The sequence below is a fragment of the Juglans regia genome, chromosome 16 (genome assembly GCF_001411555.2).
Source record: "Juglans regia cultivar Chandler chromosome 16, Walnut 2.0, whole genome shotgun sequence".
Lineage (NCBI taxonomy): Eukaryota > Viridiplantae > Streptophyta > Magnoliopsida > Fagales > Juglandaceae > Juglans > Juglans regia.
In genome coordinates, this window is record NC_049916.1 from 6,964,223 (window position 1) to 7,026,388 (window position 62,166).

Below are 62,166 nucleotides of genomic sequence, written 5' to 3' on the forward strand. Positions count from 1 at the left end.
TTTAACAGATGGAAATGAATAACCTTTCAAAAAGAGAGAAATGAATAACCTATCTTCCAAAAAAACGCACTTCCATAACCAAAAAAAGAAACCTTACTTGCCTCACCTTAGATAATAGATTCTCTGGAAAGAAGGAAACCGGTTCAATCTTCTACAACTTCTGGACAAAAACCAAGCTAAAACTCTCAAGAACACAAAAGCCTTCAACATAAAACATCCATCCATCTTATACTATGTAGAAGAATTGAGTGCACTTTTAATACAAGTACCACCTTCTCAACCAAAAGAATGACCAAAATTATTGTACGTATATATATATATATACCACCTTGAAGTGGGAATGGAAAAAGAACGTGTAGTTTCCAAGCTGGTATGACAATGAATAGCTCTCATGTAAGACTGAACCAAGGAAAAAGCTGGAGGTTGGTTGTTTCTTCTTTTTTCTGGCACCCTTCTTAGTTCTATCTGCTCTTTTAATCTGAGCTGACATAAGGTGGATCAATGAATGCCCATTCAAACACCTGTTCATATTGGATGGCAGCATTTTCCCATGTGCAGTCCCTCCGCATCCCTCTTCTCATCAATCCCTCCCAAGAAGACTTGTGCTCTTTATAAGTCCGAACGGCAATTTTTAAAGCCTGCAGATAATCATCCAGTGGAAGTAAAAAGGCTGGTGAGTAAACACCCCCACCTGCACTGTCCACACACAAGCACATACTAACTATAAAGGAAGTAAGAAAACATAAACAATCGATTCACTTACCGCCAACATGCTCTCTTTTGTCAGAGGAGAGAAAGTCCATCTGCAACACATTCCACGACGGTGTCATAATTTAGCTTTAGCTCCTATAAAAGCAAATCATTATTCATGAAAAACTCATTATGAGCATTTTTTTTATTGGCACCAGGTGTTCAGGGACAGCGTCCCGACTAAATCCCAGGGGTGCACAGGCCCTCGGCAAGGAATTTCCCACAAGTGCACCTTGGGTAATTCAAGGGAAAAATCTCTCAATCCGATGACCCATAAAGATTGTTTACACCCAAGGGGATTTGAACCTTAGACCAGGGGGGAGCATACCCCCAAGCCCAAGGCCTTTACCACTTGAGCCAACCCCTAGGGGTTAAAAGTTAAAACTCCTAATGAGCATTATTGGTAACAAAATCATAATGAGATCCAGAGGAGCTGATCATTATCCAGAAAATGTTGTAGTAATACACGTAAGGTAGTGAAATAATTACCACAAAAAGTGGTGAAAAGTAAGTCTTACCAAAATGAAAAGCTAACCAACATAATCGATAAAGAAGGTTATCATAAAAGTCAGGATGCTACGTCATAAGGCATAATCACAGCATCTTTGATAGTGTAAATCGGCATATATGAGTCACACGGGTGAATTGTTCAATCTTTTTATACACATATCGCCCTTGGAATTTGGAATGAATCACCACCTTTCTGGTCGTTTGTTTGATTCTTTTCTGTCCATGTTAGAAGTGAACTAGAAATGCATGACTTGATTCTGTGCAATAGTTGCAGCCATCTGCAAGATTTATATATGTTCCAATTGCCCAGTTTTTTTATGAACAAAACAGTACCATCTTTAAACAACCAATCCTCAGCTTATTGAATATAACCAAGAAAAAGAAAAATATTTCAACAAGTGACTTGCTTCAAGGATGCAGACCTCATGGTTAGACTTATATTACAGGATAAAGTGCCCAAGACCCATCAGCGTGCTGGTGTCACGTGATATATCTCATGAAGTCTTGAGTGTGAAGTTGAGATAGTCTACATTTCCTTTTTCTCTCATTGTCAAAAAAAATCATTTAGCCAAGAGCTCAAAAGAGGCATACATACCCTGTACCTTCACCTTTGCCTTCCTGAGCATATGGATTGAAATTTTTTACAGTATCCTGAGACAAATAGAAGAGGAGGATTGAGTAGAAATAATCCATATAAAAAACAACTGCAATCAATTTCTTGGTTGTTTAGACTTACTCTGAGTCCCCCAGTGCCATGAACCACGGGCACAGTTCCATATCTCATTGCATACAATTGATTTAGCCCACAGGGCTCAAACCTTGAGGGCATCAACAGTATGTCACAGCTGATCATTCCAAAACCACAGTGAGTTGGTGCCATCATTTCTTGAAGGAACATATAAACCATGAAAAAGAAATTCTGAAATACCCTGCAGTTATCTTATGAGAAATTGGGACATTAAATCCAACCCAACCCCGGAATTTTTCTTTATGAGCTAATTCTGTTGCTCTCATCCAATCTTCAAACATCGGATCCCCAGAGCCAAGCATAATCTGAAGTATATAGAAAGCAGGAGCAATGTAAAGGGAGCATGACTTCAATGTGGAGCCAAATTATTTGAAAGTCTTCATCAAAGATTCACTTACAAATTGTACATCATCTTCCATTATCTCTGGAATTGCCGACCGGATCAAGTCGATGCCTTTCTGGTAGTCCAGTCTCCCGATAAACCCAATCTACACAGTTCAATTCAAACAAATAAGAGGGATAATAGAAGTTATGCTATGAAGACTGAGTCTAAGCAGACATTAACATATTACCAATGGGCAATCAGGCCTAATGGGAAGACCCAGTTCTTTCTGTAAAGCAGTCTTGCATTGAACCTGCACTTTAAATATAGTTGACGCAAGAGAACTATGCTTTTATGCACTGCCTAATATAAAGCAAAATACTTGGATACCTTCTCAGAAATATTTTCAACAGAATAATGGTAAGGGATATGCTCGTCTGAAGATGGGTCCCATTCAGCAACATCAATCCCATTTGTGATCCCTGGTTAGTATGTAACATTAATTAGTTTGAAAAGTTAACAATCGAATTAAATAATTTAAATGGAACGTTACATTCTTCTAATCATCAATTTGTTTCTATTAGCTGACACATTCATGTATATAAGAGAGAAATGATGAAATTGGAACATCCCTTAAACAAAGATTGAGGCGGGAGTAACGACATTCACATTTTTTCAGGGTTATATGATAGACTGATTAGAAAATAGCTAACAAGTAAATAAGGGAACTCAATATTATGAGAAAAGTGATTAGTCACAACTGGTTTCAACCATGTTGCTTAACCTACATATATACTCATTTCCATGTATCAAAGTACATCACTCTTTCAATATGAATGTTAAATATCAAATACATTATTTACTTGCTATATCTCAATAAATGGAATAAAATGTTGACTTGTCCAACTAAATGGTTACTTCCTAGATGAAGCAGACTCAAAAGTTAGTTTGATAACTATTTACCTATATTCAAAGCTTTCACACGGGAAAAGAAATCTATTATAAAGATGATTTATATCATATGATTCAATCTGCTGAAGAATTAATGTTTTAGTATTATTGATTGCTTAAGAAGGTAGATCTTGGTTATCTATGAGAACGTAATGTATTAGAATTCAAAATTACCGTTCAACTGTAAACATACATGACTTTGAAACAATAGCACATATTAAGTTGTAATTAGACCCTTTACTGGAGCAATATTAACTACCATTCCAGAGGATAAAGATAAGTTGATAACCATTAGAATTGATCGAAAGGAAAAAGATGCCCAAAGATTTGAAATGACATTCTAGATTCTAAAACTGAGTGTCTAAGAAAAAAACCATTCCCCACGTTTACAAAATAGCCCAGAATTCACAAAGGATGACATGAAGATAACTAGCCCACACATACCATTAATAATACTCTTTCGATCACTTAGCAACTCATGTAGACCATATCCGCCTTCAACTGTTGTTATTTCCCAGGAATAGCCCTGCAATTAGAAGGCATTGTTTTAACAGGAAAAGTACCATAACATGATGACATATGATGTATTCGATCTTCCTTTTTGTATTAAATTCTCTCCAACATAGGGTCCAATAAAATATAGTTTTTAACCCTAAATCCCCAAATAACTATTAAAAGCTCATAGATAGGTCATCATTTACTGATCACCACACAAATTTCAGATATATCACAAGATGCCTCGCAAGATAAGTATGCTGTGTAGCATTTATAACCTGGCTAACAGTCAATATACGATCAGCTGTCACAACTGCACCCTTCAGAAGATTGACTGCTAGACCTGGGTCAAGAGCATGTGTCCTTGCCCATGTTGGAAAAACCCATTCCAGGGCTCCATACCACTCCGAAGGAAGTCCCAAATTCTGGTATGTTGCTGCTGATTCCACTCCCTTGTATATGAAACACAATTAGTTTATAACAGTGTTGATTGAAAGATCCAAAGGACATAGTTACAAGAAATAAGACATTCCTTATCAATATTAATCTATAAGTAATGATTGAATTGCTCATCACCTCTTCAAGGTGCATGCCCTTCTAGAAGGAACACTCAAATGAGGAAAGATTTCATGTATTAATATTCCTTACAGATTCAAAAGCAACAATATTACACCCCATCAAGAGTGAACTAGCCAACATATAGGAATCTCTGGGATATCCTAAGGGTGTTCCAGAATGTAAATATGATAAAGCTTCCATGTGCTCAGAGCAAGCACTTTCATCCCAATAACAAAGTTTAATTTCAGAAGTTCATTTTCATCCCAACACAAGGACTAGAAATTTTCTAACAAAAAAATACGAGTATTATTATTATTATTTGGCACACTTGTGCCCATTACGGCAAGAAGTAACATACAAACCCATGAATGAATCCAGGAAAAAAGTATCTACCTGATGTGAAAGGTTGTGGATTACAAGAATACTTCGAGCATCTTTATAGACTCCATATGGACGATACTTGGCTGCCAATAGTCTGCATTAGAATATTTCAAGAGATCAATCAATCCCATAGCAATTTACACCTCAATAAAGCATAGCCTGTGAAAAGGAAATGAAAAAATAATAACCTACCCAAATCATCAGCATAAGGCAGGTGCAAATTGCTAACATATGGTCCAAATAGGATGCATATGTCTGCATTAAACCTGTTTCTCTTTCACACTATCCCATACATTTTAATTACTTGTCCTCTACCAACTACCTCCCACACAGCAAGGTATCAGGTTCTCCTATTTCTCAAAAGAATGTGTCGGCTTTTCTACTTAAAAGGGCTTAAAATACGGTAGACTAATCTATAAAGCTACAACGAAAAGGGCAAAAAACAGAGAGATAAAATAAAGCTGCAAATAAATAAACAGAAGAATATAAATCCTAGAAGACAAAAAATTATATAAGGTAAGTATAAGAACATCATTAGTCCTATTCCTACTAGTCAGTAAATAGGAAAATGGGGCAAATAAAAAAGTAAACAATCAGCAAAACATATACAGAAATTAGCAAAGACCCCTTACACTGGCACAAGGCTTGCATGCCAATCATTGGCAAGGAACACACATTTCTCGCCATAAGTGAACCCTCCCAATGGAAGCACTAGTGGAGCTTCACATGCTGCATGGCAAAGTAAAGTGAACCGAAACTGTAAACCAAATAAAAAAATATTTTGTCATTATTTGTAGGCAAAGCATATAACTCTATCAATCCAACCTTATAACTAGAGTAAGGGTAAAATCTACTAACACCTCCTGTGCTTTGATGGTGTTTTATTGATATCCATTAAGTTCCTAATTTTGAAATCACACTCTTTACAGTACTTTTATTCTATTCAACTCCTTCCTACATGCATGCAAGTGATTTATTGAGCAATTGCACCATGCCATATGGACAATAAATTTCAGATTTTCTTTCACATCATTTTAGAAAAATTACTGCCATATAAAAAAAAAAAAAAAGCATGCTTATATAAAGGGGGAAAATAAGAAGAAAAACAAATTCAGATTCCTTTTGCATCATTAGAATTATTAATACTGTAGTCGAACATAGAGAGAGAATACTACGTGTTATTCATTGATGTTCAACAAGCATATATATACTATATACAAATGACAATTATACCCTCAAAAGCATAGTTTTAAATTTCGTACCATACTGGCCGGTACAGCCAAAATTTTTCGTACCGGCCGGATTACTATATCTATTTCCTACCGGCCGGTACCAGACGTACCGGCCGATATTTTGGCCAGTGTTTTTTTGTTTTTGTTTTTTTTTTCGTTTTTTCAAACTACAAGCTTATTTTTTAAACCACAATTCAGACTAGACTATTTATAATTTATATATATATATGTATTTATATATAATTTATTTATATATAGACTATTATTTTGGAATATAATTTTTATATATAATTTATTTATATATCGAGTATTCCGAAATGTTATCTCGAAACGCTATCCCGAAACGGTACCCGTACCAAAATATTTCGTTCCAGTGCCTTGACCGGTACAGCATCCGATACGATATTCAAAACATTGCTCAAAAGTTACACTATTTACAACTATGTACTCTAACACTCCCCCTCAAGCTGGGGCATATATATCATATAAACCTAGCTTGGAACAAATAAACTTTAACTGACTATAACATAGTGGTTTGGTAAACATATTTGCAGAATGATCAGCAGACTTCACAAAGGGTCTAGAAATGTCACAACTTAATATCTTATCCCAAATGAAGTGACAATCAATCTCAATGTATTTAGTCTTCTCATAGGACACATGATTAGACGTAATATGCACTGCAACTTGATTATCACAAATTAACTGAAGAGGAACAGGAGCTGGAAACCCAATCTCTTGAAGAAAGTATTGCAACCATGTCAACTCACTAGTAGTGTGAGTCATTGCTCTATATTCAGCTTTTGCACTAGACCGAGCAACTACTGTTTGCTTCTTTCTCTTCCAGGTAACCAAGTTACCTCCCATAAAGGTACAATATCCAGTAGTCGATCTTCTATCTAAAGGAGATCCTACCCAATCAGCATATGAAAAAGCTTCAATTCTAAGATATCCATTGGGTCTATACAACAATCCAAGGCCAGGAACTCGTTTAAGATAATGAAGAATATGGATTACAGCATCCCAATGTGAGACCCTGGACATTTGTAGAAATTGGCTCACTACACTCACTGCATAAGAAATATCAGGTCTAGTAATAGTAAGATAATTCAATTTCTCAACAAGTCTTTGATACCGACCTGGATCTCCAAACAACTCTCATTCCTCTTTCAAGAGTTTACGATTTGGGTCCATAGAAGTGTCAATAGGCCGTGCACCCAACATGTCAGTTTCTTCCAGAAGGTCAAGTACATAGTTTCTCTGAGATAGTTTAATACCTTTTTTAGATCTACTGACTTCAATTCCAAGAAAGTATCTAAGTTTGCCCAAGTCTTTTGTCTGAAACTGATCATGTAAAAATTATCTCAGATTCTCAGCCTAGTAATTTCAGCTGAATCACTCCCAATAATTACAATGGCATCCACATATACAACCAATAAAATATGACCTGCATCACTATATAGGTGAAATACCGAGTAGTCTGTTTGGCATCTATGAAGACCAAATGTCAATATAGCATCAGAGAACCTCCCAAACCATGCTCGAGGAGATTATTTCAAACCATATAGTGCCTTTTTTAACTTGCACACAGTACCTCGACATTCCCCCTGAGCAACAAACCCAGGTGGTTGCTCCATATACACTTCCTCATTTAAGTCGCCACGTAGGAATGCATTTTTAACATCCAACTGAAATAAGGGTCAATCCAAATTAGCAGCAAGAGAGATCAATACTCGAACAGAAGAAATTTTGGCAACTGAGGAGAAAGTCTAGTTGTAATTAATGTCATAAGTTTGAGTGTAACCCTTAGCAACCAAGCGGGCTTTCAGACGTTCCACAGAACCATTAGGATGGACTTTGATTGTATATACCCATCTACAGCCAACAGGTTGTTTACAAGGCAGTAGAGGAACAAGATCCCATGTCCCATTATGGTGAAGAGCATCCATTTCATTTTTCATAGATGTCCCATCTCAGATCAGATAAAGCATTCTAAAGTGTCTTAGGAACAAAAAGTTTTGAAAGTTGAGAAGTAAAACATGAAAATGATGGACATAAAGCATGACAAGAGACATATTGGCTAATCGGATGTTGAGTAACACAAGAACGAGTACCTTTTCGAAGAGCAATAGGTGAAGAGTCTGTAACACTAGGTAACTCAGGATCTAAAGATGGAGACAAAGTTGGTGAGGCATGAGAGTCAGGGGCTGCAAGCGATGCGAGTACACCTGTAAAGGAACAAGGAAAGGCACGGAAAAGGGTTGGGTAAAAGTGGGTGAGTGTGCAGGAGAAAGGGTAAGAGTAGATAATAGTAGAGGATCACACTCAACAACCGAAGATGTGTTCAAGAAATAGGGTATGGACTCAAATAGGGTTGAGCAAAAAATCCAACTCTGACTCCGCCCCGACTCCGATAAGTCGGAGTCGAAGGTGGCGATGTACCAACTCCGACTCCAACTCTGATATTGTACATATTTTATAAAAGTATATGTATTTTTTTTATATTAATCATATATATTTGATATAACTATAACTTATATTGTTAATTAAATTCAATAATATACTAGTATGAGGAAATTTTTTTTTTTTTATAAGTAAAATAAGTATTATTAATCCAAAAATGGGCAACAACTGCCAATTTCAAAGTAAGTATGTCCTATCTACGTAGGCACATTAGAAACTAAGAAATCATGAAGGTCCATGCCATTAAAGTCCATAGCAATGGCCAAAGTACAAAGGGTTCTGAAAAAGAAAACCTTTAGCTCCTCCATAGATCTCTCTGTCTTCAAATGTCCTCTCATTTCTCTCCTGCCTTACTTATCAAAAAAAAATTTCTCTCCTGCCACAAGCACCACATAATACAGATAGGGATCATCTTCTAAATCACTTTGATCTAATACACTCCTCGAATAGAGGTCCAACACGCCAACATATCCACTACGGATTCCGGCATAATCCATGCTAGTTCTATCCTTTTAAACACCTCATTCCAGAGAGTCCTGGCTACATCACAATGTACAAGTAAATGGTTCACCGACTCACCCCCTCTTTTACACATACAACACCAGTATGCAATGATTATCCTCCTCTTTCTTAGATTATCTGTAGTAAGAATCTTGCCTAGTGACGCTATCCACACAAAGAAAGAAGCTTTAGGAGGAGCCTTGTGTCACCAGATCCTTCTCCAAGGAAACTGTATCTCTGGCACTTTTGTGAAGATCTTATAAAAGGACCTAACAGTGAATACCCCTCTCCCTGCAGCAATCCACCACAGGCCATATTCATGCTGGATACTTGGACGACTCAAATACAAAAGACTATAAAAATCTACAAAACTCTCCATCTCCCAATCCTGTGCCACCTGGTTGAAGTTGATATTCCAGTGAATACCCCTTTCTGAGATTCCCATAACTTCCGCCACTGTGACATCTTTGACACTTGCAATTAGAAAAAGTATAGGAAACAAATGTTGGAGAGCACTGTTGCCACACCAAACATCCTTCCAAAATATAATCCTGGAGCTTGTACCCAACTAGAACCTAGTATGATGATGAAAGACCTCCCACCCTTTTCTAATATACTTCCATAGCCTCATTCCATGTGCCTCTCTAACTTCTCTAGTACACCAACCCTCCCCTAAATCATCATATTTATTCTCAATGACAATTTTCCATAAGGCTTCTGGTTCCTTGCTATATCACCACAGCCATTTGCTAAGTAGCACCCGATTAAACAACCTTAAGTTTCTAATACCCAAGCCGCCACTCGAGATAGGACGGCACACCATCTCCCACCTGACAAGATGAAATTTAAACTCTTTTCCTAAGCCACTCCACAGAAAATCTCTTTGTAACTTCCCAAGACGACCCACCACGCTTGCCGGTATATGGAATAAAGATAAGAAATAAGTGGGTAGATTAGAAAGTGTACCTTTAATCAATGTAATTCGGCCCCCTTTCGACAAGTACATTCTCTTCCACCCTACTAGTCTCCTCTCTACTTTTTCAATCACTGTATCCCAGATTGAGCATGCCCTCAAAGCTATACCCAACGGTAATCCCAAGTAAGTCATCGGAAGGGACGCTATCTTGCAACCCAATGTGTCCCCACCAATTCCCTAATATTCTTAACTTTTCCAATCGGCACCAACTCAGATTTATCATAGTTCACTTTTAAACCAGACACTACTTCAAAACAAAGCAAACATGCCTTCACAGCCCGCAACTGGTCTCGATCAGCTTCACACATAAAAGCGTGCCATCTGCAAACAACAAGTGAAAAATAGAGGTAAAACCCCTGCTCGGAGATCCAATCTGGAAACCACTAAGAGCATTCTCATTGGATTAGCTAAAAGCTAAATCCAATGAGAATTTAGCTATTAGGTGGATAAATTGCTCACATTGAATTAGCTATATTCCAAATATTTGGAATATAGCTACAGTAATATCCAAACTAATTTCCAAATTTGGAAGACACTATTCATTCATCAAATCCTTTTTATATTATTTCTTTCTCTTTCCTTTTAATATTAATTATTTCTCTCTCCATTTTAAATGACAATTGAAAAAATATAATTAGAATACAATTACAAATTAATATATAATATTATAAATAGTAAAATATGAAAAAATAAAATAAATTCATAATTAAAAAAATTAAAAAATTTTCAAAATTATTAATTACTCATTACTATATAATTAATAAATAGATAATTCAATTTGGAGATTTGATGTGAATAGTCAAAATTAAATTCATCTTATATTATTTTATTGTCATATAATGAAAAAATGGCTATTCCAATGTAGAGATTTATATAAATGGAATTGTTAAAAGTTAAATTCATCTTACATTCATCAAAAATGTACTTTAATTTAGCTATTCCAATGAGAGTGCTCTAACAAAACCATTAGCCAACAACGCCGCGATCATCCTGCTTAGTGTTTCCATAACAATAACAAAAAGTAACGGAGACAATGGATCCCCTTGTCTCAAACCACGAGAACTCTGGAAGAAACCCTTGGGGCTGCCATTGATCAACACTGAGAACCTTACCGTAGATATACACCATCTAATCTAAGACCTCCACCTTTCACCAAAACCACACCTACCCAATAGGTATAGAAGGAAATCCCAATTTACATGGTCATACGCCTTCTCCATATCCAACTTACACATAATTCCCGGGTTGCCAGCCTTCAATCTACTGTCCAAACATTCATTGGCAATTAGAACCGCATCAAGAATCTATCTACCCTTAACAAAAGCATTTTGAGGCTTAGTCACAATCTTCCCCAACACCAAGCACTTTCGAAATAATCTTGTAAACTCCATTCACTAAGCTAATAGGCCGAAAATATGTGATCTCAATAACCCCGGCCTTCTTCGGTATTAAAGAAAGGAAAGTGGAGTTAAGGTTTTTTTCAAATTTTCCAAACGAGAACAACTCCTGAAACACCTTCAAGAGGTCTTCTTTAATCACCTCCCAGCATTCTTGGAAAAAACCCATAAAGAACCCATCAGGACCAGGAGCCTTGTCTTTTACCATTTTCCTGACCACATCAAAGACCTCTTCCTCCTCGAAAGCCCTCTCCATTCTGGCAACATCCCCCAGTTCAATAATGTTAAAAACCAAACCATCTAGAGTAGGCCTCCACCCTTCCTGCTCTGTAAGGAGCTTCTCAAAGAAATCAACCACATGAACTTTAATAGCCTCTTCTTCCCTGCACTCCACCCCCTCAATTTTCAGCACCTCAATGTTATTCTTTCTTCTATGAGAGTTTGCAATACTATAGAAGAACCTTGTGCTCCGATCCCCTTCCTTTAACCATAGTGCCCTTAACTTTTGACCCCAAGACAATTCCTCTTGCGAGATTATCCTCTCAAGATCTGCGACCAGTAAAGTTTTCTGAGCTTGCTCTTCCACATTAGAGGCCTCCCCTCTTGTAGTCTTTCTAACACTTGTATTTCCATCCATTTGATATTTTTGTTATCCTCTATGTTACCGAAAGACTGTTTATTCCATTCCTTTAAGTCTCTTTTTAAGGCTTTCAACTTATTTGTAAAAATAAAACTGGGTATACCCTCGAACTGATACGAAATCCACCATTGCTTGACCCTCTCCACAAAACCTTCAAATTTCAACCACATGTTCTCGAACTTAAAATAACGTCTACCACTTTGAATGCCTCCACAATCAAGCAAGATAGACCAATGATCCGAAGCTAAATGTACCAACCGCTTTTGCCATACATATGGAAAATGTCTTTCCCACTCTGGTGAAATTAAGAAAAGATCTAGGCAGGTCCAGGTCTGATTATTTGACCATGTGGCGGGGCCCCCTGCAAGTGGTAAGTCTATCAAGTTCAAATCAAAGATACATTCTAAGAACTCCAAGCTAGCTGGCCTCAATCTTCTATCTCCAAAACTTTCACTTTGGAATCTATCAACATTGAAATCACCCCCAATACACCAAGGAAGCTCACACCAACCGTGAACCCCCGCTATCTCATCCCACAATAATCTTCTATCCACGTCTAAATTGGATCCATAAACACCTGCATATGCCCACATGAACCCATCTAACACGCATATAAAAGAGCACGCTACCATATATCTCCCTATATAGTCCTCTACTTTCTCCACCACTCGCCTAACTCACATTACTACAATTCCTCTCGATGCCCCTAAAGAGGCCAAGTACACCCAATCTACATAATTGCTGCTCCAAAGACTCCTCACAATCTTCCTATTGATTACCTTCAAATTCGTCTCTTGTAAACAAACAATGTCCGCTTTCCACTCATGAAGCAGGTGCCAGATCCGAAGACGCTTCTCTACCTCGTTAAGACTACGGACATTCCAAGACACAATCTTTGGCTTCATTTATGAACAGCCGGCCCCTTCCCTTTTACCCTACTCCTACTGGAGCTACCCTCCGAGTTCATCGACCACATCAACCTTTTAAGCTCCCGATTCTTCTTCAAATCCCCCTTCCTTTTTTGTTGATCCCCGGCTTCCATAACAGTTAACAAAGCAATGAACTGTTCTTCATACCCCTCACAATTAATTCCAACAAAATGTTGAATCTCTTTCACCTTATATATTACCCAATCTGAAGCTTAGTTTGGAAAACAACAGTTCAATGGGATGGGATTTCCCATTCTGTTACTCTGGAAAGTCTGAAAGTCTTCCCCCACAGAAAACTCCTCCAAGCCCATTTGTTCGCAAGTCTCCGGGAGGAATAATTGATCCTCCACGAAGTGCATGAGATCATCCGACTCCTCATCCCCTTCCTCCAACTCAAAACCCTCGAAGGGTTTGACAGAAAGTTTTGCCGGAGCCAAGCCCAAGCCTTCCTCATTTGTCAACGAGATCTGAGTCTCCCTCGATGGAGAGAAGCGTGATTCGAACTCCACCAGGGCTTTTTGCGCACTAAACGCCGGCGTTGACTCAGCCGGAGCCAAGCCCAAGCCTTCCTCATTTGTCGGCGAAGTCTGAATCTCCCTCGAAGGAGAGAAACATGATTCAAAACCCACCAGCGCTTTTTGAGCACAAGACGTCGGCGTTGACTCATCGGCGACCTCCTATCCCTTCGTCGGCGACGTCTGTGCCACCGCCATTGTCGGTGGGCTTTCCGGCAGGAACCCGAGACTATGCAGCTCCTCTGTGACCCCTAGGCTCACCCCACTAGGCTGAGAAGCATTTTCTTGGGCTAAGTCTTCGTTGGGCTTATGACCACTGTAATGGGCCGTGGGCTGGGACGGCCCAGCCCCTTCTGAAAGATAAGATCTCCTCTGCGTTTTGGGCCACAAAGGCCCACCAACCTTTCGCCAAAATGCCTTCCCCTTTCCCTTTTTAAATTGCTGGGCCTCTTTCTAGGCCTTACCAGGCCCTTCACCAGAGTTCCTTTTAAGTCCACCCATGTTACCAACCCACTCCTTATTTTCTTTTAAAACACCTATCTCCTCACTTTCCTTAAATAGACCAACAAACTCCACTATCTCAGTCATACCTCTCTGCAGAAGACGAAGCTGACCCTGCATGTCCATCAACAGTCTTCTTACCTCCCACGTCTCCTGACACACCACAGATTTCCTGCCATGGTAATGGTTCAACTCATACTGTTTTAATGGTGCTTCACGACGCCAACTCCTTTGTCCCCTATCAAAAGCTTTTGTACCTCCTTCCCGTTTCTTCCCTACGTTTGGCAACGTCGACGACAGAGCCTCCTTATACGATCGAAATTGGTGTCTCACCGCCCCCTCCCAAAACTCCCCTGACCTCCACCAGTCAAAACACCCACGTTAGTGGTCTCCTTACCTCTTTCTAACAGCAACTCCCTCAATTTCCTCCAACCCCAACTATTATCTCCTTCTGGAATGCACAGAACATTCCTCCTCCCCCCTGATTATACTCAGAGACTTCAAGGTATCTTCCTCTACGATTAACTTAGCGTTGAGCAGTAAGACAACTATAACCTTCTCTAGTTGCCGAGTATACCTCCTTTTTCCCCTCTCATAGGCTATCCTCTAATATCTTCCCAAGCCACTGCGTTGAAGATGAACCCAGCAACACTGCATGATTAGACTTCCAGCTTCTCTCAGTGATTTGCAAAAATCCACCTCCCACTTTTGACAACGCGAAACATTTGGATTCAATCACCACTTCTTTCGGATAACCCATCTAAGTCACTTAAAACTTAAAAACCAATTAACGCATCATCATTAAATAGGAGAAAAACTTTCAGGAAACAAACGGGAAAAAGAACGAATGCATGTGTACGGAGAGAAAATTTAGGGGAGAGAGAACTCTATTAGATATGAGCAAATTATTATAAAATAATATGCTTATAATATAATATAAATAGAATAAATTGACTAATAATAGTTTAGTACATGTAAATACCATACTATTAACTATTAATACCATGTAACACTAATGTATAATAACACGTAATACTAATTATATAATAACTAATGTATAGTAACATTTAATACTAATGTATTATGTATAAACACAAATATATAAATTTATAATAACATATACTAGTAATGTATAATAATCAATATATAATAACATGTAATACTAATGTATAAACATTAACATATAATAACATATAATATTAATGTATAATAACATTAATTTGTACAATGATTTATTTTTTCAATTTTGATTATGTTTTAATAAAATTGAAATTGAAAAAATATTTTTAAAAAATGAAATCTAGAAGCCAAAATCCGATTAGTGAGAGTCCAAGATTTTCAAATTGAAATTTCAAATGGGCTAAGAAAAAGAGCCCAATATAAAAGCCCAAATCCAACCGAAGTCGAAGGTAGGGCACTCATTGTCGGTGCTCAGCCCTAGACTCAAAGAAGATGACATCAGCACTCGTAAAGTAACGTCTAAGAGCAGGACTATAGAGCAATATCCTTTTTTAGTCCGGGAATAACCAACAAAGAAACACTTGGTAGCACGTGGATCAAGCTTATCAAGGTCTAGGCCAAGGTTATGAACATAGCAAACACACCCAAAGATTTTTGGAGGGAGAGAAAAAGATGGAGAAGAAGGGAACAATATGGAGAAGGGAGAGGAACCATCAAGGACTGATGAAGGCATATGGTTAATAAGGTGACACACAGTAAGAACACCATCACTCCAAAAACATTTAGGAACATGCATGTGCAGTAAAAGTGCTCAGGTTACATCTAACAAATGACGATTTTTGCGTTCAGCCACCGCATTTTGTTAGGGTGTATAAGAGCATGAAGTTTGATGAACAATTCCTTTATTACTTAAATAGCAAAAGTATTAGATTGATATTCTTTAGCATTGTCATAACGCAAAACTTGAACCTTTTTGTCTAAATTGAGTTTTAATTTTTTCTTAAAAGACTTAGAATATGGAAAGAAGTTCAAATCGTGCCTTCATCAGAAACAACCATATCATACAAGAATATTCATCAACAAATGTAACAAAATATTGAAACTTGTTTGATACAATGTTGATTGATCCCCATATATCAGAGTGAACCAATTCAAAAGGAGTAGATGCTCAATTATCAACTCAAGTTACAAAAGACACACGATGGTGTTTACTAAGCTGACAAGCTTCACAAGAAAAGGAAGACACATTTCCAAGATTCCTAACTTGACGTTTTAAAAGAGAAAGAGATGGATGTCCAAGGCGGCAATGTCATTCAAAAGCAAATGATGATAAGGATGTGAGGGCTCGAGTGGGTGACTGTTTGACATCAAGGTAATACAGACCACCAGCATCATGCCCCGTATCAATCTTCTTCCCCGTATTAAGATCTTGGAAGATACATACAGAGGGATAAAATGTCACAAAACATTGAAGAGTTTGAGTAATTTTACTAATGGACAGCAAACTAAAGGGAAAACTAGGAGCGTATAGAACAGATGACAAGGATATAGAATCAGTGAGCTTAGTGGATTCAATGTCTGTAACTTTAGTAAGAGAAACATTAGCAAGAGTAGCACTATTTGGAAATGTCACAGCATCTAACTTAGATAACGAATAAGACAAACCGGTCAGATGTTCATTAGCTCCTGAATCGATTATCCATGGATCTTGAGTAGATGACAACTAAAGTATATCTCTCATTACTCTAATCAGAAGACAACTAAAATCCTTGTCCAGATAATTTGGCTCGCTAAAGCCGGAACGCATCAGGAAATGAGGGAACCTGTGGACTTGCTAAAATTTGAGAACGCACCAACTCATACTCAAGTTTTAAGCCAACAAGAAGCCGAACAACATTAAACTCTTCACGTTGTTGTAGCATACTTGAAACACCAAAAGTGATAAGTTGATACATTTTGAGTTCTTCACATATGCTCATCACTTGATAATAATACTCTTTCATGCCCAAAGCACCTTATTCCAACCCAAAGAATTGTTGACATAACTCATAATATGGGTTATGTTCCTAGCACCCGAATACATCTATTTGAGATGCCCCCGTACCTCTTGAGCGGTGACAAAATGTATTAAGCTAGTGCATAAATTAAGCTCAATACTAGTCAACATCAATGACAAGAATTGAGCACCTTCTTGCTCTCATTGAGCAAATGTAGAATTAGTTAAGTCAAGCATTGGATCAACCAAGTGGGTACAAAGAAGACCCTTGCCTTTCAAAAAAATTTCAACAGATTTTGACAACATATAATTTTTTCCATTCAACATCACCAAAGTCATAGGCATATTAAAATTTGGTACAAGAGACAGTGACTCAAATTTAGTTGCCATGGAGAAAAGTATCACAACAATTCAACTTCGAGACAGAATCCACACAGAATACGAGATATGGATGAAAAGCTGAGAAATACAATCTGGAAAAGTAGAAACCCAGCTTAAGAACCCAAATTTCAGATCTGTATCAGGTGGAATCAGCTTGTATCAGGTATGAACTGGGATGTATCGAGACTGAACCAGCCTGTATCGGATTATATCGGGTATTGCCAATACCGGCTTTAAAACGGAATAAGTTATCCTAAACGAGGATAAGTGAAGCTGGGTTTACCGTATTCTTGTTACTAAATGGATGTTATTCCGGATAGGAATAAACTCTTACTCCGGGTTGGGGGCATATGCAGTCAAGGATTGGATAGTTGAGACTTGCAACCAAACACCCTGAGACTTCAACGTCACCGGCGATAAATAGACCTTTCAGCAACCGATGACAACGGGAAACTCACCGGATTGCACAGACAACGCAGGCGAGCTCGATTCTAGTGCCCAGTACCGGAGACGACATCTAAGGTCACCGGAAACACCTTAGAAAAAGCTGACAGCCGCTAACGATGAAGAGGAAAAACGAAAAACCACACTAACCACCACAGACAACAACGGTGATACCACACTAACCACCCCTATCCACTCTGCGCCTCTAACCACCACTAGCTCCGTCGCACAACCACCACCAACCGACTACTCAACTCTCTAATACCATGTGGTCGAACATAGAGAGAGAATACTACGTGTTCTTCATTGATGTTCACCAGCATATACATAGTACATACAAATGACAATTATACCCTCATAAGTTACACTAATTACAACTATGTACTCTAACAAATACCATAAAAAAAAAAGGTCACCCTTATCATATAGAGGGGGGGAAAGAAAAAGAAAAGAAAACCAAGGCACTAGATCATCCTCCACATCCAATTGGAGTGAGTGTCACAAGTTAGGGCAAGATATCACTGGGTTGATGATATAGGGTATTGTTAATTTGTCAGTGGACATGATGTGGGGCTTGAAGTGAGAGGACAACTAGAGGAGGTGGACAAGGTGGAGACAGCAAATTTCCTAGTGGGACGGCTTCTTAAGGTTAAAGAGAAACCCAACATGGGATCCAACAAGAAGGATACAAATCTGCTTACTGGCTAATCTACTACAAGGGGTGCATATACCCATCTTAGATCATCTTGTTCCCTAGTTGCAGAATCATAAGACAAAGAAACTGACATCAGAAACCTTCTCAGTACCTTCAGGAAACCAAAGTTCATGATAAAATATTGATTTTATAAAGAAACTCACTAAACTGTCCCTTAGCTTCTAATAAGAAGCGACTAGTCATGTTCTCCATAAAGAACCTGGAGTGTGGTCCTTCGTCAACCTCTACACTCAATCCCACCCAAACTCGCTCCAGATTACCTACCTCCTCTAGTCCTCCCCACACCCCAAGTCACACATCATCTCTTCCAACCCCCCTCCTCTACCAACTCGATGATATCTGCCTCTACTCGTCAGCTCCACTCACTCCTCCCTCTTGGATAGGAAGGATGTCCTAAAACCTCAAATTCTTCTTTTTTAAATCTATATTACCATAAGCTTTTTAATGATGATGATGATGACGACGACGACAAAAATAACAATGACTATGATAATAGAATGATCTAAAGGAAAGTTTAAAATTTATTACCCACATGGCATGATATAATTAGTCAAGAAATCACATGCATGAGAGAAGGAATTGATCTTGATACAACACCATCAAAACCATTCAGGGTTCTAATGCATTTTATCCTAATAGAAAACATACCTGATTATCACCGAAAGCACCACGAGTGTCCCCATATAGTGTTCCAGGTCTATGGTATGAGGGGTGGTCAACAAATACCTAAAAGGACAAGGGAAAGAGCTCTTTAATATCATAAACATGGTCCCAAGATCAAGTAATAGTGACAAATGAATGGGAGTTAATAGTCTTGCATAACAAATAAGGCACTTCTTTAGTTCACGCATGTAGATGATTCAAACACCTCAGAGCTTAATATATAAACCAGAAGCCTATAGAATTCATACCCAATCAACACCGTCCCTATACTCATGGAAGAAGTCAACTTCTTGCACCCCTCCAAAGCAATATACTTTAATGCGGCTATCCAAATCAACAGCACTGGCAAAGTTCTTATCTGCAGTAGAACCATTCAAATATCTAGGAGAGACAACCATAACACGGTGTCCGCGAGCTGCTAATGCTATAGGCAAAGAACCACAAACATCTCCCAAGCCCCCTGTCTTTGAATATGGGGCCGCTTCAGCAGTAACGAAAACAATATTGTAGGTTATTCTTGTCTGGGCCTTCCCTTCTCCTTCTATCTCCTCAGCTTCTTTCAAGTTATTAATATTTATGTCTTTGACAGAGTTGACTTCATTGACTTCAACTTCACCTGCAGTTCAAGAATATAAGATTTGCAGTAAGCTCTTATCCATCCCGATAATCAGATTGATTCAAAGTTGATGAATATAGGATAGGGAGTTATCTAAAATTCACACTTCAATATATAGCATTAAAAATTAAATTAATATTATAATTCTTGAAAGGCCCATGAAAATGGCAAAACAAGCACAACAATCACCAAGGACGGTCAAAATGGGTTCGTATAAAGTATGCATTACTTTGATAATAAAAAATGAAAGAATAAATTAATTAATTTAATCTAGGATTGCTTATCACTATCATTACATCTTCCAAGATTAACCGTCAAAATGGGTTCGTATAGAGTATCCTTACACTTCTCAGAAGCATAAACCATTTAACACCCTCACACTCCTAAATTTTCAATTGACCAAGTATAATCTTTCCTTTGACTCGTATTATTTCCCACCAAACACATGAAAATCAACTCTTTCAGCCAAAAGAAACAAAGCCTTATGGGAAACATTGTTAATTGTGCAATAATTAATTAAAGATTTTGGTATTATAAGTGATAACGTGAAGGGAGGTAGTAAAATACAATTAAAGGTGGGAGTTTTCCATAAATATACTAGTTCGTATATTAGTCAACAAAATAGTCCTGCATGTACTTTTGAACCAGATTCAGAGCCAGATTTAGATGGTGGTGTTACTAAGGTGGATACCACATTGATTTGCAAGTACATTAATCACGGGTTCATATGGACCTGGAAAGGCCAAAAGTAGAGCTACCCCCACGAAAATTCAGTAGTCAATGAACAATCTGAGCTTCAGACGACATGTAGCCCGAGCGTTGAATCAAGCACATTACATTCAAGTAGAAGTTTGAGTCTAAATTTTTTTCAAGATCCATCCATTACATACCAGTTCAAGACCCATCAATTAAATACCAGTCTCTTGTAAACATTTTCTAGCCCTCAGAATTAGTTTGAAATTTTCTCCTAATTGATCGCCACCTCAATATGTCTTTCCCATATGGCTAGGATCTTCTCAAAAGGCTAAACTTTTGCATGCAACAAAAATCTACAAGTACAACGTGTTTATAAGAGATTCCGATCAGGGGATCAACATCTCTTATCATGTTATAGGTTGAGAGAGAGAGAGAGGGCTGATAAGATTCTCCAAGTTGCTTCCTTCGACTAATAAGCGCCAAGATTGTTTTAGACGTGTAGGTATTAGCATTATTAAATTGGTCAATCGGCTATATAGTTTAATAAGTCTATGATCTCAACATAAAACAATAACCAAAAAAATTAAAGAAGAAAAAAGAAAAGAAAAAGGAAATGGTCCCTTTAATTATAAAGGTCTCCTATTAATCTTACACCATCTGTTAATTAATTAATTAGAATTGTCCTTTGGGTAAATGTTAAAAAATTAGAAATGGTTAAATGCATCTTAAAAAAAAAATATATATATATATATATATATTCTTTCTGTGTTATAAAGTTTCATTGATAATCATCAAACAATCGATGAAAAAATTTAAAAATCATAGAAGTTGAAAACTGATCGAGAATTGAAAATAAACACGGATTCCAAAATGAAAAACTATAACAGCTGTAAATATAGTATTCCACAAGATATAATGATATATGCGGTATACCAGACTGAGGAATCAAGTGAAACCCAATAACAGCGCCAGAGCCATCCCTCTCTGTGCCCAGAATGAGACCCTTTTCCTGTTTTTCCTCTTCGACAGCATCTTGCGAACCACCAATCCCACCACCAGAAATTGATGCTCTAAGCCTCAAACACCCACTTCTACTTCTGCTGCACCACAAAGGAGCAAAACCCACTTGCCCAATCACTCTGAAGTTATTAAATTTAGCTTGTAATGGATTTGAGAAGGATTTGCATGAAGAAACTTTGGTGGTCATCTGAACAGACTCCATGAAGGAGTGAGAGTGACAAGTAGTCCAATGGAGTACGAAAGGAATCGTCGAGGTCATTAGAAAAAACAAAGAAAATCTAGCAAACGCAGAGAGAGAGAGAGAGATACATGTGACAAAAGTAGACAAAAGAACAAAGTACACATATACCTGTTGAGATGGTGCACAGAGAGAGAGAGAGAGAGAGTGTGGGGTTTGCGAAATCAGATCCAGAAACCAGGAAAACCGAAAACCGAAAATACATCCTCGGTGAAGAATTCTTCGGTCCGTAAGTAACGCAATCACTAAACAAATATCGCCACGTCACCGTTATCATCGACATATGGCGGTTTTGTGTGACGTGGCAGAATCAGGACCGTGTTCGTATGATGTAAAAGCTTCGTTGTTTGATACTTGAAGCTTGTGGACCAACTTCCATTTTAGTACCGTCGGCTCTCCGTGATAGCGCCACGTTTAAAGTTTTAGTTCCCCTTTCGTATAAAAACAACGATTTTATTTTGGGCAAGTTGGAAATGTGAGATGAGAATTTTATATTTTATTTTAATATTTAAAATATTATATTTTAATATTATTAATATTAAAATTTAAAAAAATTAAATTGATATTTAAAAAATTTAAATTATTTATTATATTTTATATAAAGATTTGAAAAAATATAATGATGAGATGGAATGAGATAAGAATTTTATGTCTCATCCTATTTTCAAATCTGTCCTTAATCTTATTATTATAATTTTTTTAAATTTATATATAAAATATAATAAATAATTTAAATTTTAAAATAATAATAATATTTTAATAATATTTTATTTAATTTTTATTTAAAATTAACTCACATAATCACGCTATCTAAACGTAGCCTCAGGATATCTTGCCATCCCAAGGAGAAATCACACTCACATCACATGGAACCTGGGGTGTCTGACTTTTTCATTTATGAAGTTAACGATTTTGACAAAATTAAATTATTTTTATTAATTATTTTCATCATTTAAAACATAATTATATGAAAAATTATAATAATAAAAAATTGCACGCATGTCATCACTATTTAACTTAAATTTTATTTTATATGTTTCTATCCTGATATTTTGATTCATTTATGATAACTTCTCTCTTGATACTTTCTACTTAATTCTAAGATAACTTTTCTTGTTTCCATTAAAATAAATTATGCTCCTTCGCATAATATCATATACTTCACTCATATTTAAGAAGGTACTCAATCCAGTTCTATCAATTTAAAAAATATATATAAAACAAAAAGGTGTGGAACAAGCAGATATCGGTTTTCTCTATTTTTTGCAGCACGTCGACCAGTTCTCCATCAGTTTCGACCGGTTCCGTGCTCTGATGGCTGGCCTGATCGGTTTCCGGCCAATTTGGACGATTCCTATACAGCCTTACTTACCAGGATATTTCGGTCTAGGCCATTTTTTTCAAATTTTTGACAAAAAAGTATATACAATGATAAAAAAAAATTATTAAAAAAAAAAAAAAAGAAGTCAAGTGAAAATATAATCTCAATTGTTTAACTAAGTATATACTTAACTAATTAAGCATTTTAATTAGTTAGAAGAACATTAAATAATTACTTACTTTAAATTTATATAAATACTTAAAAACAAATTACAAATATCATATAAAAAATTATTTAAAAACTTATATATTAAATTCAATTCAATCTGGGGTGAAATACCCTAGCCCGAGACTGGATTGAAATACTAGTCGATTAGGACGACTCCTGACAGAGACCAACTGGTCCCTTAATCGATTTGGTCCAAATTAAAATCGGTCGGTCCAGTCAGTTTTCTCAATCCGATGGAAAACTTTTGCACCTCTATTCATAACATTAATTAAATTAGACATAAAACAATACTAAATATATTGAATTCGAATAGATATATATATATATATATAATCACAAGTCTCCAAGGAATATTGTTTATAACGTCAATAAGATAAATAAGTAATAAAAAAACAATGACAATTTATTCACAAAATTAAAGATCTTATCCCACACCATACGTAATAAATAAATATTCGATTACCAATCAACCAAAATCATGTCACCAAAGACCATCCCCGCCGTTAGAATTAGTGTAGTAGCCCATGGACCGTCTAGCATGTGGGCGCATTGCATTATTGTTTGGGCTTGGGCTTCTTGGAGTCTGATAGGTTGCTGTACCTCCAACTGAGCTGGAGTCGCAGCCCGACTCGACAACCAAGCTTCGCCTTGTTGATGGGTTCCATTGTGGCAAACTTGGGCCATTCTGTTTGATCGAGCCTTGACTCCGTACCTTGGCCTTTGCAGACTGGGTTTGGGCCATGTAGCTAGGGATATTGTTCAATCGATATTGTCGTTGCTTAATCGAGTCCGCAAAAATGTCCATTTCTACTGTTTTCTCGGACATGTTGTCGGTGACGGTGGTGGTGGTGGTGGTGGTAATAATGGGAAGTTCCATATAAGAGGCTTCATGGTGCCCGGTGTGAAGGGCGCCATGTGACTGCGATGACATCCATCTCTCGAGCCAATTCCATCCCCATTGGGCCTTTTCATGCTCGTTAGAATATGGTCCAACATCTTTTTTGTTGAGCTCGGATTGAAAGAGTTGTGGTTGCTGTTGCCATTGCAATAAGGTGAGTAAGTCAGGACTGTGAGTGGGACCTTCGTAGGAAGAACACGTTTTAGGCCCTTCGGCAAACAAAACTACTGTCCATTGCTTTAATTAGTTTAGTGGACGTCAAAATTCAGTTGTTCCTTCAAGAATGATAAATCATAAAAGAGTAATGATATATATAGTTATAGAGTGCAAGTGCCGTATAGTTACTTTGAAAAGAGTGAGGATCCACTATTAAAAAATTAATTTTTTTCATCTGAGTACAGTATATATTCATTCTTTTTAAAGTGATTATGCGGCACTTGCACACTCTGCAACTATCATTTCGCATCATAAAAACTCCTTTAAATTGTCAATCAAAATGGCCATGCACCAACCTGGTAGGTAATAGGAGAAGACACAGCTCTCTCCCTTTTCTTGGCAGCGTCATGTTTCCTCGAAGCATTTTCATTAATTTTCTCTGAACTTGGAAGCCTACCATGCCTAGCTTCCATTCCATAACTTCTAAAGGGGCTCTTTGGCTTTTGTTCTTCTTCCTCTTGTCCCCTTTGTTGTTCTTCTTCTTCTACTTTATTCTGAAGTTTCTCATGAGCCAATTGGAGTCTACGAGCACGTACTCTTGCCTGGACTCGTACCAGTGCTTGCATGCAACGCATTGTCATTTGTGATTGCTTGCGTACATTATGCCCTCTCACCAGTGCTTGCAGCCTCACTAAGCCCTTCAAAGCTCGCAAAGCCCGCCGAGCCTACATTATTGCACCCATTTTCCAGGTTTTAAATGGCAGCATATAAACATCAAAAGTATAATATCCAATACCTTGTGATAAGTCGATTGGCCTCTCCACTTCAATGAAATTGATAGTGTCCAACTCTAAGTAGTGTAAAATATGAGGTATTTTGGTCATTTCCAATTATGTTGGCAAGTGAAATTACAAAAGTTCTTTGTATTTTATACTAAATGGATGCTATCGATAATCCATTTCACTTGATATAGAGTATCAGACAATGCCAGTGACCACTGGACTTGGTACAAGTTGCTTATCCTTTAATGGGAATAAGAACCTGAAATTAAATGTGTGGTAGACATGTACCTGGAACTTGGAGAAAGGTATCAGGGCCAAACAATGAATGTTCCAACACATGCGACAATTTATTCACCCTCATGCACAAAAAAAGACAAAAATTTATTTTAGGAAAAGTCTTCTTACAAGTGAGTTCGCACACCAAACCGCACACCGATACTGACATATAAGACATCAGTTTAATGAAATGGTGCAAATTGAGACGGAAATTATTTTCGTGAAACAGAAGACCTTTTTCCTATCTCAAAATTTTTCTTCTTTTATTTTTTTTTTCAATAAAAAAAATCATGTCGATGTCGGTACGCGATTTGGTGCACCAAACCACTTGTACCTAAGAAGGCTCCTGCAAATACTTTATATGTATATCCTATAATGCCTAGGTGTTCCAGAGCCATTGAGAGTTTCTTAAGTTGAAATAAACTCTCGAGTCTTATACGACTTAAAAAACCATATCAACCATATCTCATTTTTTTTAATCAGTTTTAATTAGACCAACTCAAAAACTCTCGAGTGTGTAATAAATAAGGATAAGGAGATTACTAGGTAGCCTCTATAGCAAGATTGTATAAAAGTTGCAGCCCTTTCTTCCTTAGAGTGGCGTCCATAACCAGCCAACCGAACAACTTTGGCTGCTGCTTGAGCTGCTGCAACTGCAGCTTCTGCCGCTGCAGCGGTTGCAACAGCAACAGCAATGGCATGGTTTCTATCTTCGGTCACAGGACTCGATGCAGTGCTCTCATCATTTGTTACATCTGCTGAACTCTCAGCGGGAAAATGTTCAAATGACACAACCTCTGGAGCATCTGCATGATGCCATTTCTCCACATTGTTCTTCTGAAAATCATCAGAATTTCTTAGAAGTAGCACCCAACACTAGTATGATATGCATCATAAATGCTAGAAATTATCATTAATCTTAAAAAAAAACAAAAACGATATCACTTTTTTCATTAAAATCAAGCGTATATTTTGGGGATGATGGAGATCTAACTTAGCAAGCACATGTTGATCAAGATGGGTGATGTATATAGCTTAGGCTGCAAGATAACTAATATCACGAGCCGTTCATTATCTGGTCATGTTGTTAGGGGACCATATGCACCTCTTTAACAATGCATGGTCTCACAGTAAAAGGGAGACAACCTCTTTAACATGTGGCTCCACCACCTCTACACTTCTGACTTCCATGAATTTCTACAATCTTAAGAAAAAAATCCATATTTGCCCTATCTGTAAAGCAGATATACATACTGTTTACTGGTCAACTTCAATTTATGAATGAAACCAAATCCCGTGGATGGTTTGTACAGAACCAATTTCGAATACCCACAAATATTATGCATAAAAAATCCCATAATTTATATAAAAACAAAGAGTTTAATATACAATTATCGTTTACTTTCCTAAATCCTTATTACTAGAGTTATGCAGCTGATTCCCAGTATCTCTCAACTGCTGGTGCCGGGAAATTAATTTCAATTAGCATGATCAGATATTTGGAAAGAGAGACCGTATTGTCACTATTAGGTATTATATCATTAACATACACTGCCGAAATAAAAATATTTTAAGTAAAAAACAAAAAGATTGTGACAATGGTTTAGCTTTAGGCATAGTTTGTTCACAACTTCTCTCATCTCTTCTTATCAAATCATTACAATTTTTTCAAATTCTCATACAAAATAAAATAAACAATTCAACTTTTTTAAATTTAAAAATAAAAATAATATTAAAAAATATATTTTAATAATATTTTATTTAACTTTTAACTAAATCTCTCGTGGGAATTGTCCAAAATCTGAGTTTTATACTCCTAACCTTTATAAATAAGAGAAATTATATTTGCAGTCTTGAGTAAATGATTACGTGTGTAATCTTATTAATGAATGAGGTAAAAGGAAAAAAAAAATACTATTTTAAAAAAGATATTATTGTAATTTTAAATTTTTTTAAAATATACTTAAATGAACTTGCATGAAACTAATTAATAAATAAATGATGGTAAAATCCAAGTTTTGGATTATGCGAATGAAGAAAATATAAAAAAAGAAAAAAATTGAAAAAGTAAAAGTAATACATTAAAGGTCTCTAATTTTATCCCACTCAAATAAATTATTAGTATTTTTTTTTTCATCTATGGGTCACTCAAATCAATTATTTAGAAATTATAGAAAGTGACCTTTTTCTCTGGCGAGTCCTTAGGTGATAGCTTGAAAGCCTTCTTCACCGACGAGATCCAGCTGCGTCCTTTCTTCCCCATCTCCGGCTAATTGAACGGATTCTGATCTCGCCGCCGTCATATTGACAAAATACCCATGTCAGAACTTGGAAACTAAAGTTTCAGTCAACCAAAAACATTAACAAAAACAAGAACATCATCAACACAGCGTTAGAAACTTAGAACATTGAAGACCCATGTACAAAAACCACAGAGATCTAAAACAAAGTTGGGAGGAAAAAAAAAAACACGCATTTAGCCATGAAAAGTACGACACGTACAGTCTCATTCATCTTAACCTCTAGTCAACACAAAAGGGAAGAAAGGAACTTCAACCCAGAAATGTCAGTTCATCGAGTAATCAAAAAGATCAGAAGTCCATAAAATCCTTGAGTTATGAACAGAAGAAGAAAAAGGATATAACTTTACAAAACAAATAAAACGGGAAAGATATAAGAGGCCAGCTCGGCTGTCTAAAAAGAAACATTTGAAGGGATCATTTATGGTAACTGATATCGATCACAAAACACAAAACAGTCCTCGAGCACAAAAGCAGACGATGGATTGAAAATGGAAACCAAACCTGAGGTGTTCGATAATAATACCAAAGGATTTTGGGGTCACTTGTCTTAGGCTTTCACATCTTCTCACTTTACACGCATCTCACAGAAAGGTTTGGTGATCGACACTCTTGGACAGAAAGGTAAACTAAGCTCTTTATCTATCACACACACGGTAGAGAGAGGTAGAGAGAGAGAGAGAGAGAGAGAGAGAGAGAGAGAGACAGAGTAGTAACTACGGCCGAGCGCGCGCGATCGCGGTTGGTATTTATCAAATTCACGGGGGTGTACTACCTCGTAATACAACTTTGTTATACGGATGGGGGCTGGGCCCAATTGGGTTACGACACCTATCCTCTCTTGGTGCAAATTGGGCTCCACTTTTTCAATAAATAATTCTAATCATCTTATAGGAATGATAATTAAAACAACTTAATTAATTTAATAAAAATAAAATTTAAAAAATAATAAAAATAAAAATAAAATAAATATGATATGCAGCGTAGATGGCTGGATAGCAAAACTCTTTAAAATAACCTTGAAAATAAAATTGTGGGTTAATCGCATTGAACATTTATAATTTTGTGGTTCGAGTTTCTAAATTTTTAATTTTTAAAAAATTGAGACCTAGATTTTAATAAATTTGCAACTACGTAATCGCCAATATTTCCTTATAAATTTAATAGAAGGTCACGTATCAGCATTTGATTGGCTAACGTGGATATTAATGTCGCGTAAAAGTCAATCAAAAAGTGAAATGTGGCGTCCGATTAAGTTTGTAATAAAAGATTTGTGAGATACTTAATTGTAAATTTTTTGAAGTTCAGATATCATTACATAAAAATTAAAAATTAAGGACTCGAATGGTAAAAATGTGAAACTTTGATTTTGTAAAAACGTGAAACTTTATTTAAAATTAATTCTAATTATAATAGAAGACTGATGGGATACCTAATGCAAATGTTTTGAAGTTCATGTATCAATTTTATAAAAATTAAAAATTGAGGACTCAATTATAAAAACGAGAAACTTTGATTTTGTAATTAATTCTAATTTTTTCTAAAAAAAATGTAAAATCTATATATTTCTTTTATTATATACCATATTTTTATTTTATTTTGATCATATTAAATAATATGTAACATATTTATTACGATTAAATGATAAAATGATATATAATAAATAATTATTTAATAATAATAAATGTGTCTATTATATTTAATAAAATGAAAATAGATTAATAATATATTGTATAAAATTTTTTACGTTTAAAATTCATCATTATTGGATGTACGGCCTATTGTCTTTTGAAATCTTTTTTGATCCCACACTACACCACACTACACTAGGATCGTGAGGCTCACTACAACTACTCCAACTATTACCACAGCAATAATTGTTGCAACTGCACCCCTAAAAGCAAATCACACTCGTGTCACTCTATCTTACGTACCCAATGGATCAATACAAAGTCGTTTTAGCAAAAACAAGTTTCACTTTCAAACCTCTTTATGTGGTGGCCTCCACTGTTCTGTCCTGCCCTCTATCTTAGGTCTTTGAAACAATGCTAATATATATATATATATATATATCGAGAGAGAGAGAGAGAGAGAGAGATTAGACTAAGTACGTACTAAAGAAAAAGAAACCATACAAGTGATGCTAATTGAAATCGAATTGAGATCATGATGTTCACGCTGCTCAGCTAACAAAGAGAAAATTAAAGAAAAAACAAATGTGAATGATTTGTTTTGGCATTGAAATGGTAATGGGTAGTTCTTCACCAGCCTCCATCAAATTGGCTCATTTAGTTTCTTGAATGTACTCAATTCAACTGAGTTTGGTTCAAATTTATATATTTTCTAATATTTAAATACTTAACTCTCAAATTATTAAATTCATTTCAATTTAAAATCTTTTTATATATATGATCCACAATATTTTTTAACTCAATACCTCTTTACCTGCGGGACTAATAACCTTTTTCAATTTTTTATAAATACATCTAAACTCATCTTAACATCTAAATATATCTAAACTCATCTTAAGTAAATCTCACATAATTCATTCTACGATTTTAACTCACTACGATTCATAGAGAATTTAACTCAATTCAACTCAACTCAATATCTAAATACAACCGTATATAGTCACCAAAACAAAAAAATTGAAAAATGATTTATACATCAAGATCTTTGCCAACTAAAAAAAGGGATCTTATGAAAAATTATACTTTTTCCAACGTGAGTTCCACTATTTTTCAAAAAATTTGTACGAATCTTTGCATATTCTAATCCTATATTTAATATTATTCTATCATTCAACTTTTTTGACGTTCAAATGAAACAAAATGATCTATTAGCTAACTTTTGTTTTTTCTTTTGACTTCTTCTATAGAGTTTTTGAGCAGCCCCTACAACCATCATTTTTTGGATTGATTTGCGGCCAATCATCTATCTTCCCGTGCGTCTATAATGGTGTGTGACAATCATGCACCGATGGTATAGAGGCAAGGCTGAGTAGATCTGAAAGATCTCGACGTGGAAAATTTGTTGGTACAGCACGTGTAACAGCTGGAGGTGTCGTGGTGCACCGAGCTTTTTGGCACGATTCCGCTCCGTCCCAATAGATCAGCGGATGTAGAATGGCATGGTGGGATGCGTGTTGACTGATGGTGGTTGAAGTGTAATAAATCTGACCAAAACCGAATCAGTGGAGGGAAAAAAAATACCACCATGAAGGTGTATACACAATGCGGTAATGGAAAAGGAGAAGAGAAGAGGGTGAGAGCTACACGCTCACCCTCTCCAGCAAAGGCACTCGAAGAGATTAATGGCTCATTTGTTTTTACAGATGAGATGAATTGAGATTAAAATTAAAAAGTTGAATAAAATATTGTTAGAATATATTTTTTAATATTATTTTTATTTTGAGATTTAAAAATATTAAATTATTTATTTTATATTGTATTAAAAATTAAAAAATTTATAATAATGAGATAAGACGAAATGTTTTCTAAAAACAAACAAAACTAAATTTTTTAAAATGAATGGAGAGTTTGTCTATCTAAACAGACAAAAGTCGCGTTTTCGGAATCATTCGCTTATGTTGTCTTTTCAAGTTCCGTTTCTTTCCGGGAGAGGGGGAAAGTTTCCAATATGGTTAATTTTTTAACGGACCGAATAGTAAAATACAAGTTGTCTAGGATATATTGTACTACCAATCAGTTTAACCCATTTAAAATCTAGTAAAATTATGATTATTTATATAAGAGTATTATTGCTAATTACTTTAGTGCAAGCCTTTTATAAAAAGTTGGTCAAATTAAAAGGAAAAAAAAAATACTGTTTACACTTTTTTTTATGGTGGAATCGGTCACACTTCTACAAAGAAATTGCATGAGATTTAATTTTCATTTATTTTTACAGATAAGATAAAATAAAATAAATTATAATAAAAATTAAAAATTGAATAAAATATTATTATAAAATATTTTTTTAATATTATTTTTATTTTAAAATTTAAAAAAATTAAATTATTTATTTTATTTTATATAGAAATTTAAAAAAATTATAATGATTAGATAAAATGAGATAAAAATTTTTGTGAAAGTGAACGAGATCTTAAGGTCTGTTTGGATACATAAACGGTTTCATCTCATCTTATATCATCATTATAATTTTTTTTAAATTTTTACATAAAATATAATAAATAATTTAATTTTTTAAATTTTAAAATAATAATAATAAATATTTTATTTAATTTTTAACTTTTATCTAAAATTATTCAATTTGATCCAAACGGGGCTTACTTATTTTCTCCTGCTGTGGTGGAATGATAGAACGAAAATGCTAGGTCTCTCAGATCATCGCCCCTATCCCACAAGTCACAACTTTTTATGGGCGAAATGGAAATACTTATGTCACCCACATTTTATAGACCTAAGTAACCTTGAGGTTGAGACCTAGAAATGAAAATAAAAGAGTTTAGCTAATTATTGGGTAGATCATAGATGGCCTGTAAAAATGATGAGCTTTGCTACACAATTTTCACTACACTTCACGCTCCACACTTTATATTTTTTTAAATTTTTTTAAAGTTTTAATATTTTTTTAAATTTTTTTTTGAGTTTATTTTTTTAAATTATTTTAAATTTTTTATTTATTATTTATATAATAAATATTTAATAAAAAAAAATAAAAAATAAAAATAATGTAAAGTGTAGAGATTGGACGTAAGAGATTGAGTAGATTTTTTGAAAAATGATAGAAGGCAGACAGCTTATTGCTTGCTTGCATTTAAAGGGCGGAGACTGAGCATTTGGGAATTAGGAGAGGGGTCTTAATTAGTTGTGTACGTACCATCATTGCTTTGATTTTTCTTATTAATTTCGGTGACAAGCCCTTTTCAACGTAATCATGTTTTCGTCCTACCCTTTATTATGGCCGCCTTTTACCCATGGTCAAAGCGGCATTATTCGCACGTGCATATTTATGAATGTAAATAGTAATTATTGGGATCGATGTACATTTTGATTGATTGGGTTGAGGAGCATTAAATTATTAATCTCTTTTTATTATTATAATTTTTTTTAATTTTTATATAAAATATAATAAATTTTAAAATAATAATAATATTAAAAAATAATATTTTACTAATATTTTATTTAATTTTTAATTTTTATATCAATTCATCTTATATCAATTCTCAATTCAAACAAGATATACAATACATTTTATAATATGTTTCATAATATATTTTAAAAAAAATTATAAAATAATGTTATTTTCATAAAATATTTAATAAAAATAAATTTTATTTTAAAATATAATTATATAATATATTATAAAAAGTGACGTATATTTATAATTTTTCTTTTACTAATGACATAATAAAAATCCATGCACTTTTAAGACTTTTATCAGGGATTAAGGATTAAAGAACTTCTTTTATATTTCATTCCAAATGGGATTACCTTCCTATTTATTTTTTGAGTTATTTATTTAAGTCAGTGTGTAAAATAAAACATTCTCATCATTTTAATAGTATATAAGATTTTATTTATAAGATTTTAATTTTAATTTTTTTTTAAATTAAATTATATCATGTAAATATTTTACTAGGTGTGTTATGCTAAATACCGACTTACAAATATAATTTGTATTATTTTTTAATATATCTGGAGGTTTTTTTTAAAAGGATTTTAAGCTCTTATTTATACGGGGTTTTCATCTTTTTCTTTGAAATGTCTATATATGAACTTAGATTAATTTATAAAGGAAGTCAAATATTTGGATTTGGTGTTTCAACTTTAAAAGTGAAGACAGTTCTACTTCACCAATATTAGGCCCAGTTTGCATATAAGAGTAATCTCAATTCATATCCACAAATCTCATCTAATTATTATAATTTTTTTTAAATTTTTACATAAAATATAATAAATAATTCAAATTTTTTAAAATTTAAAACAATAATAATATTAAAAAATATTATTTTATTTAACTTTTAACTTTTATTACATATTATCTCATCTCCTCTCAATATCAAAAGAGCACCTTCCTGCTTAGCTAGCCAATTTCCTTGTATGTATGGAAGCAAGATCTTCAAAAGTATTTTGTAATTGGCCTCCTCACTTGAAGAAATAGAATAATTCTATTTGGCCTCCTCAAAGTATTTTATTTGTAATTGTTCATTTCTCTTTTTCTCACCCACTTTTTTTAATAGAATATTGCAAGAATTTTTCGTTGGTGTAAAATTCGTTTTTTTTTTTCAGTGCTAATCATGAGATAATTTGGGTTTATTGGATTTTTTTTTTACCACTACTTTTAGAAAATCTAGACATTTTAAGTAATTTTGTCCCTTTTTTAAAGATAATTTGTCTATATCCTTGAGAGACAGAAAAAAAAATGATGTTTGTCAATACAATTAACCTAAAGAGCTGCTCCACAACCTTCCCGACCTCCATATATCATTTTTTTGTTTTAATTTTTAAATTTTATTTTTAGTTTATTCTTTTTAAACTAATTCAATTCTTCTATTCATTATTCATATATTAAATATTTAATAAAATTAAAAAATAATAAAAATTAAAAAAAAAATGGTGTGTAGAAGTTGTATGAATAGTAAGAAGTTGTCTAGATTTTTTCTAACCTAAATCCAAACCAAGGCATTTGAAAATCAGTTTATACATGTGGAGTATGGGCAAAGACTGAATGAGGTTCTGAAAGGTGGTTCAACTATACCTAAAACGAAGATATCTCAACTACATGTAATGATTAAACATAATTCATATACATTCCTTTACATTTTGTTAAAGTTTGGTACAACTAATCTATATTAATATGCCTACATAATCGTTTTAGTTTGCTTTGTTTTTATTTTTGGGTTAGTTCTTAATATTTACTTTGGGTAGAAAGGATAAATTACTCGTTGATATTGCATTTATTTAAGAAATAATATTTACAGTTTTAAAATATGTAAATCTCGTACACTCCTTTAAAAAAGTGGATAAATATAATATCCATATAAAAATATTAATTTTTTAATAGTAAACTTCACTATTTTTTAAAAGAAGTGTCGAGACTTACACTATTTTTAATATGTATCTAGCATTACTCTATTTATTTAATGATTGCTAATTTTCTTTGCATTCATTTACCTTTGACAACTTCTATCTAGGCCGGCAAGACATTGGTTTGCTTCAATTTGAACGGGAAAATGATCTCTTACTCTGTCTAGTTTGGATGGTAAAATAATTTCAACTCATCATATTTAATCGTTATAATTTTTTTAAATTTTTAAATATTATATAATAAATAATTTAAATTTTTAAATAAAAATAATATTAAAAAATAATATTTTAATAATATTTTATTTAATATTTTATTTTTATTTTATCTTAATTCATTATCTAAACAACACCTTATCGTGGAGCTTGTGAGCAAGGTTGGATCTGCGAAGGCAACCACCTTTATGTTCCCCTAACCCAACTAGGGAATGAACCAGAGGTAACCATAACATTGGGAATGTTCGCGTCTCAACGTAAGGCTCATTTTGAATCGTGGGTCAAAGGACAGGCAACTTTATTCGGATTAAAGGCCGGGGCATAAGAGTCTTGGTACTATCTAGGTGCTTTCAATCGTGTTGTTTGGACTCCCAGAATATGGCCACCCTTGAGGCTTTATATTTGATCGTATTTGTTGAAAACGTGTTTCATAGCTTGGGTAACTTGGCGTTTCCTCCCTGCAGGACCTGCAAGACCCAAGGAGACGGGCTCAGGGTGGCAAGAGTCACCTCCGATGCCGGTTTGTTTTGAAAGTAAGATGAGATGATATTTTTGTGAATAATAATAAGATAATTTATAAATAATAATAAAATAGTTTGAGTTAAATCTTTTTTAAATTTTAAAAAATGAGGAAAGAAAATATTGAATAAAAAATATTATAAAATTAAAATATTATAATAATATAGTTTTATAATATTATTTTTGTTTGAAAATTTGAAAAAGTATGAATTGTTTTTTATTTTTTATTTGAAAGTTTGAAAAAGTTGTAATGATTAGGTTGAAAATTTTGTATTTAAATTATGTTTGAGAATAAAATGAGATGATATGAAATGAGATCAATGAGAATTTTATATCTCATCTAAGACCCCAAACCTTGAATTATCTCTTTGTGTGTGAATGATAAGGAGAAAAAATGTTTCGAGAGCTCTACCTAAGCCCGAGATGTGTTTATATACACGGTCGTGTTGGTCCCCACTCTCTGTTGGTAGATCGTGGAGGGGTGTACGAGGCACCATGCTCGTGGTAGGTTTTCTCTCCTGTCATGTCAGTCGTCGTCTTGTCACATTGTGCATGGGTCGCCAGTCTATCCCATATGGCAGGTAAGAGGTGGGAGGTGTGCGCACTACCTTATCCATAAAGGTGAGAGGACGCCTGGCCCTATCGTTGCATGTTGGCTTCCCAGATCATTTACTACAGCATGCTCGCTATCAGGCGATGTGGGTTGTAGTCTGAGCAAGTGACGTGACCAATCATTGTATTTGAAGGGTCTCCTTGGGCTTAGCCCATCCCTCTTCCCTTTATCGATTTTGTATTGGGCCATCTACTAGCCGGATTGGGCCCTGAGAGGTTGGGGGGGACCCACTCAGCCCAAGGAAGGAGGTAAATCTTCTTCTCAATATCAAAAAGGTAAATGAATTATATCTGATTTTCTTGTTGGACTAGGCCTTTCAAGACAAGCCGATCATTTACAACAAGGGAGATAAGATTGAAGAGAATAATTTGGATTTCTATGACAAGTGTCTTATTTAATGAAGAACTTGGCACAAAAGAAATGCTTTTAATTATATTTAGGAGACGTTTGGATTCGAAGATGACTTGAGATGAGTTGAAATGGATTGTAAATAGTAATGAGATGAGTTGTGAATAGTAGTGAGATTTGTGAATTAAAGTTGCTGAATAGTAATAAATAGTAGTGAGATGAGTTGAGATGAACTGAGATGTCCTGCGAATCCAAACGTCTCCTAAAGAAGTTCTATAGTTATAAATAGATTTTATAAAAGTAAATTCACAAATTAATATTACTTGATGTAGTACATTAGATCTATTTTATAATAAAAGTAGTATTACAATCTAATGTACTATGTTAAACCATATTAGTTTATAAATTTATTTTTGTGAGATGTTTTTGTGGCTAAAGTATTTCTTTTATACTTATACTTATATATGAAATGATAAATTTTATAGGGTCTTTATGTCAACATCAATCCATCTCTTGGCCCCCAACTCTTTAACCAAAAATTATTGGCATTTTAAAAATAACAAAGTCATATTTGCTTGGAAAAATATTGGGAGCAGCTACTGTTGGCAGCAACTACTTTTGCACACCCTACGTGGCATCATCTAAACTACACATATCTCAATTTCAAAATTATTACCAGACTGAGAGAGAAACGATGAGAGAGAAACGATGAGAGAGAGTGATGATGAGAGAGAGAGACCGAGATGAGAGAGAGTTGATGAGAGAGAGAATGAGATGAGAGAGAGAGCTGATGAGAGAGAGTGACGATAAGAGAGAGAGCGGAGATGAGAGAGAGAGTCGATAAGGGATGAGAGAGAGATCTTATGAGAGAGAGACTCGAGGAGGGAGAGAGAGACGATGAGAGAGAGAGAGAGAGAGACAATGAGGAATGAGAGAAAGAGTCGAGGAGAGAGAGACGATGAGAGAGAGATCTAATGGGAGAGAGAGTCGAGGAGAGAGAGAGAGCCGACACTGATGTGAGAGAGAGAGAGAGCTGATGAGAGAGAGAGAGATGTGAGAGAGATGATGCAGAGAGAGAGAGGAAGAGAGAGAGGGGTAGAAGCCGTCTAGTGCATTTTATACCAAAAAAAATAAAAAAAATAAAACAAAAGGAACAAAAGCAGCCGCGTAGTGTGTAATGTGTGCACAGCTACAATGGTTGCTCTGTAGCAATACTCTATTTGCTTTAGACTGTAGATGGATCGAATCTTTTATTTATTATTTATTTTGGGAACACTCTCTCTTCTCTCGATATTTTCTTAAAATTGTCGTCAATTTTTTTCCCTCTAAATTTTTTCAGTCTTTGCTTTTTTGTTCTGCCCAGTCTCTTTCTCTATTCTCTCATATTTTCTCACAAAACTGCTTCTTATTTCTTGGGAGAACCTAACAGATTCACCGCTGCACCACCGACAATGGCTTCGTCTGGTTGTCGTGACACCACCACACCACCCTCTCTCTCTCTCTCTGATCCCGTGTGTTCTCTTCCTCTCCCAGTTCAAACAGGTATTTCTTCTTCCTCAACACAAGCATTTCTCTCCCACATTTTATCTCTCTCTCCTAAAATTTGTGTGCTCTAACTCTCCCTCATTTTGTTGATTAATTTATCATTTGTTATATGGAGAGAAGTTTGGGATTGAGGATTTTGGGACTTATCATCTATGTTGATATTTTTGAGGTCTATTCGGGGTTTCTAAGGTCTGTGTTTGCATCTATGTTCCTTGCTTGGTGTTACAAAATTTAGGACTTACGAATTGGTTCAGTTCAATTGGATTTAGGGTTTTTTTGGCTAATTCTGGGGTTATTTTAGTTCTATGTGTACGTGTGGCACAAAGTTGTAGGAAGTGCAATTACTACAATTAAGAATGAATAGAAGTTGGGATATTAATTTTTTTTTTTTCTATTGGGGTTGGTACCGAACTGAAATAGATTGTGGGAGATCTTTTCTTTGCAATTTTTATGCTCTGTTTTTGTTTAGAGCAGTGTGGAGTTATTTCTTGCAGTTAGGATTTCTTTTGCCTAGCATAGGTGTATTAAATATCTTACATATTACTCTGGCATTCATCTTCTATTAAATATCTTGCCTAGCGTAGTGAAAGATTGTAAGAGTTGCAATGATTTTTTAATTTTTTGACTCAACAAAAGTTATCATAGCTTTATAGTGAAAGATTGTAGAAAACTTGAATGAGAAATGATTACGTGTCATTGAGATTACTTAAAATTTGAGTTGTTGGACACCTATCATGAATTGAAATCATGCTTGCCTACCATGAAAAATATTAGAATTTCCATAAGATAAAGAATAAAAAATATAGATTTTGGGTATCCGAATCTAAATTTAGCTAAAAGAAATGACAGTATTTATTTCTTCCTGGAGTGTTTAGTGTCTGTTATTTGTTATATTTTTACTCTGGAGTGTACAATGTTCAATATCTATTATTTGTTATGTTTTTTGTGAAGTGGTTTGCATTTACTTGATTTTTCCATAAAAATTGAATGAAGATTTATATTGCACAAGACAGTTATGCATATTTTATCTTAGATATTTGATACTAGTGTTAGAATTTAGCTCTTTGATGATTGTGGTTGTAAAAACAAAAGTTAGCTGACATAATTTTCATGTGTTGTTGAAGGGGTTCTCCTCACTTCATGGCTTCATGAGATTTGGTTATTTTGCATGATTGTAGTGTTATTGTTGTCTTTATCTTGTTGATGATGACATGATTTCTTCTTATTTACTCGATTAGAGACTGATTAGCTAGCAAGATTTTCTAACTGAGAAATGATACTTGCAGTCGTGAGTGTGCAAACGTCGTACAATCGCTTTGAAAAAAGTAAATAAATATGAGACCCATATGAAAAAAAATTAATTTTTTATGAGTAAACTCCACTATTTTTCAAAGCGACTGCACGACGTTTGCGCATTCCATGACTATATGTAGCATTACTCTTTCTAATTTATTGATTTCTCAGCTGGTAGATTAGTAGTGCTTTTTTTTTTTTTAATTTTATATATATATATATATATATTTTACTTTTCTCCAAATACTATGATTCTACTAAATACTAGGATTCTAGCTAATTCCTACAGAACCAATTTTTCTAACAGTTATAAATTATTACTGGACTGAAAGTCATCAATCATAGACAATAACTTAATTATATCTCCACCCATGATTATTTCTTTGTAGTACTTGATCTGGTTTTAAAAGTAAAATAAATGGATATTTGACTAATATGTAAACTCTATTGCGATACTTTGTTTTAGCTTAACCCAAGAGTGAAACTCAAAATCCAACCACTCCCTTACACTTGCTGCTTGTCCTTTGGCAGCATGCTAGAATCCCATTGACATGCTTCTGTACTTCTTCATTATACTAGATGTGGGTAGCACAAACATTATGATATATGTTATAAGGGATTGGACCCAGGCTGTGAACATATACATTTTATGATTATTTTTTTAGGGGAGATGTTATTTCGTCTGATGACCATTAGCAAAGTATATGCTTCTTTTGTAACGAGTCATGAAATTCCTTTCATGTATGGCTTAAGAGTCTATCCTTAGGTTGTGTTTGGATGTTGAAGTGAGTTGAGTTGAGTTGAGATGATAAAATATTGTTAGAATATTATTTTTTAATATTATTATTATTTTAGGATTTGAAAAAGTTGAATTGTTTATTATATTTTGTGTTGAGATTTGAAAAAATTGTAATGATAAGTTGAGATGAGTTGAGAGTAGTTTATGTTCCAAACGCACCAATCTCCTTTGCAGGTACTACTTATAATACTCAAAGTGGTTGGCCGATATTGTTGAAGCTCTTTGATAACTGTGTTTTGTGTTGCTGTTATGTGTTGTTGGAAGTGAAGATTTATGCGGATATTTTTTGTAACTTAATATGTGGATGTAACTTTGTAAATTTACGTGGATGTGATTTTGTTGTGCTACTGTTGTTGTAACTTAGCACATGGATGTAACTTAGTATGTGTTGTTGGAAGTACAAATTTATGTGGACGTTGTGTGTAACTTAGTATGTTGTTGTAATGGTAGACTTTTTTGAGTTGTTTTTTGTAACTTAGTATGGTGCAAATTAATGTCAAACCGATTGTTGTTGTGTCTATTTCTTTAGACTGTCTTTTTTGTAACTTAGAATTTGACATGATTTAAACATTTGTGATTATTAGCATAAATGACCATTGAAAATATAATTTTTTAAACAATAATTTAATTAGAATGTGATTATTAAGTAACATATAATCGGTAGAAATATAAAATATGACAAAAATAAACTAAATAAAAAATTATTAAAAAATAATAAAAAAATAATATTTTATTATTATAAAGAGGGTAAAATATTTTATTTAATTTTTAACTTTCACCTCATTTCATCTCAACTTACTATCCAAACCACCTTTAATCACAAAAAGTCTATAATTGGTAGCACTTATATAATGTTTCTATCTCTCTAAAATTCGATCGTGAAATAGCAATTTTTAATTTATTTGAAAGCATTAACTTGAGTATAAGATCTTAGATCGAGTTGAAACTATATGAGAATCTCAACAAGTCCATAATTGGTAGCATCATTTAACGTGTCTATCTCTCTTTTGAACTAGACTATTTAATTTGATTAGATAATTAGAGAGAATCTATATTTTTTTAATCACATCGCTTCATAGTGAAAGAAGCAAGCAATACATTTCTTTTGTCTTGTATGAACATACATTTTAGAGGGATAAAATATCTCAGATCCATAATGAGTTCTAGGATCAATCCAAGGGGGAGGGTCTCTTGAAGCGGAAAGAAATAAAGAATAAATGAGGTGACAAATGTTGAGGAAGGAGAAGAGTGTCGGGAGAAAAAGTAGAGATATGAAGTAAATGAGAGAAGATGAGACATAAAGTAATAGAGGAGCATAGGATAAAGGAGGCTTCCAGATAACTTTTTGGAGGAGGGACGAACTTCAACTTCTTTAGCCTTTTCAACCTCACGACAGGAATTCCAACGATGAGATATTTACTAGAAAATAGAGCTCAGATCTCTATTGTACAACAATGATGAAAGATTGTAAAATAATTATATTATAGTAGATTCTCATCTCTCCAAATCCCGTAAACGTAGGCATTATGTCGAACTACATAAATCTGTATGTCTCTGTCTCTTTATTTTTTCTATATTTATTTACTGCTCACTGTCATAAATGTACGTGCAAATCCTGTACAGTCACACTGGTCCACCGTCGGGGGCTCTACACAGTACTGATCAAAGCCTGAATAGTCTCAAAGGGGCTGTGAATGACTTTTTTTTCATTTCCGACTTGTTGCGCTATTTTTAAGTATTAACATATTTAATACATGGTAGAATCCAACCAAGTGAAAAGGGAAACGAAAAAAATAATTCCATTATGAACCTATATTTGAAATTCCCCAATCTGATTAAAAATAAAAACAAAGCTTGATGGGCAGTAGAAATTCCATTAGATCATTAATTTCATGGAATCTAATAGCGATATGGAAATAAAAATAAACTCATACTAATTTGGTCATTTAATAAGGCTAATGTGATTAAAGAGCCCGTCAACAAATAATAACTTTCGATGATTGAAGTGAAAATACAACATTTATAAAATCATTGACATGAAAATATATTATAAGATTACGAGTAATATTAAATACAATTTAGGGGTACAGATTTCGCATGTTTCCTTTGAAGATCCATTATCAGAAAGTAGTTTTTTTAATGTAAATTTAAAATTTATCTGTTTTTTAAAAAGAAAGTGCACAAGACGGGACCTGCATACACTAAACAATACAAATCATTTCCATAAGACTTGTCACATAGTTTCAACTTTCAGTAGCTTTGGAAGACATCCCATCTTATTTTATTTTATCTAATTTTTTTTCTAAACATCATTCAAATATAAAATCTTTTCAATTTTAAATCTTTAATTTTTTTATCTAATTATTACAAATTTTTCAAGCTTCTAAACAAAACACAAAAAATAATTCAACTTTTTCAAATTTCAAAATAAAAATAATATTAAAAAATTATATTCTAACAATATTTTAATTTTATCTCTCATTTCTTAAAATTTCATAAAACATTATAACTCAAACGTTTTCACTACTATTTACAAACCATTTCACTATTATTCATAATTCTTTCATCTCATCTAATTCCCAAACATTCTGGCTCCGTTTGGAAGTTGGATTGAATTGAAATAAACTCAGTTTAGTCTAATTTTAAGCTGAGTCTAATATCCAAGTATCAAACTTTCAAATTACTAAACTCATCTCAACTCAAAACTTTTTTACATGTGAGACTCACAACTTTTTTTAACTCAACACCTCTTTACAAGCGAGACTTACAACTTTTTTCAAATTCTCATAAATATAAACTCATCTAAACTTTCAAAGACATCTAAACTCTTCTCAAGTAGGCTCCATAAAACCTATTTTACTATCTCAACTCATTACTATTCATATAAGACTCAATCCATCTCAACTAAACTCAACATCCCAATAAAAATTTAAAATACCTGAAGTATTATTAATATTCATTATTTTTTATTACTATTTAATATTCTATTATTAATTTTTTATTACTTTATTATTATTATTCACAATTCATCCCAACACTTCTTACTGTCCAAATGCAACTCAGAAATTTCTTTCCGGAACACCCCATATTTAAGGCTGGCACGAGTACAACCCGTTTCCTTGTTACCCAAGGCATAAGTTTCAAATTCCACTACTGATTATCTTCGTTAGAACATAGGCCTATGTCAACTTGTAGCGTAAGACATACTCCAACGGATTACTTACGTGTCAGAAACCAGGAGGAGCTGCGCACACAGCTCATGAAGCGCATGCGAGTCATCCCAGTCCCACGCCGACTGTGTCTGTTTACTTTCCTTGGTTTGCCTCTTCCTCTTCCTCTTCCTTTCCCTCTCCCTCTCACTAAAGAGCCTTTTCCTTTCCTACCTTTCTTAAACCCCAGAAGCTAGACCACCCCCATTTCATCTGTTCACATACAGGTATGAACTTTGAACTTTCTTCATCACTTTCTTTCTATCTGAACTAATGTTTGCATCTTTTTTAATATTGTACATGTGCGTAATATACATCGACATCGACATGTATATGTTATTTGTGTCTGTCGCTGTGTGCGACTTTTTATATAGCTTTTTAGACGTCTGTGTATACATCTTTTTTAATACGCGTGTACACATGCACAGGTATCTGTGCATGTATTTATGTGCATGATTTATAAGTCTGTTATTTGGATTTTGAAACTTGGCTTGAGCAGCTCTTGTTTTTTTCCCTTTTTTTATTTTCTTCAAAATGATATGGAATCTCCTTCATTTGGGGTTTGGTGTTTACTCTCTTACAGCCATGGAACCAGATACGGGGTACCGGAGGGCAAAGGCGAATAAGAGGCAACTGGTGGAACTCTATGACGAAGATGATGGTATTGACACGGTGTATAGGTTCAAAGTCCTATTACCAAATGGCACTAGTATAGGACTAACAGTGAGGGATATTCCTCTCCCTGAAATGCCTTTCGGGGACTTCATTAATTTGGTGAAAAATGAATACTTCCGAGCTCGTAAGCTGAATGAATCAATGAAGCAGAAAAGAAAAATAGATTGGGAGGGTGATCGCTTTTATCTTGAGGACGTGAACGGTGTAAAGATCAGAGACTCGATTAAATTAAAAGATTTTAAGCCCCATAGTTGTCACATTTTACAGCTTCATGTGAGTATGAGTTGCATTAGTATTCATGTTGTTTGGTTGCTTTAGAATTGTGGGGAAGGAAAGGAAGGAAATGGACGCACTGGGATCTTTTATGTACTGGGAAAATTGAGATAAACAATGAATCGAGCCAAGTACATATTTATAATTGCTTACTTTAGTTTACTTATAAAAAAATAATTGCTTACTTGAGTTGAGCTTTTTGAGTTTTGGCGTTTGGATATTAGGCCCGTTTGGATTTAGATACGAGTTGAGATAATTTGAGATGATTTTAGATAAGTTAAATAAAATATTGTTAGAATATTATTATTATTTTGGAATTTAAAAAAGTTGAATTATTTATTATATTTTATGTGAGAATTTGAGAAAGTTGTAATGATGAGATGAGATGAGTTTCAATCATAAATAAAATCCCCCCTTTTTGTAGATAGTAATATACATAAATGAAAAATGATATAGACGTGATCACTTGGTTGTTTTGATCATTTGGTTTTCCTTGGTGATGCATTTGCTTGTTTTTTTACTTTCTTAGGATGGCTCTGGTGTGATGGCCAATACTTTTGAGGTTAGTAGCCCGATTTGGATGCTCATTCGTGCATCATTGCCATAATTTTTAAATTATGAGTTCCAAAACTGTTTTGCCATTAGTTAGTGATGAACTTTTTGGGTTTGCAGAATATGTGGGACTTGACACCAGATACCGATTTGTTAATGGAATTACCAGAGGAATACACTTTTGAAACTGCCCTTGCAGATTTGATTGTGAGTTGTCCAATACCGTTGAAAATTTTATCTGAATGTGCTCGATCGTTTTGCCTATTACTTGCTTACACTCGGCCACTCATTTTCCAGGATAATTCCTTGCAAGCGGTATGGTCTAACCGTAAAAATGAAAGAAGGCTGATCAGGTAGGACATTACTATTATAAAAAATATGGTTTTCTAGGTTTTTTGGGCAGAAATTAAGTTAATCAATTGCTCGATTTGTATTAAAAAAAAATTAAATAAATAGTCTGAAAGTACGAGTTTGAATGACCCAATTGTCCATTAGGCTAATTCAGCCTGCAAACTAGATGTTGCTTATGCCGTATGGTGTATTTTTTTTTTTAATTAATTCCCTGGATTTTATATCCTCTATTGTAAAACACTTGGAATTGAATCTCAGTTTCTTGGAAATAATGGAAAGTTTGTTTCCTGTGCCTCCTAGTTGATTACTTTGAATCCCTTCGTTCTGTCATTAAAGATAATTCAGAGGACCACACTCATTCAACCTTGATAATTGGTAATGTGAGAAGAATCTTTGTTTGGACTTAATATCTTACTATTAGAATTGGCAATATATTTGGAACTAGAGAGATTTGTTGAGTTAAAATCTAAATTGGAAGTTCTTTTATCTACTTTCTTGTTGCTAGTAATCCTTTGTTTCATCTGTCAGTTGGATGGTCATTTTGTTTGTTTTACATGATCCTTTGATTTTTCTTAAGCTGCTATTGCTGCACTTACACATACTGTTTTTTCTATAATTTGCTGCACTTGAGCATATAGTCTTCAATAATCACTTTGTTATGTTTGTTTTTTGTTTCCAGTGTGAATATTGCCAGCGATGATAGCATTTCTATTTTTGATACCGGCCCTGGAATGGATGGCAGTAATGAAAACTCTATAGTGAAGTGGTGTGTGATATCAGTCTTCCTTCACAAACTTTCAAGATTACTGTTCGGCAAATAATTTTCCTCTCTTCTTGGCCAAAACAGAAAGTTTGGGCGCATTGAAGGATGGATGGGCAAATTTTAGATATAATTTATAAAGCTTATATTTGCATTAAGAGTCTTCTAGTGGCACGCTAGTGAAATTCACATTTTTTCCCCTGCATCTTCATTAAACTGATTGAGTAATTTTCTTGAATTGCTTTTTTTGTTTAATTGTGATTCCTTCTAGAATAGGGAGACCTCGAGAATTGAGAAAGGCACCTTCCTAGAAATGGGAATGAATTTTAGTCAAAACGAAGGAAAGATATAGTAATCTTTGAGGATCCCAAGGGTTAGCATAGTTTGTTGGGGGTATCAAGCCTCATGACCTCGAGGCCAACCTCACTCATCCATAAAAAAAGAAATAAAAAGAATTGGCAAGGAATGCGAAAACCTCAAGGACCTGTACTCTACGTTGGTTGTTTTCAGCAAATCTTTATGGCAGTGAGGTCATGGGTTCTAAGAATAGCATATAATGCTAAATCAACGTTGTAGAGATTCATTAAGTAATTACCTGAAAATGTTATGTCTGTAATGGTCTATGTTTATACAACTTTCATTTACTATTTCCTGGCCGCGTCATTTGAAAAAAACTTTCATAGTCAACTACTATGCAGGTGCTTTTTAATATAATCCAATTTCCACAAAAGGTTGACATAATTATTTTATCTTATTTTTCTGATTTGTCCATGGCTAATATGTTCGTCCATCCTATTTAGGGGAAAGATGGGTGCCTCCCTTCACAGATCCTCAAAAGGACAGGCAATTGGGGGAAAACCTCCATACTTGAGGGTAAGATAAAAAAACAACCTTGTACTACTTAGTGCATATATATATGCATGTATGTTTATAATTATATAATGTATACATTTGGGTAGATTAATCTCTATATTTGTGTATACACTTTGTTGTATGTGTATCTTATGTGTCCCCAAATGAAAAGCATGCACGTATATGTTTGGAGATTTTTAATTGTGAAAACTTTATGGTGTGTTTGTCTAATATATTCAGATACAAAGAGGAACTTGCCCATAGGTAATGTCAATAACTAATACAAGCTCACTCGAGTTTGGAGGTTAGATATGATTTTTAACACAATTTAGTTCTCTCTTGTACACACAAAAGGAACATCAAGAATGGCTTAACTAAATGGAAGTTATAAAGCATAATTTTTTTTTTATTGGTAAACAAGCTTTTATTGATTATAAAGATGGGCAAGAGCCCAAGTACACGAGACATGTACAAGAGCAATGCCTAGGCATGATGTTCTAGTGATACAAGAAATTTGTGAATGTTCATGCCATTAAAACCAATTAAAATCGACCAATGGAATAAAGTATTAAAAAGGAAAGCTCTAAGTTCATCCATTGACCGCTCGCGATCTTGAAAGCTTCTCTCATTCTTCTCCCTCCAAAGCATAATTTTTTTGAGAATATCTTTTCCTTACATGTTTCGCTAGTATAATTGTGCCAAAGTTTTTTATTCTACATTAGCATACAGTGAAGCATTACGAATCATGCAAAGTTTATCTTAAGAGAAATTGCATGACATAAGTCACTCATTTCCTCTATATTGGCCCGTGCTAGTTTAGTTCATTATGAGTTGTTTTCTCCAACAATGCAGCCTTTCGTTGGCATGTTTGGATACGGAGGACCAAGTGCGTCTATGCATCTAGGGAGGTATGGACATGTTACTGTTACTCTTTTTCTTTTCTTTCCTTTTTTTTTTTCTCTGTAATTTTCAGTCCTACCAGGGGTTGATGTTTCGCTCTTGTTCATTTCCTGCACCATATAGGCGTGCTTTGGTATCTTCAAAGACAAAAAGTTCCCACAAAGTCTATACTTTACATCTTGAAAGAGAGGCCTTACTCAGCAGTTCTGGTTCTGAGCTTAGCTGGAAGGTATGTAAGTGCCCTGAGCAGACTCTTGTCCTTTTCTTGGATATCTGTTACCTGTGAATTCTTAGATTTTTTTTTTAGTTTTTTAATATAACTAAATGAGGCCAAGTTAACTTGCACTAACCATTGCTGGATCTCCATTCAGACTACTGGTGGCATGAGGGATCCCTTGGAAGATGAACTTAGCGAATCACCTCACGGGAGCTTTACTAAGGTAGACTTTGGTATTTGTCTTCTTTCTTATTATTACCAATATCTGGCAACATAACATAGTTTTTTTCTTTTCATTTTTTTTTTTGGGGGGGGGGGGGGGGTTGTTGGGGAACTTCCCATTATGATACCACACTCTTGAGAAGATATTCTTGTTGTCGTTATACTACTCATGGTTGTCAAACTACTTATCTTTTGAAAAAAATTTCGATGTAAGTGAAGTTTGCCTAAGCCTTAGAACGCTTGACAAGGGGTGTACTTTCCATCTGATTGGTTTGGAATACATGTCTTCTGACTTCTGGCTCCAGTCGGAGTTGGAAGTCAACCCCTTCTGACTTTGCCCTACTCCCGACTTTTTGAGCCAAGCCGACTTTCAATCATATTGTTTGAAAGTGGACTTTGAAGGTTGAAAGGTGGAATATTAGATTAGTTAGCTATCATTCACTTTCTATGCAACATGCGTCGGTCTCACAAGTTTTTATTTAAGTTCCTATTTTTAACAAGCACTGAGAGATGCAAATGAGCAAATGACTGGCCATGCAATGATTGTACACATATATGTCATTAATATATATACGTGTAACATGTAGGGTCTGGATGGAATTTGTAACACCCCAATGGAAGGCCCAAACCACATGGCCTATACTCCAAAAGGACTAGTCAATGATGCAATTGGAACCTCATTGAAACCTTATAAAGAGCAAGAACTTATCTTTCCCAAGTAATGTGGGATCCCATACACCACCTACCCTTATCCATATCATATGGGGTATCACAATATACCCCCCTTAAATTCCCGACGTCCTCGTCGAGCCTGTTCATTGTAGCTGGCATGGCTCAAGTCCCACATTTCTGGTTGGGATAGGCCCTGATACCATTTGTAACGCAAGACCCAAACCACATGGCCTATACTCCAAAAGGACTAGTCAATGATGCAATTGGAGTCTCATTGAGACCTTATAAAGAGCAAAAACTTATCTTTCCCAAGCAATGTGGGATCCCATATACCACCTACCCTTATCCATATCATATGAGGTATCACAGAATTCCTGGTTGTATTTGATATGAAATTTTGACCCAATTCATATTGGAGAGGGGAATTCCCTCTGCCACTTCAGCTGGCATGTGTCGGAATTTGACAATTCAGATTGGAAGCTGTGGCTTGGGTTAGAACCTTTGGCATAGTGGACAGACTTATGGTTGACTATTAATGGAACTGGAATAAGTGTTCTTTTATATTGTTGGACGATTTTGTTAATTTTTATCTGTAGTTTAGTGCTAGTTCATGGGGCTTGTATACATTTGAATTTAAGTAATTCTTGTTCGCTTTATGTGGAAGTTTTTCATTTTACGTTTGTTTTCATAAAAATGTTAGCTTTTGGGCTATGCCTATTCATATTAATATTAATATTAATATAATTGTTTACTTATAAAAAAAATGTCACTAGAATGAGCTCTTTCTTGGTTATCTCTATTCTTTTAAAATTTGGATGATGATGAATATGAGGTTGTAGATCATCTAACGATTTGAGTCCATTTACTTATCAATTTATTTATTTTCATTAGATCCAAAATGCTCTGAGGACAAAAGATCTTGTCTTTTTCCTATGATTTTGTTTTATCAGTATTTTGGAATTACAGTAGCAGAGTACTTGTGTGAAATCATTTATATAGGTTGTTGATGGGTTTGTGTTAGAAGAGTTTTGTTAAGTTACTAATATATGAGTAAGGGAATTTGTTACAAGGGTATTTTGGTTATTTGATTTTATTATATATATCAATACGAGATTGAGGCCTTGTTTGGTTACCCAGATGGGATGAGATGAAAGTTGAATAAAATATTGTTAGAATATAATTTTTTAATTTACTTTTTTGTTTTGGAATTTAAAAAAGTTGAATTGTTTATTATATTTGTGTGAGAATTTATGAAAGTTGTAATAATGAGATGAGATGAGATGGTTTGTGATAACAAACCAGGTTTGAGAGAGGTGATGTGAGGGTATAGCCTCCTCTTTCTTACCATGCAAATCTTTTAGCATGGTATTAGATATTAGGGTTTACATTCTTACACCTTGTTGGCCTCCGTTTTTCCCCCTTTCTTCTTCTTCTACCAACACTGACAGAGTGACAGTCCCACAAGCTGCCAAAAAAGAAGATTGGGATCAGTGCTAAGAGACCATTCAAACCTAGTTCCAACAAAACAGTTGTATATATGTTTGAATAATAGTTCACTGGACTAGTGCACCCTGACATAGGAATAAATTATTAGTAAGGTTGAAGGTGTATAATGTATTCCGTATTGATATATGAAGTTTTTTTTTACTTTTTGAAGATAAGATGGCATTGTGGCTTTGAATTTGAAAGGGTTTTTGAGGCTTACGGCTCTTGTGGGCCCCACATGAAGTAAATTTTTAAGGCAAGGATTGGGATTATATTTTCATGAAGCTAATGCCTTAATGTTGAAAGTCAATAATCTCAGGTGTGGAACTTAGGTTTCATTTCGTACTTGGGGGAGGTGGCCTCTTAACAAATCTAAGGAACAATTAATGTTTTTTTTCATGTCTGAGGACTTTGTGGGTTTCATCTGTTGCTTTTGAGTTTATTAGGTTTCACGTGCATCTTTTTTCTTTTCTCATGTATCTTTCTTTTATTTTAATCTCAGATGTCAAGGGCAGCAATGTCTTTGTTTCAGATTCATTGTCATTAGTCAGCAATCTAGCTGAGTTTTTGTCTGTGAGGGATGCACATCTTGATCCCTGCTGGTGAAGCAGAAGACCAGTGGTGATAAGAAGGCATTTATTTTCTTTTGTAGCGTCAAAAATTTATCCAATGTTCACTACCATCTTGCGAGTGGTGCATAAATCTAACATTTAACAAGTCTTGTTAAGCTGATCTAATGTTTGACATTGTTGCTGATCTAATTTCCACCAAGTCTTTGGGGAAAGGTGGTCTTTGTATTGCACAATGATCTTTTAATTATTTAGACGAGGTATTTGTTTGTCTATTCTTTCTGTGATCACATTATACAGACTCAGAGATGAGATAATTATTTCTGTTCTTTCCATGATCACATTATACATGCTTGTAATTGTTTAATTCTATTTTGACAGATCGAGATTTTTGAGCTAAAAAGAAATAGCTTGGACATATTTATACTCCAATGCAAGATCAAAGACATCTATTTTCCATACATTCAGGTATGTTTGCTCCAATGAAAAGCATCATAATTGCAGCCAACTTGTAGTTTCATAGATGCACCCAATTAGATATATTTTAGAATTGGAAATACTAAATTTTATGAGTACCTGTGTGATTACAAGTAAGGTTGCATTTGGATGTTGAGCTGAGTTGAATTCTTTATGAATAGTAATGAGTTAAGATGGTAGGGTGAGTTTTGTGGGGTCCACTTAAAATTTGTTTAAATGTGTTTGGATGTTAAGATGAGTTTAGATGTATTTATGGAAAGTTGAAAAAGGTTGTGGGTCCCACATGTAAAGAAGTATTGAATTGAAAAAGGTTGTGGATTCCATGTGTAAAGAGGTTTTGAGTTGAGATGAGTTTAGTAATTTGAGAGTTGGGTGTTTGGATATTAGACTTAACTTAAAATTAGACTGAACTGAGTTGAACTCAGATGAGTTTAACAACCAAACGGGGCCTAAGAGTCTCAAGGCAAGTAATGACCTTTAGGTTGTTATTAGGGTGTAGCTATAAGTGGGTAAAAAATAAAATAAAAAAAAATATAGGTTTCTTTTAGTAGTTTGTTAATGCTGGTCCTTGGAAATTTCCTTCCAACGAAATAAGCCTCCCTCCTATAAAAAAAGAAGCAAAAAAAAAAAAAAACTCCCCTAGCTCCATCCCTGGTTGTTATGCCTTTTCTACTCATGTTGGGATGTGCATCATGTGCCACTTGGGATGCAAGGAAGATTTTGACCGTTGTAAGATAATATTGTTGTCGAACTCAAGTTATTTGATATTACAATTAATATAATATGTATAAAGTTTGCACCGAAATAAGCCCCCCTCCCAAAAGAATAGAAGAAAACTCCCATAGCTTCATCCCTGGTTGTTATGCCTTTTCTGCTCATGTTGGGATGCGCTTCATGTGCCACTTTGGTTGCAAGGAGGATTTTGCCCATTTTAAGATGATATTGTTGTTGAACTCAAGTTATTTGATGTTTCGGTATGAATTAAGCTTGAGTATCAATGTCAATCTTTTTTCTCAATATGGCTTGGCTGGATTTGTCTTTGGCCTGTAACAACTAGCATGGTCTGTGAGCAAATCATTGCCTTTGTCCCTAGCACATGTAAGAAACAAATGGAACTTTCTTTTTTCTTTGGTAAGTTAAGTAAACTAAGTTTGTAATACCTAATGTATGCACAAACTTCAAGATGATCTACATATGCTAGGGATGAAAATCAAAGAGCACGAGGACAATTTATAATTTCTCAAAACTCAGAAGAGCAAATCTTCAAAATCATGATGATTTCATGATGCTTAATCCATCGACAATCTGATTTGCCACACGGACTTGACAATTTTATGTGACCATGCTTATGAGTGGTTACTTTCCCATGTACTGGGACAATGCATTGCCTTTATTAATAAAATTATTGCTTATCTGCCAATATATTTATGTGTGTATATATATATATATATTGATTTAGCTATGTAGGTGTTTTCTTTATACTTCCTGTGTACTTGGACAATGCCTATTTGATTTGTATTAATAAAGTTATTTTTACCCATAAGATATATATAAATATGTATATATATACACATATTGATTTAGCTGGTTTTTAAATTTTCTGTAGCGGTGTACTGGTCGAATTACTTGACACATGCAAGCATGTGCCAATGCTTTATTGCATCATATACACGTCCAAATAAAATTTTCTTTCTTGAGAGGCTTGTATACTTTTTGAGTAAACCTTTCCACATTAACCATTGTGGTCATAGAGGCATACATTTTTCATTAGTAATAAATGCATTTTCTTGTATGCTTTAGCATCTGCCAGGGCATAGAGCTTTATTATTGCTATTATTATTAGTATGATTATTATTCTTTGGCAGGTATTGTGCTTGATATTCTTGTGTGTTTTTTCACTGATGTGCAGTGTGATGAAGTGTCCAAATCAGCAAAGACAATTACACCGATAGAATTTCAGGTTTAAGATTGCACTGTTACGTTTTCCACATGTTTCATATATTTGTAAGAATTCCTTGTCAAATTTTTTATATTTTTGGGTGGTTCAAATGGGTCAATTTGCTTTAATATTGGAGCTTGACTTTTTACACTGTTCTCTTTCCAAATACGGTTGGTTGATGTTTATTAAGAGTATGCTTTCCAAGTTGCCTACTTATTTCGTTTCTCTATTCTATACCCCTGTCGATGTTGCTAATCAGGTGGAAAAGTTGTGAAGGGGGTTTTTTTGGGGTGGCCTGCATTATGAATCCAAACATCATCTTGTTAATTGGAAGACAGTTTGTACTCCCCTTAATGTTGGAGGCATGGTGTTAGAAATTCACTCAATTTCAATCAGACCTTGTAGGAAAGTGGTTGTGGTGGTATGCTATGGTGTAAGGCTTTTTGGCGACAGGTGACTGATAGAAAATATGATAGTTTGGCTGAAGGATGATATTTGGAAATTTTTACAAGATCTTATGGGGTAAATCTCTGGAAGAGTGTAAGAAGGAATTATTTACAGAGTTATTTTGTATTGCATGTGATAGAGATGCGCTGGTAGCCAGTCATATGCTTATTCAGAACTCAGTTCATTGGGATTTGAATTTTATTAGATTGGTATGACTGTGAGGTTGACTTTGTATCTTTCTTTAATGGTTAATGCATTTACCTAGTTCTTCCTAAGTTTGCTTTTTCTTACCTTTGGAAGAGCCATTGGAAGTTTCAATGGGAGCTTCATTTATCACATGGATTGCATCCTTAGGTTCAATTATTGCTATGGATAATCTTTGCCAGCATCATATTGTAGCAAGTTACTGAAGTTGTATGCATAGTTTTGAATTTCGTTCTGTTCTGATCATTCCGATCAGAATTTTCTGTTCCGGTACACTATACCTCATTTTTCTGTTTTGTTCAAAATTCTGGTCCGTTCTGGCCTATTCCGGCCGGAATTTGCATTCTGGACCCTATTCTGTTACAAACTGTTTTAATGACAGTTTTGTAATTTTCTCGAGTTTCGCTAGAATTTTTTTAAATCTTCAATCTAGATAGTATTTATATAATTCTAAAATCTAAAAAGTATTGATATAATTTTTTTATAACTTTTTAAATATGTCTCCTCACTCTCTTTTGTTAAAAATCATAATTTTTAATAATTTATCTGCTCTTTTATTTTTTCTTTGTTTTTTTGTCTTAACTCAAGTTTGTGATTTTTTTTAATACTATCTTTTAATGCCAACATCTCTATTTTTTTTTCAACGTATATTCATTTTATAAATTGTCAATTCTTCCATATATACACACACACACACATATGATACGCACTTATACATGTATTTATCTTATTACTTATTAGTTTATATATACATATAATAAATATATTATAGTTAATTCCGAAATGGTACATTGGAACACACCAATCCTGAAATATTCCGTTTCAGTGATTAAACCGGAATGATCACCAGAACAGAATTTAAAACATTGATTAGAATGGCTGGAATTTCAATTCGGTCAATGTTTTAAATTCCGGCCATTTTAGTATTTTAGGATATTGTAATCTAACGCATTCTCCTAGTGCCCCACTATCTCTATTTTTCTTATAATTATTTTTCTATTTACCAAGTGGTTTAATGGCCATACCTGAATGATCCACATGACATCTGCAGTAAAATATGAAGAAGAAAGGGATGGAAAAATATGCGAGTAGTCCCTTTTTCCGTCTGTTTTTCTCCCGGTACCTATAGCACCACTCAAATATGAAAGTACTGAGAAGGATTCTCCTGCCTTTTCAGGTTAATGGTGATGATTTAGCTGAAACTGAAGGGGGAGAGGTTGCTGTCACCAACTTGCATTCCTGCAATGGTCCTGACTTTATTCTACAGCTTCGTTTTTCCTTCAAGCAAGCTAATGCTGCAGCCAAAAGTCCAGGTAGGTTACCATTAACTATTCGTTGTTAAATCATCTAGCTCTTATTAATAAAAAAAATGTCCAAGGTATGTTGTAGTCTTTTTTTTTTTTTTTAGTTTTTAATGAGTTTCAGCTGTGAGCAATTCCAGCTACAATTTCAGTTATTTTTCTTCTAAGACTTGGATATATCAGGTTCAACAGCATCTCAAGAAGCCAATGCACGCCTGAAGTGTGTTTATTTTCCATCAATTAAGGTATAAGAGTAGCAAACAACCTTTCACATTATGTCACCGTTGAAATTTTATAGGCTGTTTTTTTCAGGGGAAAGAAAGTGTTGAGATGATTTTGGAGAAACTAGAAGCTGAAGGCTGCAGTATCACAGAAAACTATGAAACCTTCAGTCGTGTCTCTGTTCGACGGCTTGGCCGTTTACTTCCAGATGCTCGCTGGGTAGGTTGTCAATCTTGCCATATTATCTGATGAGTGCTGAGCATTCTTTTCTTATCACTATCTGATTTTAGTTAGCCCAACATCTTTCCATTTTTTACGGTATATAATTTCTAAACCATAGTGTGAAATGTGAAATTTCATAATTTGCATATTTTCTGTTTCCTGAAGCTATGATAGATGTGCTTAAATTTTTTGATTATCACATGCCATGCGTGTTCTAAACCACAATGTGTCCCATTTTTGTGCCACAAGTAGGTAATGTACGGACGCATTATTGTATTTCATCCACTGTTGAACTGTTGTTCTTGACTCATTATTTCATCGTATTATAGCTTAGTTATTGGTGTCGATAATAAGTTGTTCTTAGGAAAAGTTAAGTATTGGTCCTTGGGGTTTGGCCTTTTCTCAAACTGGTCCTTGTGAACTAATTCCAAATCAATCATGTGGGTAGCGTTGACCATTGCTTTGTTGTCACCGTTAGCTGGCCCAAAAGGCATTCCTGTCCAGCCCATTAAAGGGGCACCTTTGAGAGACAAGTGGGAAGAGAGAAGGAGAAAGCTCCAGAGAGAATCATCTCTTCCAGCCTCCTTCAACTTCTTCAACCTCACGATGAAAGCTCCAGAGAGAATCATCTCCAGAAAATAAGTCTCCAACCTCTATTGTGCAGAGAGAAATGAGAAACCATGAGAGACTGTAAAATATTCCTATTATAGTGGATTTGCCCTCCAAATGACCAGTGGACGTAGGTCATGTGCCGAACCACATAAATCAGTGTCTCTATCTCCACTTATTTTTCCTGTATTTATTTTCCATTCATTGCTATGGATGTAAATACGAACACCGTACAACCACTCTGGACCACCACCGGGGGCTCCAAACTACACCGATCAAGGTCGAATTGCCACCATAGGCCGGGAATGATTCTTCCTTGTATTTCAGGCCCGTTGTGCTTTTTTTTTTTTTGGCATTAACAGTCACCATCCAATCTTATAGTATCTTTAGAGTCGTACGTAAGTCTTTTCAGTGTTGCTTACACGTGGTGCAGAAGTGTTTCTGATATCGTTCTTTTAGGAGCAATTTCCTTTATCATCATTCTTGTTCTCATTATTCGGCATCTCAAAATTCACTCATTCAATGATCATTATAAGAATTGCCTACTGTTGCCATTTATCAAATTTTCATACCAACATGTAGCATAACTAAACAAGACCAGTAACAGAGAAAAATTCAACGTTGAACTTCATTAGCTGCAGATAAAACGTAACTGAAATTGTTCCAATACATCAGATCTATGCTTATTGCACTCCTCAGTTTCTACGGAGCTGAGTGAATGTACACATATTAGGGTTGTTTTTCTGTGCTCATGTAGTCTTAGTATAGGTGTTTCCTGGCCTAAGCAACATTCTCAAGCAATATGCCATCTCATACGTTTTAAGCATATGCTCGTCCCAACTCTACCCTTGCCACCATGACTTTTCCCACATTTGGTACATCTTTTTTCTTGATTTCTTGGCAGATTTCTATTCTCTTGTGCTATTTCTGCCATTTTTTTGGTGGGCCTATTCTTTTTTGTAGCTCCAGCATCTCCCAGTCAATGCTATTTAAAAAAGAATAGCCTATTCCTCCATGTCTGGGTTTTATAATTATGCTAATTGCCTCTCTCATGATATGGTCCTCAATGGAGCCATTGTACTAAAAATATCTCATGGCTTTGATTTTCATCTTGGTCGAATTCCCAAAGTGCTACCCTCTTTTTTGGTTATCACTCCTTGGAGGCTTTCTTCGTATGCTCTTATCACACCTACATCATTGTCCATACAGTTTGATGTCAGCAATCTTGAAGGTGGAATTGGTGAATACAGTGTTATTACTTTAATTGCCTCTCCTCGTATGCTTTACTGCAGGTTCTTGTACTGCTCTTCCCTTGTGTTTTTTTTCCTTTCTTTTTTCTGGGCACTCTGTCCTTAAGTTACTGCTTGAGCCTGTTGTATAATTGTTGTACAAACACTTTCTAGTAATGGCTAGAATGCTTTAATACTGTGTCCTGTGGCATTCCAAGAAAGGAAGAAACTTTCCCCAAGCATGCAACCTAATAGAATGAACTTTGAATCAATAAAGAAAATTCTAACAATTGAATGTAAATAGTAGGAAATAAAATTGTCTTGACGACATGGCCACCAGTCATTGTTTTTCACTTCTTTTTTCTGTTTGTTTATGTAGTATATATGCCTTTATATTTACCTTTCAGTGCTACGTGATGGGCTAGTCTCAAATATCCAATTCCTTTGCTTCACCACAGGCATGGCTTCCTTTTATGGAGTTCAGGCACAAAAAGGGAGATAAGGCCCACATACTGAAGAGATGTTGCTGGAGGGTTAAATGCTTTGTTGGTATGGTGGTTGCATTTCCTATAAGTTGCCACATTTTTCATTTATACTTTCTAGAAATCTTTATTTAAATGCTTGTGGAATTGTTCTGGTTGCAGACACTGATGCTGGTTTCAATCCAACACCTTCTAAGGTAAGGAATGATCTTCTGAGTACATGTAAGAGTGTGTCAAGTAAGTTCATTTTCCATATCCTGGATCTTTGGGGCATTACAAAAATTGTGGATGAAAATTTCCTCACTGCACCATGATCTTGTCATAGTTTTCTTTCCCTTCCTTTCCTTTGGTTTTGTTTTCTAAATTATTCCTCCCACATAAAAGACTTTAGGATATGGTACGAATGAATGATACAAAAACACAATAACAGGATGAATTTAAACATCAGTAGTATCTATAATCTTTGAAATGGAAGGAGGAGGTCTTTGGCCATTCTATAGCTCTCTATGAATGAATGGCTGGTCACCTCAGCCCTCAATTCTCTAGTTTTCTAGATTTGGAAGACTTTTGCTATTTTTCTTTTTGCTAGTTGGTTTTCTTTTGTTTACTTCCTTTGTACTTTGCTTGCCCACTCTTTGTGCTTTTAAGAATATATTACATTATTTATGAAAACATATCTTTTGCCTGGATATTATGGTGGCTGGCCAGGCTAAATTTTCCTGCCATTGTTTTTTTTCAAGTAAAAGAAATGTGCTAAAAGTTTATTCACCTGCTGCTAGTAATCACTGTAATCATTAAGCCATACTGTAGAAATGGAAATGTGACAAATTGGAGGATTGGAGGAGGTTGTCTTGTATGCAGATAATCATGTGCGCTTGCGTGCTCATGGCACCTAAACTGGTGCTTTCATAGGTATGCAGAAAACAGATTTATGTAGGCGGATGGAAGAAGAACTAAGCAAAGCTTACAAAATAGTGTAATGACTATTTATTTATTTCTTTGTTTATTTTTCCATTTTTTCTAACAATGATAGGTAATTGTGTTTTATGCAGACTGATCTGGCCCACCATAGTCCTTTTACTACTGCTCTAAAGAATTTCGGCAATAAGCTTTATGAAAAAGAAAAGTGTAATCTTTCTGACCGTCACAATAGAGAACTCTTCTGAGATAGCTCATGTTGATTGCTATATGCTATTCTCATTTATATAATTTTGTACCTGCAGTTGTCGATGTTGAAATTTATAGAGACCAAAAGTTGTTGACTCCTTTGCAACTGGAGAGAGAGTATCAAGATTGGATTCTTCAAATGCATGATCGTTATGATCAAGAAACTGAATGTGGAGAGGATCAACCTGTCCTTGTTGTCAGCCCTGCAAACAAAAAGGCTCTTGGCATATCATCTGATGGTAGGGATAAAAAATGATAAACAACTTGATTTCCCAAATGATAAACAGCTTGGATACTCAAAAATTCTGATTTCTAGGAATGATTTTCATTTTCCATCGAAGTATCTTTTAAGAAAGCATGCCATTTCCAATATAGCAGCCGCTGGTGCTGTGAGGGAGATGTAGAGTGCTCTTTTTATATTGAGAAGTCGAATAGTTGATTTTAAAGATGTAGGTGACTTATTATCAGAGGCAGATAAAGGCTTTGCTACAATTCAGCTTGAGACCTTTCATTTAAACCAAAGTACAAGTCTCCAGAAAAGGACGTCTTAAAGATGTGGGAGTTTACGAATGGGCTACTAAATGGGAAAGGGGTGGTATTGATTTAAATAGGCTCAGAATTGAGATGAATGCACAAGTCATATGTGGAGGAAAGGGTATTGTATGAGTCTTCACAATATAAGACCTGCTCCAATTGTCATAATCCTAAGAATGAATGGGTTTGAAGGTTTGGTCTTCTCCGACCACAGTGGCTGAAACAAGTTTGATGCATTTTGTCCCTATTGTCGATGAAGTCCCAATGGCTCAGCCATCTTGTTGAATCTGAGATGTCCATCCTTGTGAGTTCTTCTCCATCGTTGATTCCCGTTTCCCCATTTTTTTCTATTTGAGAATCGTTCATCTAGTATAGAAGAGCCTGGTTTGGAGGTATTAATGGCCTTATATTGCCCAAGTATTAATGGCCTTATATTACGGTAATGTTATCAACTTGATCGCAGTGACAATCCCTCATGAAGTGACTGTTTGCCTTTTGCTCTGGTTGATGCCACTGTGTCGATGGGACATATTTGTGGTTGCAAGGATCATTTGGAGGGGTTTTACTAATGTTGGATAGGATTGTGGTAGAGAAACAAGAGGGTTGTGTGGGAACTTCTTTGTAGCATGCTTCTTTAGAATTGTTTTGACTTTGAATGGTCAGTGTGTGTGGTCCAAATGATGATGGTGAAGATGTCTTCGGGATGAATTCGGCTGAACAATCAGGCATGCATTGACATTCATGAACTATGTCGAAGTCTTTAAAGTTTATTTTTTATGAAGTACTCATAGATATCCCACTGGTCCCCCCCCCCCCCCCCCAAATAATGGCACGTCTTCGTTTCATAGCGATAGGTTTCTATTTTCTCTAGCGTATGGAGAACATTTCTTGATGTATTACAGGGGTGACTGCTTATAATTTTACTTTGAGATTGAATTGTGGCATATCGGTTGGATGCAGAAGTGGGTTTGTGGAACAGTTGAAAATATGGTGGTCATCATACACACCAAGGATCTATTAGTCATGTTTTGGCTTGTAAACTGAAAGCATTAAAAGTGGATTTAAAGAAAGGAATGGGGTGTTTGGTGATGTAGAAAAATCTTTAATGAAGAATCTTTAATGGAAAAATTAAGATCTTTTCGAAAGTATCAACATTCTTGATTCTATTGCAGTAGAAAAATCTTTAATGAAGAATGAAAGTTTGATAAAGGAAGTTGCTTTTCTAAGGAGTTGGAAAAATGTATTTTGTTTGAAGAAGTGAGTTGTAGGCTGAGGTAAGGGGCTTTGTGGTTGAGAAGGGCTGATAAGAACACCAAATTTTCTCATTGAGTGGAAAAATCACATCGTAGAAACAAATTGGTGGATTAAGGTGCCGGTTGGATAGTGAGTTGAGATGAAATTTGAATAAAATATTGTTAGAATATTATTTTTTAATATTATTATTGTTTTGAGATTTGAAAAAATTGAATTGTTTATTATATTTTGTGTGAGAATTTGGGAAAGTTGTAATGATGAGATGAGATCGATTTTGAAGCAACAAGAGAGCATATAATACAATTTCGTGGAGGTTAAAATCCCCAAGTCTTGGGCTTGGGGGTATGCTCCCCCCAGGTCTAAGGTTTAAATCCCCTTGGGTGCAAACAATCTCGAAGGGCCATCGGAATGAGAAATTTTTCCCTTGAATTATCCGAGGTGCACTTGCGAAAAACACCTTGCTGAGGGCCTGTGCACCCCTGGGATTAGTTGGGATGCTGTTCTTAGACACCCGGTGCCAAATCAAAATAAAAAATAAAAATTGTCATCAGTTTTATGAATGTTTATAGTCTGAAGAATTTTGGAGCGACTGAAGCTGATGGCCTTTCATTCCTATCCATATCAAGAATGGTTTGAAAGGAATTTAAGGAGAATGTGATGTGGGAGGTGGTAAGGGGATTGAATGGGGATAAGGGGGTCGGAGGTATGTTAAAAGAAGTGTTGCAAGGTTCTAAAAGAATTCATCCTATTTGGCTTTCGGAAGTTAATAATCAAACAAATTTTGAGAGGAGTTTCAATGCAACTTTTATATTATATCTCTTATTGCCAAAAAGGTTGGTGCAAAGGACATTAAGGACTTTCATCCTATTAGCTTAGGCGGTGGAGTATATAAAATTATCTCTAAGATTTTTGCTTAAGTTTATTTTGGCTGTAAAATTTCTTCTTTGCTGATGAAATATATTGGTTTGCCTTTAGGTGTTTCTTACCATATCCATTTGGAATGACATACTAAATAATCTTTTGAATTTTTCATCATACTATTTGTCTTTTTTCTCCATTTCAATGGGAGTGGCTAATAGGCATGAAAAACGTTAGAGAGACTTCTTATGGGGGGAATTGGTTGTGACTTTATATTTCAATTATCGAGTTGGTCGAGTATTTGTACCCCAATAAAATTGGGTGTATGGCAGTCATAACTTCGATTCCTTTTAATGAGCATTACGAGGTAAATGGTTTTGGTGTTATTATATGAGGGATGGCTTATGGAGATAACATAAGGTATTATCACAGTTCCCCATTTGCACTATGAGTACTTGCCGATGACCGTAGCACAACTTATGTTGAGACTACGTTATCAGAGTTGTGCATATATATATATATTTATCTTTCAATGCATTGATA

General features: G+C 34.9%; 3 protein-coding genes across 8 annotated transcripts in view; 1 reads left to right on the forward strand and 2 right to left on the reverse strand.

Annotated features, from left to right (window-relative positions):
* Positions 1-202: 202 nt before the first annotated feature.
* LOC109007577 (soluble starch synthase 1, chloroplastic/amyloplastic) lies at positions 203-21,788 on the reverse strand. Of its 2 annotated transcripts, XM_035686492.1 has the most exons (16): positions 21,710-21,788; positions 21,274-21,547; positions 19,277-19,644; positions 19,014-19,091; positions 5,348-5,472; positions 4,728-4,809; positions 4,055-4,228; positions 3,726-3,807; positions 2,721-2,812; positions 2,581-2,643; positions 2,407-2,496; positions 2,189-2,313; positions 1,997-2,105; positions 1,856-1,911; positions 764-803; positions 203-638 (listed from the first exon to the last, which is right to left on the reverse strand). In XM_035686492.1, exons 2-16 carry the CDS (start codon positions 21,545-21,547, stop codon positions 474-476), a joined length of 1,923 nt encoding a protein of 640 aa, XP_035542385.1. In that variant the 5' UTR covers positions 21,710-21,788; the 3' UTR covers positions 203-473. The 2 variants fall into 2 exon arrangements, with proteins under 2 accessions (XP_035542385.1, XP_018842853.1); XM_018987308.2 differs by having other exon boundaries at positions 21,274-21,786.
* Positions 21,789-23,446: 1,658 nt separating this feature from the next.
* LOC109007578 (protein IQ-DOMAIN 1-like) lies at positions 23,447-28,279 on the reverse strand. Of its 2 annotated transcripts, none has more exons than XM_018987309.2 (5): positions 28,064-28,279; positions 27,442-27,543; positions 25,803-26,096; positions 24,558-24,926; positions 23,447-24,180 (listed from the first exon to the last, which is right to left on the reverse strand). In XM_018987309.2, exons 2-5 carry the CDS (start codon positions 27,520-27,522, stop codon positions 23,629-23,631), a joined length of 1,296 nt encoding a protein of 431 aa, XP_018842854.1. In that variant the 5' UTR covers positions 27,523-27,543; positions 28,064-28,279; the 3' UTR covers positions 23,447-23,628. The 2 variants fall into 2 exon arrangements, with proteins under 2 accessions (XP_018842854.1, XP_018842855.1); XM_018987310.2 differs by lacking the exon at positions 28,064-28,279 and adding an exon at positions 27,762-28,036 and having other exon boundaries at positions 23,533-24,180.
* A 14,953-nt stretch (positions 28,280-43,232) lies between these two features.
* LOC109007579 (structural maintenance of chromosomes flexible hinge domain-containing protein GMI1) overlaps positions 43,233-62,166 on the forward strand; it is a 42,090-nt gene continuing 23,156 nt past the window's right edge. For 3 of the 4 annotated variants that reach the window (XM_018987313.2, XM_035686297.1, XM_035686296.1), the window contains exons 1-19: positions 43,233-43,377; positions 43,734-44,098; positions 44,628-44,660; positions 44,771-44,857; positions 44,948-45,003; positions 45,681-45,767; positions 46,562-46,634; positions 47,466-47,521; positions 47,637-47,742; positions 47,885-47,953; positions 51,060-51,146; positions 53,065-53,115; positions 54,923-55,058; positions 55,230-55,291; positions 55,359-55,487; positions 57,787-57,877; positions 57,973-58,007; positions 58,863-58,938; positions 59,034-59,216. In XM_018987313.2, coding sequence (XP_018842858.1) covers positions 43,736-44,098; positions 44,628-44,660; positions 44,771-44,857; positions 44,948-45,003; positions 45,681-45,767; positions 46,562-46,634; positions 47,466-47,521; positions 47,637-47,742; positions 47,885-47,953; positions 51,060-51,146; positions 53,065-53,115; positions 54,923-55,058; positions 55,230-55,291; positions 55,359-55,487; positions 57,787-57,877; positions 57,973-58,007; positions 58,863-58,938; positions 59,034-59,216 — 1,780 coding nt within the window. In that variant the 5' untranslated portion in view covers positions 43,233-43,377; positions 43,734-43,735. Of the gene's footprint in view, positions 43,378-43,733; positions 44,099-44,627; positions 44,661-44,770; positions 44,858-44,947; positions 45,004-45,680; positions 45,768-46,561; positions 46,635-47,465; positions 47,522-47,636; positions 47,743-47,884; positions 47,954-51,059; positions 51,147-53,064; positions 53,116-54,922; positions 55,059-55,229; positions 55,292-55,358; positions 55,488-57,786; positions 57,878-57,972; positions 58,008-58,862; positions 58,939-59,033; positions 59,217-62,166 lie in introns of those variants that run through there. The other variant, XM_035686298.1, reaches the window with a different exon arrangement.

Coding starts and splice junctions, on each gene's coding strand:
- LOC109007577 (XM_018987308.2), bottom strand. CDS start 21,619: ATGACCTCGACGATTCCTTTCGTACTCCATTGGACTACTTGTCACTCT. Junction 19,092..19,276: donor ATAGGGACGGTGTTGATTGG/GTATGAATTCTA, acceptor TTGTCCTTTTAG/GTATTTGTTGACCACCCCTC. Junction 4,810..5,347: donor CATGCAAGCCTTGTGCCAGT/GTAAGGGGTCTT, acceptor ATTCTAATGCAG/ACTATTGGCAGCCAAGTATC.
- LOC109007578 (XM_018987309.2), bottom strand. CDS start 27,522: ATGGGGAAGAAAGGACGCAGCTGGATCTCGTCGGTGAAGAAGGCTTTC. Junction 26,097..27,441: donor AGGACTCGCCAGAGAAAAAG/GTCACTTTCTAT, acceptor GATGATTTTCAG/AAGAACAATGTGGAGAAATG. Junction 24,927..25,802: donor CTTGCTATAGAGGCTACCTA/GTAATCTCCTTA, acceptor GCAATAATGTAG/GCTCGGCGGGCTTTGCGAGC.